General features: G+C 38.1%; 4 protein-coding genes across 7 annotated transcripts in view; 3 read left to right on the forward strand and 1 right to left on the reverse strand.

The window, feature by feature from the left end:
* LOC145037377 (microtubule-associated protein 70-1-like) overlaps positions 1-3,600 on the forward strand; it is a 5,396-nt gene extending 1,796 nt beyond the window's left edge. The window contains exons 5-11 of the mRNA XM_078986027.1: positions 98-268; positions 539-694; positions 852-998; positions 1,069-1,140; positions 1,585-2,088; positions 2,877-3,046; positions 3,168-3,600. Coding sequence (XP_078842153.1) covers positions 98-268; positions 539-694; positions 852-998; positions 1,069-1,140; positions 1,585-2,088; positions 2,877-3,046; positions 3,168-3,207 — 1,260 coding nt within the window. The 3' untranslated portion in view covers positions 3,208-3,600. The remainder of the gene's footprint in view (positions 1-97; positions 269-538; positions 695-851; positions 999-1,068; positions 1,141-1,584; positions 2,089-2,876; positions 3,047-3,167) is intronic.
* A 19,725-nt stretch (positions 3,601-23,325) lies between these two features.
* Positions 23,326-23,941, forward strand: LOC145036080 (uncharacterized). Its single transcript, XM_078984560.1, has 2 exons — positions 23,326-23,571; positions 23,624-23,941. Exons 1-2 carry the CDS (start codon positions 23,326-23,328, stop codon positions 23,939-23,941), a joined length of 564 nt encoding a protein of 187 aa, XP_078840686.1.
* Positions 23,942-24,085: 144 nt separating this feature from the next.
* Positions 24,086-30,636, forward strand: DL1C (DYNAMIN-like 1C). Of its 4 annotated transcripts, XM_078986029.1 has the most exons (16): positions 24,086-24,415; positions 24,520-24,583; positions 24,912-25,016; positions 25,563-25,664; positions 26,525-26,575; positions 26,767-26,828; positions 27,405-27,495; positions 27,716-27,780; positions 28,036-28,230; positions 28,380-28,499; positions 28,581-28,651; positions 28,749-28,974; positions 29,086-29,136; positions 29,577-29,832; positions 29,931-30,070; positions 30,346-30,636. In XM_078986029.1, the coding sequence occupies exons 1-16, from the start codon at positions 24,284-24,286 to the stop codon at positions 30,469-30,471; spliced, it is 1,857 nt and encodes a 618-aa protein (XP_078842155.1). In that variant the 5' UTR covers positions 24,086-24,283; the 3' UTR covers positions 30,472-30,636. The 4 variants fall into 4 exon arrangements, with proteins under 4 accessions (XP_078842155.1, XP_078842157.1, XP_078842156.1 ...); XM_078986031.1 differs by lacking the exons at positions 26,525-26,575; positions 26,767-26,828 and having other exon boundaries at positions 24,332-24,415; positions 24,520-24,688; positions 24,779-25,016; XM_078986030.1 differs by lacking the exons at positions 26,525-26,575; positions 26,767-26,828 and having other exon boundaries at positions 24,332-24,415; positions 24,520-24,688.
* A 1-nt stretch (position 30,637) lies between these two features.
* On the reverse strand, positions 30,638-33,285 carry FKF1 (flavin-binding, kelch repeat, f box 1). The gene is made up of 3 exons (XM_078986028.1): positions 32,924-33,285; positions 31,434-32,482; positions 30,638-31,361 (listed from the first exon to the last, which is right to left on the reverse strand). The coding sequence occupies exons 1-3, from the start codon at positions 33,202-33,204 to the stop codon at positions 30,763-30,765; spliced, it is 1,929 nt and encodes a 642-aa protein (XP_078842154.1). The 5' UTR covers positions 33,205-33,285; the 3' UTR covers positions 30,638-30,762.
* Between the last annotated feature and the right edge of the window lie 38,804 nt (positions 33,286-72,089).

Genomic DNA, 72,089 nt, shown 5'->3' on the forward strand with positions numbered 1-72,089 from the left:
GTAGTTCGAATGCATCCTAAAAGCAATACAAGTACAACCTGTTCTGCATTGCAGGAAAATTTAAACATTTATAGTTTTACCCTTTTTTGGGTTTCAGATTGCTAAGCTGCAGGATGACAATAAAGCATTAGATCGATTGACTAAATCAAAAGAGGCTGCTCTACTTGAAGCTGAGAGAACTGTGCAGGTTGCCTTGGCAAAGGCTTCAATGGTGGATGATCTTCAGAATAAGAACCAGGAGTTGATGAAGCAAATAGAAATTTGCCAGGTATGCGGTATCACTTAGGCCTTTAATTGGTCATCCTCATTTTCCAATATGGCTAAATTCAAGAAATAACTACCAACTTTCATTTATAACCTACTTCCATTTCTTTCTATTACAAAATTTTACCTTGAAATTATATATAGCATTGCACATTTGTACTTCAAAAGTTTAGGTAGATTTTTCAAAACACAATGGAAGAAATAAAAGTATTTTTCTATTTGTTGCATTTTTTAACCAATAAATATTATTATGCATATGTTTAATCTTTGTCAGGAGGAAAATAAAATTTTGGATAAAATGCATCGACAAAAAGTGGCTGAGGTGGAAAAGCTTACTCAAACTGTACGTGAACTTGAAGAGGCTGTTCTTGCTGGTGGTGCCGCTGCAAATGCTGTGAGGGATTATCAGCGCAAAGTTCAAGAGATGAATGTAAATGCCATCTTTATAAATTGACTGTTTTGCCCCCAGGGTGTAGCACATTTACCCAGAGCTATAACAATATTGAAAGTTGCTTTGTATTTGAGTAAATTTATTAATAGGAAGAAATGAAAGTAGATTGCTAATTGTTATTTGTTAAAATGTATAGGAGGAGCGCAAAACTCTGGATCGGGAGCTAGCTCGTGCAAAGGTTACAGCAAATAGAGTGGCAACAGTAGTAGCTAATGAATGGAAAGATGCTAATGACAAAGTTATGCCAGTTAAACAATGGCTTGAAGAAAGAAGGTTCTTGCAGGTAGGACTATTATTTCTGTTAAATATTTATTTCTAAGCAGTAGACAATATTCTATTCTTAATGTTAACAGGGTGAGATGCAACAACTGCGGGACAAATTAGCTATAACAGAGCGTGCGGCAAAGTCTGAAGCACAACTGAAAGTAATTTGCTTTGTTACATGCATTTCATTGACAAAAATTACTATTTTTATCCCATTGACATTAGCTAAATAAATAAAGCTGAACAACTTGTTTAGATGGCCTAGGACAAGCTTTCTAGGGTTATCTTTTGATGAGGAGGGCATTTTTTTAGAATGAGTCCTAGTCCCTAGTCTATTGCAATTTTTGTCAGTCATAATCCTTGCTTTTTTTTTTGGCCCATCCTTTTCCCACTTTCATTGAAATTTTTTTATTTTCTTTCCACCTTTTTCTACCTTGTTGGGTGTGTTGTAGTATTGACATCAGTCTCATCCCTGTCCCACCTCCACATTGTTTTACGACAAAAAGTTGCGAGTATCTGTCCCTGTCCTAGCCTAATGCACGCGTACACGATGTTCTATGTTGGGTAGGGGTAACAATTAACAAACTCCTTTTAATTTCTAACAGGAGAAATTCCAATTGCGACTGAGAGTACTGGAAGACACTTTGAGATCACCCAACTCTCTTTCTCTTTCTCGTAGCTCAGCACCCATGGGCATGAGCAATGGTGCTTCGCGTCGTCAGTCCTTAGGTGGAGCGGATAACTTTTCAAAATTATCTCCAAACTTACCCAAAAGATCACCATCTTTTCAAATAAGATCATCTGGTTCCAGTTCAATTTTGAGGCATGCTAAAGGGACATCAAAGTCATTTGATGGTGGTACACGGACACTTGATAGGAGTAAACTTATTTCAAATGGAACAAGTGGGAGTGGGAGTCCTACTTTTAACCTTGGCCAAACGTGTGAGGGAACTAAGGATACTGAAATTCTGCATGAAAAACCAGCTGCCTCCTTGGAGGATAGTGTGCCAGGAGTTTTGTATGATTTGCTTCAGAAAGAGGTGGTTTCTTTGAGGAAAGCCGGTTATGAAAAGGATCAGAGCATAAAAGACAAGGATGATGCCATTGAGGTTAGTGCTTGCCTTTGTTATTTATCATGTTGTACTAAATCCAAGATGGAATGGAATAGTAGAGCACTACAAGTCTACAACCGAAAGAAAAAAAAATCTTGGTTCTCTGGCACATAGGAATCTCATTCGTTCCTGATTACTTTCATTGCTTCAATATATTACTTTTACAACAGACCAAGGACTTGAAACGCATCTTTTGTCTTGTTTGTTGGCTTTAATGCCATTAAAGAAAATAGAGAAAAAATGGAATTGATTTTTTTTTTTTTAATGTTATTTTTCAAAAATGACTAGGATTTTTTTTATTCATCAAATTTCTTGGTATTCAATCTAATTTAACTTTTTATCAAACAAAATTTATACCTTTTATTTATATAATTTTCAAAATAAAATGAATCAGATTAATTTTGTTATTCTTTAGAAATTACTATTTTTTTTTTATAATAATATTAGATTTCATAGTCTTTAAGTTTTTTATTTTTATTTTTGTAAACGATTTATTTTTAAAGTGACAAATAAGTTTTCTTTTAACCGTTTGAAGGTAAGATACAATATGTTTATATGTAATTTGTGCATTACTTTGACTAAATTTTACATAAATAAAATATGATTTTTGTCTTGTTTTATCAATTTAAGTTGCTGAGCAAACAACCTGTTTCAATGACTCATTCCGTTTAAGCCAAATGAACATGATAATGGAATGGAATGTAACGATCCTTTCCATTCCTTGATACGAAATAGACCATTATTGTTTGTTATATAATTTAATTTGTAATATTGGGTTCTTTCAGATGTTAGCGAAGAAAGTAGACACGTTAACCAAGGCTATGGAGGTTGAGGCGAAAAAGATGAGAAGAGAGGTGGCTGCAATGGAGAAGGAAGTAGCTGCTATGCGTGTTGACAAGGAACAGGACAATAGGGCAAAACGCTTCACCAACACCTCTCACCTACATCCCGCCAGGTCTGCTCTTCTCTTCTCTTTTCTTTCTTTCTTTCTTTTACCTATTTTTGTCCTATTCACATCAGTATCAGTCTCAGTCCAAATGCTGCATGACCAATAACATGTTTTGTTCTGTATGCAGGAATGTGGCACGGAGTGGGTTGACACGGGGTACCCAATGACATGAGTAGATTGGTTCAACCTGTGTTTTTACAATTTTACCCTTTTTAACATGATCCATTGGTTATTATTATTATTATATATATTATAAAGATAAAAAAAAACAAGAGGTGTTTTCTTTTCGGTAGAAGAAATCAGCACACAGAAAAGAATGGAGTGGATGGAGCTAACCAGTGTCGGTGTCCGTCAGTGTGGTTATTGTATAGGTTTGTAGTGTGGTTTTTGGTTTCTTTTTTGGTCAATATTTTGCTGTCTGTCTGACTGTTATCAGATGGAGGTTCTAGGTCTTAATCTTAATACATTTATTTTTCTGATTACCTATACTTTACCTTAGTTTCTACTTTGTAGTTTCCACTATCAGTATCAGTATCAATCAATGCATCTAGAGTGATTTATTTGTGTTGTGCATCATGCAATATCACATGTACATTATGTACAATACTTAAAATACTTATGCTTTGTGGCGATGTCATGTTCCTGTTAGGGAGTATACCGTCGGTGGAAGTATACCGGCGGTGAAATAAAGTATGAGGGGGCGGTGTTTACTGTCGGTAAACATGTTAAATCAGCATACTGGTGGTAAAAATTGTATGATACCCTACAGCCTGATAGTTGTAAACTAGAAAGTAAAAATTGTATGATACCCTACAGCCTAATAGTTGTAAACTAGAAAGAGATCAAAGGTGAAAATAACTTATTTTGTGTACTTTACGAGTAGGTGACACAAACCTATGTATAAAGGCTGGATCTCTTGTCTTAGGAAACCCTATGAATCTATTGAGCTAAGTAGGCCAAAATTAATATATACAATATTTACATTCTAATCTCAAACTATATCATTGATGTTATAGTCGTGTCCAACTTTGTTACAAATACCAAAATCCATAAATTAGGTAAAGCTTTGGTGTAAACCTCATCTGGTTGACTTCCTACTGGAACATAAGAGTATATCTTCTAGTTTTCCATGTGTGAAAATAGAAGGGCATTTATTTGATGGCTTAGGATAAGCTTTTTAAGGTTATTTTTTATGAGGAGGATATTTTTTTAGAACGAGTCATAGTCCCTAATTTATTGTAATTTTTGTCAGTCATAATCCTTGCTTTTTATTTCTTTTTGGCCCATCCTTTTCCCACTTTCATTGAATTTTTTTATTTTTGTTCCACATTTTTACCTTGTTGGGTGTGTTGTTGTATTGACATCAGTCTCATCCCTATCCCACCTCCACATTGTTTTACAACAAAAAGTTGCGATTATCTGTCCCTGAATGCACGCATACAACATGTTCTATGTTGGGTAGGGGTAATAAACTCCTTTTAATTTTTAACAGAAGAAATTTCAATTGCGACTGAGAGTACTGGAAGACACTTTGAGATCACCCAACTCTCTTTCTCTTTCTCGTAGCTCAGCACCCATGGGCATGAGCAATGGTGCTTCGCATCGTGAGTCCTTAGGTGGAGCGGATAACTTTTCAAAATTATCTCCAAATTTACTCAAAAGATTACCATCTTTTCAAATAAGATCATCTGATTCCAGTTCAAGTTTGAGGCATGCTAAAGGGACATCTTCATCTATATCATCTCAACCTTCATAATCTTTTCTAAACGAATTATCTCCTACATCTTTAACTCTAAACACCACGAATTGACCATAAACAGTCAACAATTTCTTTTTTGCACAATCTTAAATATGTCAAATGTATATACCATAGCTATATGTTTCTCTATTGATAAACATGTTTCAAACACACGAGTGGTTATTATTGAGTTAAAGTGTAACACTTGTTTCCAAAATAGATTGGTTGAAGGCTTGAGGGATTAAAAGTAAGGTTTTTAGGAAAAGCCTTGTGACATGACGTAGTGAATGGGGTACCACGACGTGGCATGTAAAATGCTTAAATTGTGCATCTGATGGCCGCCATGATGTGGCTACTGGATTAAGTGTCTAAGCTCATAACTATATTTTGTATGTACTTGCTCCGATTGTAGCATGGTCCTTTTGGGTTGCCTTCACCGAAGCAACTTGACTGGATGAATTATAGAGAAGAGAAAAAGGTTATTATGGTTTATTAATATATTATATGAATAATATATTAAAAAATAAATCATATTGGTTAATTAATATTGGTCAAGAATTAATTAGGAATTAATTTTGTGATCATAAGATATTAGTTAAAGCTAGGGGACTGATATTGTAATTATTGGATAGTTGCAAAGTAGGCTGAGGAAACCCTAATGATAGGGTGGAAAAATTCTTATGGATAAGGCCTTAAGAATTCGTCCAAAGGAGGATTCCAGAAGGATCTTATGGGCTGCTTTGAGCCTAAGCAACCGGATAAGTGTTTGACTGAAACCCTAACTCCTCACCTATATAAGGATCCTCCTGGCCACCTAAAATCGGCCACACAATAATCCTAAGAGTTCTAGGAGCCGATTTTTAGCCTTCCCCCCCCCCCCCCTCTCTATTGTTCTCCAACTTGCTTTGGTGCTTGTGATATATTAGAGGCACGACATTTGAGGTGCTAAGATTCTCAGAAGTTCAAGATCTTCAATCAACAATCAAGGTAATCATCTAAGCATGTTTTATTTGTTATTTTTGGATTTTGTATGATAGATCTAGGGTTTGTAGTTTTGGATGATTTGCATGTACAATTAGAGAAACCTAGATCCAAAGCTTTAGGGTTTGCTTGTCCACTATAAGATTCATGTAATGCTCAAAACCCATCAGTGGTACCAGAGCCTAGGCTGTTTTCTATTGTATTTGATGCTTATTTGATCATTCATTGCTTTAGAAAATCAAAAATTCTGCCCTCCGACATCTTAACTCGTCGAGTCCCCAGATGAACCCAACGAGTCAGATGAACTCGACGAGTCCATTAAGCGACTCGACGAGTCAAAGTGTCAGGGAGCAAAACTTTCGGGATTTCGGCCTATTTTGATTGGCATAATTACTAAAAACGTTTTTGATTAATAAAATTCAATTTTTATTAAATATATATGATTATCCTTATCAAAATAGAAGATAATTGCAATTTAATTAGATAATTATTGCCTTATATGATAATCCTTACTTATTTGAATTATTTGATTGCATTATCTTACTATGTAATTGGATTAGGTCAAATTTAGATAATCACTAATTAATTGTTTAATTAAATTATTTTTAATTTGATCTAGATAGTTTTGAAAAGTTTCAAAACTTGCCTTCAAGTTTTGGAATTTAAAATTTTGATTAAAAGTTTAATTTTGAAATATTTAAATTCTAAACCCTAGAATTTACAAGTTTAAAATTCAACCCTTATACTATTATAATATTACAATATTAATAATATATATTTATAAGATTAAGCTAGTCTTACCATTAGTAGGCCTCATTCACGAAGTCGATCTATAATGGGGGTATAAGGTTGCTGCATATAAAATGTCAGTTTAATGGGCGTCCACTCTCACCCACCGCTTCCTTGATTGGTGGAAGGTCGTTAGCCGAACAGGTAGGATAGGGCAACTAATTCCTCATTAAAAGTATAATGCTTTAATAAAGTAACTAAATGTATTTATAAAATTCCCAATCTTAGTTATTTTAGGAAAAATGTGAAATGATGCTATTCCATGAAATTACAATTTGTATCCCTACCAAGTCATTAGCGGAGCGTGCGTGGATAACCGACACACTAATATGGACTACCAATGGTGGCAAAGTGTGACTCGATGTTTATCATAGATCAATGGAGTGTGTGTGGTTAACCGGCACATTCATTAGGTGGTAACTGACATCGAGGGTGCCAAGTATATTTGCATGGTTATTCACACCTTGTTTGTGATCCTCGGTATTCCAGTCACAAACTTGAAGGGCATGTCGAGATTTAAACATTCCATTGAAAAGTTCAATGAATCTCAAAAGTTCTAGAATTTAAATACATTTAAAACTTAATTTCCTTTTCGTTTTTCATGATGTAAGTTAGTGAATCGTCATTCACTTACCTTCAAATTATTTGTAGTTTGGATTATGACATCCCTCTTCTAAATTGTAAATAATGTTGTTGAATCCTAGCCCTAATTTCTCATTTGGGTGTTTAATTAGGGATTTTTATCTAATCAAACTTTGTCTCTTTTCTATTTCAGATGTCTACTTTAAACAACAACAATGCTTCAGGTTCGATCGCTTCCGGCTCATTCTCACTCATGAACTTGTGTGGGAGGGTGATTTTTGAAGGGGACCAATTTCAATGATTGGATCCACAACATCCGAATGGTCACCCACTACGAGGTCAAGGAGTATGTTCTCGATAAGGAACTGAAAGAGGTGAATGTAAACACTGTTACTCCCGAAGAAATCGCTGCTTTCGAGGCTCATGAGCGAGATGCTACGAAATTCCATTGCATCATGCACGCAACCATGACCGCCGAACTCCAAAAGTCCTATGAGGACTACTACCCCTATGAAAAGCATCAAGATTTGATGGATAGGTACCATCAAAGCGAAGGCAGAAAAGGTACGAGATCATTGCTGCAATGATCACTACCAAAATGAAGGACAGAGAGTCTGTCATGGCTCACTTGCAGAAAATGAAAAGATACATGGACCGCTTGCTGAAGTTAAATGTTAAATTCAACAAGGAGCTGGCCATATATATCATTCTTCATTCCTTACCTCCTTGTTACAACCAGTTCCGCATGACCTACCACATGAACAAGGAGGACGTCACCCTAAGCAAGCTTCAAGGCCTGCTAAGGACTGCTGAGAGTAGTTTGAAAGACAAATGCGTTGCATCAAGTCCTACTACCACCCCCGTCTTGGCAATTGGGAAAGGGAAGGGAAAGAAGAGGAATACTCCTTCTAAGAGCCACAAGGGAAAGTCCCATAATGGAACCTTTTCTAGTGGAAACAAAGTTGGTCCCGTTGCACCCTCCTCCAACCTGAAGGATGCAGAGTGCTACTACTGCCACGAGAAAGGGAATTGGAAATGAAGATGCCCAAAGTACTTGCAAGATATCAAGGATGGGAAGATAAAACCATCCTTCATGGGTATTTATACTATTTATTCTAACAACTCATCACATGCTATGTCTTGGGTCCTTGATACAGGATGTGGTTTTCACATTTGTTCTGATTTGTAGGGCCTAAGAAGAAGTAGGGATGTGAAGCATGGGAAGATAAACTTGATCATGGGGAATAGGAAAGCGTCGCCTGTCACCAAGATCGGAGTTTACTCTTTAGAGCTTAGTAGTGGGTTAGGTCTAGATTTGAATAATTGTTGTTACTCGTATGAAATGACACGAAACATTATCTCTTTTCATGGTTTGTATAAACAAGGTTTTAGATTTTCGTTTGATAATGAAAATCTATTAATGCTTTCTAGAATGGTTCTTTCTATTTTGAAGCATTGCCTTGTAATGGAATATACGAAATTGTGATAGTTGTAGACAACTTAGGAAATGATGTGTTGCATATAGATTCTTCCAATAGTTTGGACAAAGCATGCTTGTGGAATTGTCGTCTTGGACATGTCAACAAGAAGCGCATAGCCCAAATCCAAAAGGATGGAGTGTTAGAGTCATTCGACCTTAGGGATGATGATGTCTGCGAGTCTTATTTACTTGGAAAGATGACCAAGTCACCCTTCACTGGCACTTGTGAAAGGGTGAGGGTTTATTGGATCTCATACATAGCAATGTATGTGGGCCTTTTAGATCCCCCACAAGGGATGCAAGCCGCTTCTATGTGACTTTCACAAACGCTTATAGCAGATATGGGTATATCTACTAAATCAAGCATAAGTCAGAAACCTTTGAAAAGTTCAAAGAATTTAAGCAGGAAGTGGAGAATCAGCTAGGAAGGAAAATTAAGATGCTCCGATCCGATCGAGGTGGTGAGTGTCACACCCCGAAAACCAAGGCGGAAACATTTCCGAGGCGGACTCCACGTTGAGTATAAAATCCAATGCACATAGTAAGCAAAGTAAACATCCATTACATTACATATGAAAATTTACATTTGTTCAAAAGTAAAGTTGTACAAGTGATATATATATATATATATATATATATATATATATATATATATATATATATATATATATATATATGTATCTATGAACAAAAGCAAGACGTGACTTCAACGCACTCCGTCTTCGACAAAAGGATCATCAGGTACCTGTCTAACGCGGACCTGAGAATACAAGCATTTTAAAAATCAGCATAAAGCTGGTGAGTTCATAAGCGGTTTTGTTTCTGAAAATGTACGAGTTTCCTTTTGGTTTCTGAAAATGTTACAACCCAAGAAAATCCCATATTTTCTTATATGTAAAGTTTAGTTATCTGTTATGTTACACTGTTCTGGTTATGTTCAACTGTTATCCCAGGAAAATCCCATATTTTCCTAATGTGAAAGATGTATACTAAAAACCTGGTTATCCTTGTAAAGTGTATGTTAGTTCATCAATCCAAAATGTAATGTAAAAGATGTACACTGAAAATGTATTACTTTTAACACGTATATAAAACAAATAAATACAAAGTAAACTAGTTACTAAACCCATTATTACTAAAAAGTAAATCTCTGTTATCCAAATTGCGAGTTCCATAACCATACGATAGACTAATTATGGCAATAAGTAGTCCATCTCACTTTATGACTTTCATCACCCTTGAACCTTTCGGTTCGGTTGTAGCTAGCAGCCAGGTGCGGGGTAGTCAACCCCTTATAGATCTATACACTCAAGTCACGCTCCCTATCTAAGAGATTCTGGTTACAAGGGCGGTCCTCCACTCGCGTATCTCTGTGGAGTGTTCTCCGAGGACGTGTCTCCAATTTATAGGAATAACAAATTTGCTAGTAATAATACTGAAAGATCAAATGACTATCCTCCACCCGCGTATCTCTGTCGAGTGTTACCGAGGACGAAACAATATTCTAAGTTCAATTGTCATGCTTTTAATTGTTATAATGTGGGAAAACATTTGTGAAAATATAAAATACAACAATTTATAATGTTTTCACAAATAATATGATAGTGTGTTTTGCAAGTTCAACAGTTATCTGTTATGATTGTCAGTGTTAAAAGCATATGTAAAATGAAACACAACATATACAAAACAATTTTTAAGTACAAGTATTCCTTGTACTTTGCTTGTATTCCCCCTGAAAACAGTGAAAAACATTGAAAAAGGGTAGCGGTATGAACTCACCAGATGAGAAAACGTGTCGGTTTGGATGCTATGTGTCGGTTCGGGGCTTGATAACGCGTGAGGTTCCTATGTAATATGAAATGGTATACAAATGTATCTAATTAGACTTTAAATCACTAATTAGGTATGATTATACACTCCAATACGAGAAAACACTTAAATCAAGTGTTTGGAGTGACCCGCGTGACATCTACGGACGTATAAGGCTTTGGAAAATGAGTTTGCTCATCAAGAGTAAACTCCTTAGGGATTTTACGGCCCTAAGACCATAACCATATGAGTTCACGGCCGTGAACTCATGAATATGGGGTATTATGGTTCAAAATGGTCAATTAACACTTGGGAAGGGTTGCTATGATTTAATCTAAGGCATACGAATGAGTTTTACCACCAAAGGAACCATCAAAGGCAGTTTACGGCCCTAAACTAGGAGTTTACGGCCGTAAGCTCCTATATACTCATTCCTTTCATGATTTGGTGGCCCTAGATCAATCACACGTGATTCAAACCAATTTTACAAGCCTTAGAATGAATTTAGGGCATCATTTGACTTGTGTTAGTGAGTTTACGGCCCAAGAACCCATTCTAGGGGGGTTTACTTCCATGAACTCTCCAAGGGGTGGTTTTCATCAAGTTTAAGGCCCCTAAATCGATTGTGGTTGATTCTAGAATTTAATCTAAGGCTATTGGTGTGTTTAAGTGGCATTTAAACACTCAAATATGAGTTTACTCTCCATGAAGGTGATTTTACGGCCCAAGCATGTTCTTGGGTAGTACACTCATGTTTCCTCCCCAAAAATTGGATTCAAGGTGTTCTAAGTCCAGTACATTAAGTCATATAGCCATATCTAAGCTCCAAAGGTCGATTGGAAGGGTTTAAAGGCTCAAAAACCCCTTATATGTGTGTTTACGGCCAAAGCATGTTCCAAGGCTGTAAACACATGAAAATGGTCCTAAATGATTGATTGAACTCGGATTTGAAGGTCTAAGATGCTATACTAAGCGTTAGGGAAGTTACCTTGGTGATTTGGAGCTTAAATTTGATGTTTTTGGACTTGAAACTTGGATTGGAGGAGAGAGGTTTGAGAGAGAGTGAGAGAGAGTAGTGAGAGAGATAAAAAGCTTCAAATGGAAGCTTAAACCACTTTAAATAGGTTCCAAGTTATGTACACGGTGGAATTCTACCCGATACCGACGTTGTACGATGCTTTTGGTCGCACCCGATTAAGTTGCCGTAACCCGATACGGTCCATTCTAAAATGTTTCTGATTACTAATATGGAGTGTTAGTATGAGTTCTAAACATGTTTAGACACCCATTAAGTCATAATAGAAATCCCACAATTATGATTTAATTTAATGACATAAACAGAAATGAAATTGAAATCGACGAGTTTATTAACGGAAAGGGTTACAAATGATGGGATGAACTTCGGGTTGTCACATTATCCCTCTGTTTGAGGGAATTTCACCCCGAAATTCAGAATTAACATACAAATCATGGATCTAGGAAGAGATGTGGATACTTCTGTTGAGTCTTCACGCTCCCAAGTGAATTCCGGTCCCCGCTTGGCATTCCAGCAAACCTTCACTATCGGGATGCGACTTTGTTTCGTGCGTTTGATCTCTCGATCCATGATTTTGATTGGTTCCTTCACGAAGTTCAAGTTTTCATTGATCTTGATCTCGTCGAGAGGGATCATGAGGGTTTCATCGGATAAGCACTTTTTAAGATTCGAGACGTGAAAGACGGGGTGGATGTTGCTAAGCTCGTGAGGTAATCGAAGTTTATAGGCTACCGAACCGATCCTAGCGAGGATCTCGAAGGGTCCAATGCACCTCGGATTAAGTTTCCCACGCTTTCCAAAGCGTACCATACCTTTCCAGGGCGAGACTTTCAACAGGACACGGTCTCCAACCTAGAACTCCATAGGTTTTCATCGTATGTCAACGTAACTCTTCTGTCGGTCTCGTGAAGCTTTCAGTCGTTCTCGGATCTGGATGATTTTATCGGTGGTTTCACGGATAATTTCAGGACCAGTGAGAGCACTGTCAGGGAATCGACTCTTGTCTAGCTGCGTGTCCCCTACCTCGGCCCATCACATAGGGGATCTGCACTTGCGACCGTAAAGAGCTTCGAACGGGGCAACGTTGATACTGGTGTGGTAATTGTTGTTGTACGAGAACTCGATCAAAGGAAAATGTGTATCCCACAACTTCCCGAAATCAATGACACATGCCCTAAGCATGTCTTCCAGGGTTTGGATAGTTCTCTCACTCTATCCGTTGGTCTGAGGGTGATAGGCCGTGCTCATGTCTAGTTTGGTTCCAAGAGACTTCTGAAGAGACTGCCAAAATCTGGAAGTAAACCTGCTATCTCGATCAGATATAATGGATGCAGGTACAACATGCAATCGAACCACCTCTTGGATGTAGATTCGCGTGAGTCTTTCCATTTTGAATGATTCTTTGATTGGGATGAAGTGAGCGGATTTTATCAAACGATCGACAATTACCTAAATGGTATTGTACCCACTCGGACATGTGGGTAACTTGGTGATGAAATCCATGGTAATCATCTCCCATTTCCACTCAGGTATCTCGGGTTGCTGGAGCAGACACGAGGGTTTCTGGTACTCGACTTTCACTTTGGCGCAAGTCAAGCACTTGCCTACAAATGTAGCGATCTCAGCTTTCATGTTTGGCCACCAGTATTGTTTCTTGAGATCTAGGTACATCTTGTCCGAACCTGGGTGAACTGAGTATTTGGTATTGTGTGCTTCCTCCATGACAATCTCCCTGAATCCTCCGGACTTTGGAATCCAGATTCGATCCATGAACCAATAGACTCCGTCACCTCTGATCTCAAGTTTCTTATCTATTCCCCTCAAGGTTTCGCTTGATTTGTTCTCGGGCTTGAGGGCTTCTATCTGGGCTTCTTGGATTTGCATGGATAATTGGGAATGGATAGTCATCGTTAGTATCCTCACTTTACGACTTGAACTTTCCTTTCGGCTAAGGGCATCTGCTACCACATTGGCCTTGCCGGGATGGTAGCGAATTTCGCACTCATAATCGCTGAGCAGCTCTACCCATCATCGTTGCCTCATGTTTAGGTCTTTCTGATTGAGGATGTGTTGCAGGCTTTTATGGTCAGTGAAGATCGTACACTTGGTTCCGTAGAGATAATGTCTCCAAATCTTCAGTGCAAAGACTACGGCTCCTAACTCCAAGTCGTGTGTGGTATAGTTGACCTCGCGTGCCTTCAGCTGTCTTGAGGCATAATCAATCACTTTTCCTCTTTGCATAAGCACACAGCCTAAGCCCTGATTAGACGCATCACAATAGACTACAAAGTCTTTTGTCCCTTCGGGTAGGGACAGAACAGGCGCGCTGCACAAGGCTTGCTTTAATGTTTGGAATGCTGATTCTTGCTTTTCACTCCAACAAAAGGGTACACCTTTCTGTGTTAGAGTGGTTAGGTGTTTGGCGATTTTGGAAAAATTCTGGATAAATCTCCGATAATAGCCGGCGAGACCCAGGAATTGACGGATTTATGTGGGTGTTTTCGGTGCCGACCAATTCTCTATCGCTTTAATCTTGGAAGGATCCACGTGAATACCCTCCTCGCTTACCACGTGACCAAGGAAAGTCACCTTCCGAATCTAGAATTCACACTTTGAAATTTTCGCGTACAACTTTTCGGATCTAAGGGTTTCCAGCACTGACCTCAAGTGTTGCTTGTGATCTTCTTCGCTTCTGGAGTAGACAAGTATGTCATCAATGAACACAATGACGAAATTGTCCAGAAAAGGGCGACACACCCGGTTCATCAGGTCCATGAACACTGCCGGTGCATTGGTTAGACCGAAGGGCATCACTACGAACTCATAGTGTCCATATTGAGTCCTGAAAGCTGTTTTGGAAACATCACTCTCCTGAACTTGTAGCTGATGGTACCCTGACCTAAGGTCTATCTTTGAGAAATAGCTAGCTCCCTGAAGTTGATCGAAGAGGTCATCTATTCGTGGAAGGGGATATCGGTTTTTGACGGTCAACTTGTTCAACTCACGGTAGTCGATACACATCCGGAAGGATCCATCTCTCTTCTTCACAAACAAAACCGAAGCTCCCTATGGTGAGGAACTCGGTCTGATGAACCCTTTGCTGAGTAACTCGTTGCGTTGGCTGGATAACTCTTGCATTTTTGCTGGAGCTAGGCGATATGGAGACTTGGCTACAGGGGTAGCTCCAGGAATTAGGTCAATGCGAAATTCGACCTGACGTTCGGGAGGAATTCCTGGGAGCTCTTCCGGAAAGACATCAGGAAAGTTACAGACTTTGGGGATGCTCGCGAGGTCTTTAATTTCCTGTCTCTCGTTGATTACATGGGCTAGGAATGCTTGGCACTCCCTTCGCAAGAGTTTCTGAGCTTTGATGCAGGAAATGATGCGAAGGTTGGAGATGAGTTTATCGCAATAGATTATGAGAGTTTGACCTACAGGAAGATTGAGACAGATGGATTTTTCGTAGCAAAGGATATCAGCATGATTGGGACTCAACCAATCCATGCTAATGATAACATCAAAGCTCTTTATGGAAACTGGCATAAGATCGATGGGAAATGAATGATCGTTCAGGGTAAGAGTACAACCTATGAATACATCGCTAGCGCTTTCTTTCTCACCGTTAGCCATCTCGACGGTAAACGTTTCGGTTAATGGTTGGGGATTAGGTTTTAGATTATGTTTGAACGAATGACTAACAAAGCTACTTTCAGCACCCGAATCGAAAAGAATGCTAGCATAAGTGTTGTTAAGAAGGAACGTACTCGAAACAACAGTGGGATCGACGACTGCCTCCTCCCGTCCCATGGCTAGGACTCTCCCGGTATTATCAGCTGTCGCCTTCTTGGGGCAGTTCCTCTTGTAATGCTTAAATTCTCCACAATTATAGCAGGCTTGACCAACCCCTGCTCCAGAAGATTGGTTTGCGGATTGGGCTGGTGCCTTGCAGAATCGGACCGTGTGCCCCTTTTTACAACAGTTGGTGCATGATAGCTCACGAAAAGGGCCTGGGTTATGGTGGTATTTGCACTTTTCACACTGGGGAAGGTTACCAGCATGCCTACTAGTAGGTGTCTGAGTTGTAGATCCCACAAAAGAAGCAGCAACAACGAGGGTAGTAGCAGCATGAACTGCTACAGTCTTCTATTTCTTTGAGGATCCTTGAGAAGATTGACCTTTCTTCTTTTTCCAAAACTTCCTCTTCTCACCACTAGTCTTGGTCGGTTCAGGGGTGGCGGTTGTTTCCTCAACATCATCAATGTGGTCAATCAGGGTCTTGGCTAAACTTTTGGCACTGTCATAAGTATCTGGCCTTGCAGATAAGACGTTTCCTTTGGTCGGTTGGGTTAGCCCGCAAACAAATCTCTCTATTTTCTTACTCTCCGGGGTAACCATTCCCGGACAGAGTAGTGCCAGGTCATCAAACCTCGAGGTGTATGCTGCAATATCGGAACCCTTCATCTTCAGGTTCCAGAGCTCGTGCTCCAACTTCTGAATTTCGCCCCGAGGGTAGTACTCCGCTAGAAGCAGTTCCTTCATGGCTTCCCATCCCATAGCATTGGCTACAGGTAGAGTTAGGGATTTGACTCGGCCGTTCCACCAAGTCAGGGCTTTATCGATAAAGGTACAGGATGCGAACTTTACTTTGTCGGACTCCGAACAAGCACAAATTTCAAAGATGGATTCGATTTTCTCGAACCATCGAGTGAGGGAAATGACACCTCCAGTTCCATTAAAGGACGTGGGTTTCGCACTCATGAAGTCTTTATAAGAACCCTCTTTTCGGTGTCTCTGGTTATCTTCTAGGTTTTGGGGTTGGGGACCACCTCCTGAACTACCGGGGTTCATTTGTGACATGGCAGCTATCAATGCGGCAGTAATAGCTGTCTGTAGCGTTACAAGATCAATTTGAGGAGAAGGTGGTGGTGGGGGGTTGTTGGTCTTTGAACTGGGTCTCTTTCTTAGAGGCATCTTGATCTAATAAGATCAGGAAAGAGAGGATGATAAGTCCTCCGAATTGAATCAAGAGATATGACATATATATATATATATATATATATATATATATATATATATATATATATTCCGAATAAGCGATAAAGCAGGAAAGAGTTATCAAACAGATAAATTATCGCTAAAGGAATGATCAGGGAACAACGCTTGAATGAGGATTTCTACAAAGGGTTGGCTCGAGAAATACTCCCATAGTATTTCATGATTCGCTACGACCATGGTTCGATGTTTAGGGTATTAGGGTAAGTTTTAGGCATGCTGAACAGCACAGTCACTCCCAAGCACATGTTGGCCGTGTCTCGAATGAATATAGTTGGCCAGGCTATATTGATCCTAGACACAACTACATAACTGCCCAGGTTTAACCGCAGCATACAACACCCATTTACTTATGTTTTGTTCTACTTGTAGTTACGGATCTCGACGGTTAGGTATACTTGTATACTTTTGAAAATACTTATACTTTGAAATATACTTTTTAATTCAGAGCACTTAGGCCCCTTACTATTTATAGTTTTATACCATGTAAGGTTTGGTATACTTTATTCCCTATAAACAAGGGCTCTGATACCAATCTGTCACACCCCGAAAACCAAGGCGGAAACATTTCCGGGGCGGACTCCACGTTGAGTATCAAATCCAATGCACATAGTAAGCAAAGTAAACAACCATTACATTACATATGAAAATTTACATTTGTTAAAAAGTAAAATTGTACAAGTGTGATATATATATATATATATATATATATATATATATATATATATATATATATATATATATATATATATATATGAACAAAAGCAAGACTTGACTTCAACGCACTCCGTCTTCGACAAAAGGAGCATCGGGTACCTGTCTAATGTGGACCTGAGAATACAAGCATTTTAAAAATCAGCATAAAGCTGGTGAGTTCATAAGCGATTTTGTTTTCTAAAAATGTACAAGTTTCCTTTTGGTTTCTGAAAATGTTACGACCCAAGAACATACCATATTTTCTTATATGTAAAGTTTAGTTATCTGTTATGTTACACTGTTCTGGTTATGTTCAACTGTTATCCCAGGAACATCCCATATTTTCCTAATGTGAAATATGTATACTGAAAACCTGGTTATCCTTGTCAAGTGTATGTTAGTTCACTAATCCAAAATGTAATGTAAAAGATGTACACTAAAAATGTATTAGTTTTAACACGTATATAAAAATAATAAATACAAAGTAAACTAGTTACTAAACCCATTATTACTAAAAAGTAAATCTCTGTTATCCAAATTGCGAGTTCCATAACCATACGATAGACTAATTATGAAAATAAGTAGTCCATCTCACTTTATGACTTTCATCACCCTTGAACCTTTCGGTTCGGCTGTAGCTAGCAGCCAGGTGCGGGGTAGTCAGCCCCATATAGATCTATACACTCAAGTCACGCTCGCTATCTAAGAGATTCTGGTTACAAGGGCGGTCCTCCACTCGCGTATCTCTGTGGAGTGTTCTCCGAGGACGTGTCTCCAATTTATAGGAATAACAAATTTGCTAGTAATAATACTGAAAGATCAAATGACTATCCTCCACCCGCGTATCTCTGTCGAGTGTTACCGAGGACGAAACAATATTCTAAGTTCAATTGTCATGCTTTTAATTGTTATAATGTTGGAAAACATTTGTGAAAATATAAAATACAACAATTTATAATGTTTTCACAAATAATATGATAGTGTGTTCTGCAAGTTCAACGGTTATCTGTTATGATTGTCAGTGTTAAAAGCATATGTAAAATGAAACAAAACATATATAAAAAGTTTTGAGTACAAGTATTCCTTGTAGTTTGCTTGTATTCCCCCTAAAAACAGTGAAAAACATTGAAAAAGGGTAGGGGTATGAACTCACCAGATGATAAAACGTATCGGTTTGGATGCTATGTGTCGGTTCGGGGCTTGATAATGCGTGAGGTTCCTATGTAATATGAAATGGTATAAAAATGTATCTAATTAGACTTTAAATCACTAATTAGATATGATTATACACTCCAATACGAGGAAACACTTAAATCAAGTGTTTGGAGTGACCCGCGTGACATCTACGGATGTATAAGGCTTTGGAAAATGAGTTTGCTCTTCAAGAGTAAACTCCTTAGGGATTTTACGGCCCTAAGACCATGACCATATGAGTTCACGGCCGTGAACTCATGAATATGGGGTATTATGGTGCAAAATGGTCAATTAACACTTGGGAAGGGTTGCTATGATTTAATCTAAGGCATACGAATGAGTTTTACCACCAAAGGAACCATCAAAGGGAGTTTACGGCCCTAAACTAGGCGTTTACGGCCATTAGCTCCTATATACTCATTCATTTCATGATTTGGTGGCCCTAGATCAATCACACGTGATTCAAACCAATTTTACAAGCCTTAGAATGAATTTAGGGCATCATTTGACTTGTGTTAGTGAGTTTACGGCCCAGGAACCCATTCTAGGGGGGTTTACGGCCGTGAACTCTCCAAGGGGTGGTTTTCATCAAGTTTAAGGCCCCTTAATTGATTGTGGTTGATTCTAGAATTTAATCCAAGGCTATTAGTGTGTTTAAGTGGCATTTAAACACTCAAATATGAGTTTACTCTCCATGAAGGTGAGTTTACGGCCCAAGCATGTTCTTGGGCAGTAAACTCATGTTTACCCCCCAAAAATTGGATTCAAGGTGTTCTAAGTCCAGTACATTAAGTCATATAGCCATATCTAAGCTCCAAAGGTCGATTGGAAGGGTTTAAAGGCTCAAGAACCCCTTATATCTGTGTTTACGGCCCAAGCATGTTCCAGGGCCATAAACACATGAAAATGGTCCTAAATGATTGATTGAACTCGGATTTGAAGGTCTAAGATGCTATACTAAGAGTTAGGGAAGTTACCTTGGTGATTTGGAGCTTAAATTTGATTTTTTTGGACTTGAAACTTGGATTGGAGGAGAGAGGTTAGAGAGAGAGAGAGAGTAGTGAGAGAGAGAAAAAGCTTCAAATGGAAGCTTAAACCACTTTAAATAGGTTCCAAGTTATGTACACGGTGGAATTCTACCCGATACCGACGTTATACGATGCTTTTGGTCGCACCCGATTAAGTTGCCGTAACCCGATACGGTCGATTCTAAAATGTTTCCGATTACTAATATGGAGTGTTAATATGAGTTCTAAACATGTTTAGACACCCATTAAGTCATAATTGAAATCCCACAGTTATGGCTTAATTTAATGACGTAAACGGAAATGAAATTGAAATCGACAACTTTATTAACGGAAAGGGTTACAAATGATGGGACGAACTTCGGGTTGTCACAGTGAGTACCTGAGAGAACAAATTGATCTGATGCGCAGGGACAATGTTTGAAAACTCAAACCTTGAGTTAATACTTAAGATTAATGTTTGCTTGCTAATGAATGTTCCAGTCAAGTCTAGATAGACCAGTCTAGTCTGAGTTAATGTATTCAACAAATATTCAATCCATAAATGAAGAATGAGAATTAAGATCAAGGTAAAGCTAATAAATGAAGAATAAAGATAATGTTGTATAGAGAGTGAGGTAAATGAAATATTGCTAAAAGGTTTGAACAATTCGTCACTTAGATTTGCATTAAAAGCTCCTATATATAGGAGAGCATGATACAAGGTATAAAACGGAATACATACAAAGCAAGCTTGTGTTTCGTACAAGCTTGCTAACTCGTAGTCGCATCGACAAAATTCTGCAACATAATCCTTGAGAAAGTTTCTGGTAGCATGATAAACACCCATACTGATATCATCATTTTGAAAAGTCTGAAAGTGAGAAGCTATAGTCAGGATATCGTTCGGATTCATTACGGGAAAAATGGCATCAATGATGGTTTTATAAGTTGGTTTATTTCGGACAACCTGGTACCGGAATAGTGGACAACTGAGTTCGAATTTGGTGAGGATCTTCGTTCCGTACCGAAAGATCTTTGTAATCTTCTTCCTTGTCCATACTTCCTTTAGGGGAAGCGCATTCTTGGCATATAAAGTTTTTAATATTTCACGCTCTGTCCGGATGGTGATCTCCGGATTGTTATTGGGATGGAGAGGAGTAAATTTGATGTAAAATTTGCTGAAGGGAGAGAGGGGCAGATCAAGCTACTCCGAATCATCAGAAGGAATGTTATAGTACTTGGTGGGTACTATATCGACATCCTTATGGATACCTTCACGACATAGAGGAGAAATGCCACACATTGGATCAAGATTGTCTTTTGCATTAGGTGTCACATTTAATTTAGGTGTTGTTTGTTTTTTTGAAGCCAAAATTTCTACAGTCTGTAGACCACATCTGCAAGCCTCCACGACAGAAGTGGTGGACCAAATGTTTGCAGTTTGCAATAAGAAGAATGTTTGTTTTTAACGTCTGTAGCTTTTGAAATATTTTACAAACTTAATTTCATGTCATAAAAATTAAAAATGCATTTTCAGCAAAAAAAAAAAAGAAACGAAAAAAAAACTGGTGGCCTATGTTTTTTTTGTTTAGGTTAAAAAAAGGTCTGAAGACATTTGAAGACAGTGACTCATGTCTGCACCAGGAAGACCTCGCACATACGTTTTTTGATCTGCGCATTTCCAAAAAAACAAACACTCTGCGAGAGCATATGTAACACCCCAAAAATACGAGCCAAAAATTTCATTTTTAAAACGTGTGCTTAGCCAGAACATTAGGAATAAAACATTCAACGATCATATCATTTCACAAAAGATATTGCATGTTTGGAAAACATTTTTATAAAAACAGAAACGTGTCAGAGTACAAATCCCCATGTGATATAATAATACGTAATATAAGCATGTGTGTGATGTACCGCTACCGCGCCAGCTCCTTCCCCTTCGAAGAAGAGGTACCTGAAATCAAAACTGAAAACTGTAAGCACGAAGCTTAGTGAGTTCCCCCATCGTACCACCTACCATACAATCACATATCATACATATAGCCAGGCATTTCTGGGGTGCCCGACCTACCTGGTACAGCTATTCTGGGGTGCTGACCTACCCGTGTCAAGCCATTATGGGGTGCTGACTACCCATGTCAGGCCATTCTGGGGTGCTAACTACCCATCGGTCCTAACAACCGATCCTCGAGGACTATTTCACCCCTACTTCTACTGTCACATATATCATAACATAACATATTATGAGACATATCTGGGGTGTCCGATCTACCCTTCGGTCCTAACGACCGAACTTGGGGACTATTCCCCTCCTATTACCACTATCACATATAACATATTATGCCATCATATAAACATCTCATCGCATACTGTCAAACATATCTGGGGTGTCTGACCTACCCTTCAGTCCTAACAACCGAACTCTACTACTATCACATATACATATCATGCCAGCATATAACATATCAGGTAGTAGCAAACCTATTAATTTAGTTGATTTGGATAATCTTCCTTCGGATCCCTCCAAAAGACCAAGAATCTTGAGTTATAATGTTAATCAAAGAGATGATATACGATGCTATTATTGGCTTAAGGGACCTTGTCAACCACGCGGTCATAAATTCCCGAAAACATAAATTGGGAATAAGTTTAGAGGTTTTGTCCTTACATGGTTTAATCAATATGCTACTTGGCTAGAATATAGTATCAAGAAGAATAAAGCATTTTGTTTATTATGTTACTTATTTAGAGACCATATTGGAAAACAAGCCGGTAATGATGCATTTGTTACTAAAGGGTTTGATGATTGGAACAAATCGGATAGACCTTTGACGCATGTCGGTGGGTTAATAGTTTTCAAAATAGAGCCTTAAAAAAATGTTAAGATCTAGTGAAATAAAATCAATCCATTTCGTTTGCCTTTCCTAAGCAAAGTGAAAGTGCAAGGAAAGAGTATCGCATCTGATTAAATGCTTCTGTTGAGGTGTGTAGACATCAACTTATTAGTTCATTACCATTTCGTGGGCATGATGAGTCGGAAACGTCTTTGCATTGAGGATAATTCTTGGAAACAGTTAAAGTTGTTCAGAAACTTTGCGAGGATGTTCGTAAAGTTACATTAGAAACTGCCCCAAAGAATAATCAAGTGGTTCACCAAAGATTCAAAAAGATATTGCACACTGCTTTTCACAAGAAATACTTAAAGCTATCTTCCAAGAAATTGGTGATGATGTTTTCGCATTATTAGTTGATGAGTCGAGTGATGTAGGTGTTGTTCATGTAACAAATACATCTTCAAAATCTCTTAAATATTCCATAGACTCGTTATTTAATCAACATGGATTGAGTATGGAAAAAGTAAGAGGACAAGGTTATGATGGGGCAAGAAATATGAAAGGTGAATTTAATGGTTTGAAAGCTTTAATTTTAAAACATAATGTTTCGACTTTTTATGTGTATTGTTTTTCTCACCAACTTTAGTTGGTGGTTGTGGCGGTTGCAAGAAATCATAATGGTGTTGGAAACGTTTTCGACATGCTTTCCCTTGTTGTGAATGTGGTTTGTGCTTCTTGCCAACGAAAAGATATGATTCGTGAAGGTTATAAAAAGAGAGTGCATGAAGCAATTGGTATAAGTGAAATTGAAACCGGGATAAGTTTAAACCAAGAGCTTTCACTAATACGAGCTAGAGATACACGTTGGGCTTCTCATTATATTGCACTTGATGTTGCGCCTTTTAGAACTTACAAATTTGTTGTCTCAAGCTCTTCAAAAAAAAAAGATCAATACATAGTTGAAGCGGTTTCCTTGGTAGAGATAACAAAGAAAAAATTGCAAAAGTTTAGAGATTAGGGTTTTGAAAATCTTCTTGAGGAAGTTTATGCTTTTTGTGAAAAGTATGATATTCAAAAAGTGGACATGTCGGAAAATTATGCAAGGAACCGAAGAGTAAATACCGACATCAACAATCAACATCATAATAAATTTGATATCTTTACCATGGTTATTGATATAAAACTTCAAGAGTTTCGTGATCGTTTTAGCGAGATAAGCACCGAATTGCTTACAAATATGGCGGCTTTGAGTCCTTGTTACTCATTTATGCAATTTGATGCATCAAAATTAGTGAAATTGAGTATGTTATATCCAAAGGATTTTACTGAGGTAGAAAGGAGGAATCTTGCACAAGAACTTAATTTTTATTATGATGTACTAGAAGATGTTCGTTTTTTCTAATTTGAATGGAATCATCGATCTTTCTAGAGTCATGGTGGAAACAAGAAAACACATTTCATATTACTTGGTGCATCGGCTAGTAAAGTTGGCATTAGTTTTGCCCGTTGCAACCGCAACAATGGAGAGATGTTTTTCGGCTATGAAACTTGTGAAGTCAGATTTGAGAAACCGGATTGGTGATGATTTTTTGAATGCTTCTTTGATTTGTACAATTGAGAAAGAAGAATTAACGAAGGTTACAAATGAAGTTGTAAATTATCATTTCCAATATATGGAAACATGTGAAGGACAATTATAAACTTATAATATGTATTTGAACATGTTTTTGTAATGTAACTTTGTTACTTTTATTTGAATGCATTTTGACCCGACTTGAAAAAAAAAATACCTCTGGTGCTATATACACCCTTAAATCTACACATTAAAATGTGGGTGTGCACACTAGATAATTACTTTTTAACAACCTTCGTCCCACTCAACCATTTTTTTGGTTCAAATCTCTTTTTCTCGCCCAAATATGAATCTAAAGCGAAACCCTGAATCACAAATTCATTCTTCATTTAATCAAATTTCCTGAAAATCAACCCACATTGTTGTAGCAGATAATTAATTGTGGAAAATCAGATCCTAATCGGGAATAATGGCGACGATGGAGAGCTTGATTGGGCTCGTTAACAGGATACAGATGGCTTGTACCGTGTTAGGAGATCATGGAGGTGAAGACATGTCTCTTTGGGAAGCTCTTCCTACTGTCGCCGCCGTTGGTGGTCAGGTCAGCCTATATTCTTCCTTCTGGAAATCACATCTTTTTGTTTTTGCTTTATCAACCTAACATTGCCATTTCCATTTTTGTTTTGGTAAAAAAAAAATAATCAGAGTTCTGGAAAATCATCAGTGTTGGAAAGCATTGTTGGCAGAGATTTCCTACCTCGTGGATCTGGTATCATATTGTTAATGATAACACGGTAGTTCTTTCAAAACAAAAAGACTTACCGGGGGAGAAAGAGAATTAGCTAACAAGGATTATCATGTTTCTCCCTCAATGGTATAAAGGAGGACTATTTGGCAATGTTTTTCAAGTATATTGAAAGATTATGGAAGAATTAATCTTTTGAAATGCATATTTTTTCATCAGAAATGTTAAAGCTAAAAAGGAAATTCATGTCTTGTTTTGTGGATGTTTTCTTGAACTATAAGGTATTGTTACAAGGTGGCCTGACTCATTTCATTCTTCTTTTGTGGATGTTTTCTTGTTCTCGAACTATAAGGTATTGTTACAAGGAGGCCATTGGTATTGCAGCTACATAAAATAGAGAGGGGAACTGAGTATGCAGAATTTCTTCATGCTCCAAGGAAAAAGTTCACTGATTTTGGTATGTTAATTAGAAATGATTGATTCTTATCTTTTTCTCGAGTTTCTTTGATCAATATTGGTGACTTAGCATGAGTTTTACGAAGGAAAAAGAAATACACAAAAAAGATGAAGTGATGGGCTTTATTTAGCAAGGCCAACATAGAGTCTTGGTCCCTTAAACTGTAGAAATGCTACACATACAATAGATATGAGTGTGTAGTCTTTATGAAATTATAGTTAGCTACTACAGTGACTTCAACTCGGATATGATGTCACCACTAGCATTCATGATCAAATATTATTATTCCAAGAAATACTAAGCTCCATTTGATAAGTAGTATGATGCCACACGTTTCTTTAATTTGAACTGTTTGGTTATCTTCATTAACGACATATTATTTCTTTAAATTTTGTCATGATATTATTTTGGTTGTACAAATTAGCACTGGTTTCCCTATGAAAATCATTCTTATTCCTTCTGTCATGTAAACAGTTACTCAGATTCATATGTATTGCCTATAATGTCATATATTATAACACTAATTCTTTGGTTTTCCTTGAGTAGCTATTGTGCGTAAGGAGATTGAAGATGAAACAGAGCGTCTTACTGGGAAATCAAAGACGATATCTAACCGTCCAATTCACCTTAGCATTTACTCTCCAAATGGTACCCTAACTTTTATTTTTTCTGGTAGTTGGTTATTATTGAATAAAGGTAGCCAACATGGGAAGGCTAAATAGTTCTTAGGAGTAAATTTAGTAGTATTACATTCCCTTCCATATATAGCATCTCATTACTATAAACAGAAGATCCCTTATTTAGAATGAATGCATCAATATCCTTTTAGGTGTAGAGACCATGTAAAATTATATTTCCGGTTCCACTAATCATATACAACATGGTTAAATGCAAGAAAGAGCGACATACTTCCATTTATTTGTGTACTTTAGCATCCTACTTTCATTTCTTTATACTACAACATTCTACTTGTCATCTTTTTCTTATTAAAGCAATATACCAAATGATAACATTGTACTTTCGATTTTTTTTGTAGTTGGGAAAAATCTACCAAATTACCGCGTTGAACTTCATAAAATTTCCTAATTTACATTATACTTTTAAATATCAACCCAATTATAGCAGAGTATTTGGACGGTTTTTGTTACAATTGGGTAGATTTTTCAATATACATATGTCGTGAAATATAATTAAAAACAATAAATGAAAGTACGTGTATGTTGCTAACTTTTGCATTTTTTACCCTATATAACCATAGGCCTAGACTGAAGATAACCTTGAGAAGATGCATAAAGTTTTGTTTAACCTAAAAAGTTTGAAGTCACATGAGGGAGTACTAATTCTTGAGCGTATGTATGTTACTGTGTTCTGAATTCCAATTTCCTTTGTGGTATCCATGAACCATGACTTATAATATTTATAAATGTACATGGTCACATTTCAATGTTTCCTTTCGATGGTTAGTTTAGATACATCAACATTAAGTTTTGAGTTTTTTGCTTTTACAGTTGTGAACCTGACTCTTATAGACCTTCCTGGGTTAACAAAAGTTGCTGTAGGTGAGCATTTACTAGTATTTATGTATAACATCATTTTTTCCAGCCTCATGGAATGGAATTGGACAATATTTGTAGGGATGATAAGAGCACGATGTCCCTGTCCCACATTTTTTGGTTCAAATATTGTCCCTACTCATTCATTCCAAACACAGTATAACATGTCTTAAAAAAGTAATGGACTATATTTGCAGAGGGACAACCAGATTCCATTGTTGAAGATATTGAAATGATGGTCCGTTCTTATGTTGACAAGGTCGGATTACCTTGGCTGCTAGTTGTTGCTAAAATTTGTGTTGTATAATATGAAAATTTTGATTTTCACACAAGCGGTATGATGTTTTTTTTTACACACAAAAGTTAGCACTAAAATCAGTAATTAACAAATGAGTGTAGTGTAGCTTGGACTAAAACCTACTTCACAATTGAGACCGTGTATCAGAGAGTCAGGTTAAACGTCCCGCATCATGATACATGACATCAGCTCTAGATCTTATGTATTATGTTTATGTATATCCTTTTTTTTAATTAACGAACTTAACAGAAAGAATGACAACATAGAAAGTCAAGGAAATGAGGCTTTCTCCATTAAGTTGTAGCTCATTACAAAGTTTCCCTCATTTACTCTTTTCTTCCACTTCCCCAAGTATGTTGTCATCGTCTAAAATACTTTTGGAACACCATTTATCCAAACAACACTTACTAATCGGAAAAAAAAACAGAATCTTAGTTTAGTAGTAACAGACTACATTAAAAAGGGTGGGTTAACATGGCTCATGCATCATTAGTTCAGTCGTTTTATATCTAATAATTTGCTTTGTTATTGGTGTAGCCGAATTGCATTATTTTAGCAATTTCTCCTGCTAATCAAGACATTGCCACATCCGATGCTATAAAGCTTGCTAGAGAAGTTGATCCTTCAGGTATCTTATCAACTCTTGCATGTTGCGATTGGACCAGACTCAACAAGCTTTCTAGGGATACTTTTGAGGAGGAGGATCGAGAGGGCACTTACACTTTTTTTTAGTATGTACTAGATATCGAGAACCTATACAACCTTTTTGGGTGCGACAAGGAATTTCAAAAAAAAATCCCATTGACATCGGTCTTGATTTAAGAATACTAAATTAATGATTTTCGTAGGTGACCGAACATTTGGAGTGGTAACCAAACTTGATCTCATGGATGCGGGAACCAACTGTTTGGATGTATGTGATTATCATTTCACGAGTATTTCGATATATATATATATATACACACACACACGGGACTTAACAAGTATTTTAGAGGATGTGAATGACGAGGGGATAGAGCCCCAATCCCATCTTTTTGGGTGAGACAAAGGATTGCATTGACATCTGCCTCAATCCTAGTCCAATGTGCATAATAATACATACAACCATACTTGATTGGTTATAGTTAAAAATGTTTGGTTGGTGTTGGTGTGATTAAAAATATGACAGGTTCTTGAGGGAAGATCCTATAAGCTTCAGCATCCATGGGTTGGAATTGTAAACCGTTCACAAGCTGATATCAACAAGAATGTTGACATGATGGCTGCTCGACGAAAGGAACAGGAATATTTTGAATCTAGCCCTGACTATGGACACCTGGCACATAAAATGGGTTCAGTATATCTTGCAAAGCTTTTGTCCAGGGTCAGTCTTCACTCTTTAATCTTCATTCATACATATTTTCTTAGCTTTACTGTATGTCTAATGTCTTATTAGAATATATATATTTATTTGCATATGGATTTGACTGTTTGACAAGTTTGTGGTGGTGTTTCTGTTTTTTCCTGAATCAGCATTTAGAGAGTGTTATCAGGCAGAAGATACCAAGCATAGTTGCTTTGATAAACAGAAATATTGATGAAATCAATGCAGAGCTGGACCGTATTGGCAGGCCAATCGGAGTAGATGGAGGGGTATATTATTTTTTTTTTATTTTTTATTTTAATACTTGCTAAATATTCATTTTTGTTTTTTGCTTTGTTTTTCCTCGACAGGCACAACTTTATACTATCTTGGAAATGTGTCGTGCATTTGACCACGTGTTCAAAGAGCACCTTGATGGAGGGTAATGCATGAATGATATTTACTTGGCATTTTCTGTAGTTGTTAATTTAGTCGACTGCAAATTTCAAAAGTGATTATTATTATTATTCTGGGAGCAGGCGAGCAGGTGGAGATAGGATATATGGAGTGTTTGATCGTCAACTACCAGCTGCTTTGAAAAAGCTTCCTCTAGAGCGCCACCTGTCTACCAGTAATGTGAGAAAAGTAGTTTCAGAGGCTGATGGTTATCAACCCCACTTGATCGCCCCTGAGCAAGGTTACAGAAGACTAATAGATGGATCTCTTGGATACTTCAAGGGACCAGCTGAAGCTTCTGTGGATGCCGTATGTACATTTTCCATCTTATATACCTGTTGCTGTTTCTTACACAACACAACACAACACAAGCTCGGGGTTGCTTCCCTCTCATTGAATTAACTTATTAACTGTATGTAGGTACACTTCATTTTGAAAGAACTTGTGAGGAAATCCATGGCAGAGACGGTGGTAAGTAAATCGTATACAGACACGATCTAAACCCTAAAACCTACCATGTATAACCTGAGTGGAATATTTGAATTTTGAAATTTGTTCAAGTTCAAGTTATTTATGCCACTGCACCCAAATTTAGCTTGCTTGCATCTAGAAAAAGCTCATATATAGCTTGAACGATGACTAATGGGATGAGGTTGAGGAGTCGTCTTTTGCGTATGCAAAAGATCAAGAGGGCGTTTCTGTCTTTACTTGTTTTTTCTATACCTAATTCTTTTTGGGTGGGACAAAAAATTGTAGTTTGTGTCCAGTGTCGTTGACATCAACCAAATGCAGTATAATCACAACCACAAACACAAGCACTTTTGTTTGCAACCAAAGAGCAAGGAAATATTATTATATTCTCTGAAGTGAATAATACTTGATGATATGAATATGATGTGTGATGAACACAGGAGTTGAAGCGGTTCCCATCACTCCAAGCGGAGATAGCAGCTGCTTCAAATGAAGCACTGGAAAAATTCCGTGATGAAAGCCGGAAAACAGTTAGCCGCCTCGTGGAAATGGAATCAACTTATCTGACTGCCGAATTTTTTCGGAAGATTCATGCTGAATCAGATAACAACCCCAGAGACATCCATAAAAACAAGCATTCAACCACATCCCACCCAAATGCAGATCGTTACAATGATCATCACTTCAGAAAGATTGGTAAACACCCTACCCTATCCATCCATCTTCCCATTTGATCTATATATTTGACTTTGACCTGTAGTGTTGTTATTTTTCAAATGAATGATTGTGATCAGGATCAAATGTGTCTGCTTATATTGGAATGGTTTGTGACACTCTCAAGAATACCATCCCCAAGGCTGTTGTTTATTGTCAAGTCCGAGAAGCAAGGAGATCTTTGCTCAATCTCTTCTATACACAAATCGGTAGAAAAGAGGTAGATATCTTGTTTTAGCCAACATTTGTTCCAATGCCGTAATATACTGTATTAGGTGGATCATATGGCAACCTATATATTATAATCAAAAGAAAAAAAGTCCGTGATTGTTAGTTAAGTTGGTAAAATAAGCATCATACCATTTAATTTACCAAATGGTGATGAATGTTTTAATGCAAATCAAAAGAAAAAAAGTCCATGATCGTTAGTTAAGTTGGTTAAAATAAGCATCATACCATTTAATTTACCAAATGGTGATGAATTTTTTAATGCAGAAAGAGCAACTTGGTAGAATGTTAGACGAAGATCCAATGCTCATGGAAAAGAGAGAGACTTTATCCAAGAGACTTCACCTCTACAAGTCAGCAAGAGATGAAATCGATTCAGTCTCATGGAAGTGAGAAAGTAAGCGCCTTGCCTCATCACGTTTACAAATCTGTACAACTAACTCTCTTCTTTCACACAAGTTAATTTTGTTCATTTGTACGTCATCATCTTATGTTGTGTACTAAGGTTGAAAAGACTAGAACTTGATTTGCTAAAAAACAATATGTTGTGTTACGATAGTTACTGTTTTCAGCTTCAAATACATATACATATCAAAGTTTTATAAACATACAACGGAAAACCTGTGGTAATTATAAAACTTGGAAACAAAATCCTATATGATAATAATTAAGAAAGAGGAATATTCATGGGTCCACATCCTGCCTGCTTGCCAAACACAACTCATGCAACTCATTAAGCACCCACTCTTCACCGGTATGACCACCCAACACAAGAACCCTGGTACCCCCAACAACACAAGTACTATGACCCCAAGCAAACTTGGGAGGTTGACCAGGCACATTCAAAATTCTCCAAGATGGTTTCTCCTCGGCAGGGTCCAACAAAAACACCTGAGAAGGGGAGTGCAGCCCAGCAATGGAACCACCAAATATTATAACCCGCCCGCATGGCATACTCATGGCTACGTGGTCAAGCCGTGGTGGTGGGACCACAGCACTCTGGGTCCCAACACCCGTGAACCCATTGCACTCCAAAAGCCTCCATTCAGGCTTCTCATCCATTACATCCATCGTATATGCCTCACTTGATCTTAACCTTAAGTGACCGCTGTTTGCCAGACCCCCGTACATGAGAATTTTTGTTCTTCCAAAAACAGACAGCGAGTGTCCCAGTCTAGAGGGTGGGACCGGTGAAGTCGGGATTTCTCGCCACATCGGTTTTTCCATTGTCAGATCAAGGATAAACGTGTCGTTCAGAAGGACTCCTGCGTCTGTGCACCCGCCTGAAGATAAAGATATAATAAGAAACCAACTTTAACAACATGTTTAAAATAAAATTAAAATTAACTACAGACCTGAAACAACTAATTTAGATCCTTCTATGGTGCAAGAGCTGTGCCAAGATCTTGGCGGGGGTGGACCAGTGCCAAACACTTGTATCCAGGTTGGTTGTTTGGCATCCAAGTCAAGAACAAACACATCATTCAACAATCCTTGTTTCCCACACCCACCAAACACCACCAACCAGGAGCCATTAAGTGAGGAAAGCGTGTGCCCCCATCGCCCTGGTGGGGACGACTTGACACTCACCTGCCGCCACTCGGGATTGACAGCATCAAGATTAAGAACAAACGTATCGTCCATTGGCTCCATGTTAACTCCTTCACCACCAAATAAAACAAGCCGGTTTCCAGCTGCACATGCGCTAAAATTACAACGTGAAGGCTCGACTGTACCTCCGACTCTTAGTTTCTTCCAACAAACAGCCTCAAGAGTGGTGAGCTCACGAGCAAGACGGCCCCACCCTAATTTATTATTAGTCATATGTTCTAATGCACCTGTCACTTCTCTTCCCCAAGCATTCTGACAAACCATTTTTCTAACATGCTCGTTCTTTGTAAGCAGGCGGATCCGCCTACAAACAGATCCGATTGAAGCAACATCTCTGGGTGTCAATCGGGACAGAATGTCTTGAGCCATTACTTCATCTGAAAGTTGAAGAATCCCACACTCGATTTGTTGTTGTTGCTCGATGTTTGGGGAGTGGAATTTATCACTTACTTGTTGATTAGATTGAGAGTGAGAGTGAGAGTGAGACTGAGATTGAGATTTGACGTCGTTGTTGTGAGTCTCTTTGAAAACAGGGTAGGATATCGAATTTAGATCGATTTTGGCTTCTGTGAATACTTGGATGCCTATCACGTGTGTGACTATGCCATCATCACCATGAATTGGAGCAAGTCTTAGCCGGTTGACCAATGGAGTTCCGTCTTTTCTGAAGTTGAGAAGCTCTCCCTGGAAATCGATTCCTTCTTCCAGACATCTTCTGATCTCTGATACACACACAGGGTCCACCAATGGGTGCCGTCTTTGGGCTCGGGGGTCTCTGTACTGCAAGAAACGACTGAGGCAAAACATTTCCAAATAAGTACATTTCTCAAACTACAAATAAAAAGAAAAAAAAAAGTGAAAAATACATTGCATTTAACTCTATTAATTATGCTTTTCAACTATCATGCAAAATTTCTCCCTAGAACTGCTACTGTTGGATTCGATATCAATCAACCTAATTGTAGCCAACTCTCAAGTTCCAGTTGGAAAATAACTGAAATTGGGAGCCAGATCCAACAATTTGATACAAATGCAAAAATAAACCAAGCGACGCATAGATTCAATGAGTAAATGTAAAACACAGAGCTCGTTAAACCTCTTTTCTATGAGATCTACAAGAAGAACACATGTTTTCCGTACACTCTCATATGAGCGTTTAATTGATAACCGGAAGGGAAACTTTGAACTAAAAGAATAACAAGTAGTAAATCGGAATGAGAAAGTGGAAATATACCAGTTCCGACCAAGGACTTCATCGGCACGATAACCGGTGGTGGATTCGAATACCTTATTAACGTAGATTATAGGAAAATCTGGTTCCATAGCATCCGAAACCACAATTGAAGTCGGAATCATCGGATTGAAAAACTCGCCTAACCTCAACGAAAATCCACCACCGCTCTCCTCCTCCTCATCGTCTATGTCGTCGTAGCAGTAGTCGTCGTCATCGGTTGCGCTTTTGAGCCTCTTGATCCTCTGAAGATCGTCTGATTCATCGTCTATAGGCATCCCCATGGCTAGTCAAGCAAGGAAAAGATAGAATGGGGAATGGAAGGTGAGAGATAGATATTTATTCAACTTTCAAAATCCCATCAAAATATCCCACTTTTAAAATATCCGCCGGAAGACATACATAAATAAATTAACTTTTTTGTTTTTTCTTCCTTCATTTTACCGAAATTGATGCGTCGTAAAACAGGACACGTGTTGCTTTATACATCACCCTCATATCATAATACTATAATACTATTTGAGAAATTAAATATATTTTTATATTTCCTCTTCCTATCAATTTAAAATGTTAAAATGTATCCTATTTAATAAAATTAATGATATTTTAATATATTTTTAATATATTTATCATCATTATATTACTACCCAATTAAAATATTAACATATTTCATATTTAAATAAAATTAATGATATTTTTAATACATTTATCATCATTTAAAATAATTAGAAAGATGTCTAAGAAGATAAATAAAAGAATATTTAATTTATCATACGATTTTATTACCAAAGTCATCTCACATACATGTCGATCATTCGTTTTATAACATAAAACAATAAATGCAATACTTGCAACGTATTTATTTATTAAGAAGAGCATTATATATTTTTATCATTTTGATAGCATGCTTTGAATTCAGTTTGTTCATTAATAATGATTTTTTGTTATCTTAATTGTACTTGATAGCAGGCTTTGAATTTAGTTTGCTTATTAATAATGATTTGTTGTTATCTTAATTGTACTTGATCTATATCAAAATTTAGTAGTAAACAATTTGTAACAGTTTTATCATATAACAAAATAAAAAACGATTAAACATGAAGATATTTAGGGTGTGGGGCAATGCAAAAGCAATTGACAAGATGTGACGTGTATCGTAGTTGAAGATATTTTTATAAGTCTACCACAAATATCTCATCTAATCAGTCAGTTATCTTCCTCTATATAACCTTAATATTTAGATATTTAGATATTTCGATCACAGTGGCGCGAATATTTGTTTGTGATTCAGATTCTGTTTTTGATACTTTCGGCCAAAAGGACTTTTGGCCCAATAATGTCCCAAAACTTAAGGTCCAATAGTGGCCCAAAACCTAAGACCCAAAATGGTTCATGGTGACCTAAATACGCCTAATGTACAACTTGTTTGGCACCAAGGAAAAATGTAACGCCTCAACAATATAAACCCAAAAAATTTCATTTTAAAATTAATAAAATGGTAATCGGTTCGTCGGGAACCTTCTCTCATAGATTCTCTTCACCAAGTCTTCGCCAACAATCCGCTCTTATCCTTTGGTGTCAAAGGGAGAGTTCCTTACTTGTCTTGCCCAAAAACTTTCTTTATTCTCATTGGAGAAAGACTCTCCTTCTACTTTCTTTGATAGGGGCGGAGAATACCACTCTATCAATAACAAGAAAAAAAGTAGCAATTCCGTTTTAAATGGTTTGAGCTTGGAAGCAACATGCTATCTATCGATAGGCGATAACAGACTGCTATTGGATGCTTCGCCTGTCGATTCTATCATGGTCGTCTTGGATACATCAGAGGAAGACTATCATCTCTATCCGGGTACGATCATAGCATAGCTTCATTCATTCGTTGAGTCTTGGGGATTACCATTAGCTGGTAAGGTTTTACACATTGCTACTTTAGCTGGTAAGGTTTTACGCATTGCTACTTTACCATGATACATCAGAGAAAATGCCCTAAATGCCTTCCATAAGCCAAGAGACAAGCATAGCACTTTACCATGATGTGTCTAGGACCCAAAACAACCAAAATACCAGCACCCATAGGTTTTTACGGCAGCAAGCTTATGGCCAGATGGTCCATGGTCCGTAAACTCAAGATAAGAGTGTTTTGATGCCACAAACACTTCCTAAGGCATAGGCATGAATTTAGAATGCTTCCTTATGACGTTTACGACCCTCATAAGCATAAATGGCCATGAGTTTACGGTAGTAAACTCATTTGGGCCGTGAACTCCTCAAAAACTCCAAAGAAGGTGGTCTTTCTCATCCTAGGTTAAAGCTAATATCCCTAAAATATTCCCTAGCTTTCAAACTTGCATTCCCACATGTGTAGCCATGAGTTTACAGCCGTAAACTCCCTTGGGCCGTGAACTCATGGTAGTAAACTCATGTGAGTGCCTTTATACCTTCCTATGTTGAATCACATGTGATTCCAACACTTGGTCAAGGTGTTTCCTAGACCTGGAAGGTGTTTCCTTTCATATAGTTGTTATAAACACTATATTCATGTCAATATGTGTCCTTATATGTCATTTAGGACTTATTGTGTCTCGGGACTTTATTCGTGGAACTTCTCATCCTTACACGCATACTCGTTTGAATCACCCACATCAGGTGAGTTCATACCCCGTAATGAATCTTTTAACTATTTTAACTGTTTTAAGGGGGAGTACAGGTTGAACACAATGATAATTGTGTAAATGTTTGTTATTAAACATCTTTCAAAATGTTACTTATGTTAATTAAGTTGTCAAAACATTTCAAAACTCGTTTAAAGTTATGTTACTTGATAGTTATACAAAACTCCGTTTTTAAAGTAAAAGCATAACTTAGTAGAGAAATGAGTCTTTTCAGTAACAGTCCAAGTAGAGTATTAGTAAACTATTATAGGTATAGTTTAGGAGAATGCTATCCATTACTTCTAGTACAATGAAGCACATAAAGAAACAATACCAGAAGATAACGAACAGTGAAGAGAATCAAACATTACCAGAACAGAACATAACAAATTAAGTTGCTATAGCATGAGAGCACACAGACAGGATCTAATTATACCAATGAATCACTTCTACATTAGTGATAGTTATATTGGGTATACATGATCATATAACTTTAATGTGGATTACACGGCTTGCATGGATTTTCTTGGGTCGCGTTGGGTTCCCTTAATCTCTTTTCATTGAGAGCGCTTAGTAGGTGTTCTAGCTTTCACATTATGACCGTAATAAGACAAATATGTTTTTAGGTTATTAGTACATCCACATGTCATTATAAACGACATATGTGTACTTACTTTTCCCATTACTTTCATAAAGTGACAATACCACTTGAAAGTTGATCTATTTTCTAGTTAAGATAGTTATAAACTAGCGAGAATATACTTTACAATTGACAAAGGAACAGTCGGGTTTAACACAGAATAGAAGACGCCTTGGTAGAAGGCTACAATTAAAGGTTAAGATCATGATGCTAACTTTATGATTCCTTAATGTATACACTATAGCATACATATATGCTAAGTAGATCCCGACAGCTAATAGGATGTATGCTCTTCGTTATATGTCCTGTTCCCGTTGGATGTGGGCTTGCACCAAGGTCACCCAATCTATTATCTACCCAAATCTATATATATTTATACTTAGTATACATTAAGTCATCATAAGGATACCAGGTACGGATCAGGTCATAGTACACAGAGTCAACACACAGTTATTCTAGTACAAAACTTACTTTTCAAAGTCAGTACTTTTGGTATACAAAACTAGCGATTTCCCAGTTAAGGGCTTAATCCATTTTATTAAGCCAACATAGTTTTAAAGACTTTAAGTGAATTAACTCTATAACACCTTAGTTTATACACCATGGTTATATATAAAACTAATATCCAATAGATAGTTAGATGTGTGTCTTCCCCCGATGTCCTGTTCCCGTTGGATGTGGGCTTAGGGCAGATTCCCCCAATTAACTATCTACTCGATATCAGATTATATATAGCAGTATAAACAAATCTATTATTAAAGTAATCACCATAGTCAATATTTTATTAAAAGAAAAATAGGTTTTCTTACAAGAACTCTCCATTAGATATAAATGAACCATTACAAATAACTCCATGAGTAACAAGTGAATACACCAAGGTTATATATGACAACGATCTAACAACCAATGGAATGTGTGCTATCCGCCTTACTTGCTGTTCCCCGTTGGGTTGTGAGTTTAGGACAAATGCGCACAATCGATTGTTTATTTACTCTATGTATATATAACTTGTACCCACTTAGTATGCATAGAAAGGCTTGTAGTGTCATTTTACTTAACTTCCATTAAAGTAGGAAATATAGGATTTTCTAGAGGAACAGGCGAACTTTTCAAAACAGAACTTACAACTTACATCACTTTTACATATACATTTTCCAAATTTTACAGCTTACTCACATCACTAAAATCTTATGAACTCACCAGCTTAATTGCTGATCAACTCTTTCAAATAACTTGTATTCTCAGGAGACTATTAGACAGGTGCTCGTGCTGGGATTCAGAAGATGGAGCATTACAGCTTCAAGTCTTGTTTTGTTATTTGTTTATGACTTCTATGTTTTGTGAACACACACAAAATGAAATGGTTGTTCTTTACTTGCTTACCATATACATATCTCGTGATACTTGACATGACGTCCTCCAACCCCGAACGTTTCTGTCGTTCCGATTTTGGGGGTGTGACAGATTGATATCAGAGCATTGTTTATAGTGAAATAAGTATATCAACCGATAAAAGATATACGTCTATAAATACAATGGGGCTTAAGTGCTCTGGATAATGGTATATTTTAGAGTATAGCTTCAAGTTAAAAAAATATACCTACTTGCTCATACATGTACATAATAGAACTAGGATCATGAGGAGAGCAGAACTAAAAGTATTTAAAGGTTGGACAATGTCGTCAACCTGAACAGTTATGTAATCATAGCTAGGATCAATATAGCCTGATCAACTATATTCATTCGAGATGTGTCCGACATGTGTTTGGGAATGATGTGGTGTTGCAACAGAGTTAAAACTTACCGAAACAACAGCCAAGAGAACGCCAAAACAAGTACAGTTAGAGTTAGAGTACTATGGGAGTATTCTATGATTCGATAGCGCGATAAAAAGTTTAGAACATCCCAAGTACATTACGTTAGAATACTATAGGAGTATTTTAGTCCAGATAAATAACTTATGTGATAATTTAAAAGACCCTTGCGGATAGATCTATAATCTTACAGGGTATATTCATAAAGTTTTATATATAATCAAGATCTTATAGACATAGAATCTATGACCGACGCTTCGCTATCCATTCCTTTTAAGGAAGTAGTGTTGAGGTGGGATCAGTTGTTTGAAGGTCTATTAGATCTTCAATTGTATACAATACAAACGGGTGTACCTTGTACAATTATAGGAGGATTCTGTAAGGATCACCCCATAAAGTTACCTTAAAGCTCATAGGTTCTTTAGTCACTTTCATTCTCGCACGACAAGCCCAAATAAACGTAACCACTTCCTCATAGTAGACAATAGAAGAGTTTAGGAGGAACAAGGACCAATTCATGAGAAGATTTCAAGGAGAGATCAACTGAAGTAACCAAAACGTCTTACGCGTCACACTAATAAATATTAATTAGGTTAATTTATCGAGCGAGTGGAAACACTGCTCACATTACATGTGTTAGAATTATTTTCTTACATGCAGCTGGTAACAGTTATTCTGGAAACAGATATTCATTCGAGGATAGTGATTTCAAATTCATAGAGCTTGTTTGGTATAGACTCATTTATGAATTGTTCCTAGAACCCTGTGGAAGTCAGGACCCGATACATCCAGAACCAGGATAACCTTGTCTTTTCAGCTTTCGGCTTGTGTCCGTTGCTATAGAATTATTCCATCTTATCTTTGTTTTCTTTTAGCAAAGATGCCTCCTCGCAGATCACCCAGACACGCTACTCCGATAACTCCCGCATCTTCTCCACAAATCGATGCAGCAACTCTGAACGCTGCAGTGGCTGTGGCTGTGGCAACAGCCATGGCATAATATCACCCCATCAGTACAGGTGGAGGTGAAACACCTACTGATTCTACTCAAGGTGAGGTCCCTGTGCGCCAGGTAGAGTTCTCCTACAAGGACTTCACCAGATGCCAACCATTGTCCTTTAAAGGGACTAAAGGAGTCATTGCTCTCATGCAATGGTTCGAGAAAACAGAGTTGGTTTTCGAAATCTGTTTATGCCCAGAAGGAAGCAAAGTGAAGCTTGTTTCCTGCACCTTCGATGGCAAGGCCCTAACATGGTGGAACAACCATGTTAAGTCACTGACCCTATCAGTGGCAAACTCAATAGGTTGGGAAAACCTAAAAGAGTTAATGCGGGAAGAATATTGCCCATTATGCGAGATTCAAAAACTAGAACAAGAGTTGTGGGATCTCACTATGGTCGGCTCAGACATAGTGACCTACACTGATCGGTTCATCGAACTAGCAGCTCTATGTCCCGAGATGATTACCTCGGAGAGCAAGAAGATAGAAATGTACATTTGGGGTCTGACTACTCCGGCCCAAGGAAATGTGTTGTCTTCTAACCCAGCCACGTTCGCTAGTGCTAAACGCTTGGCTCAGCGACTCACCGATCATGGAGTTCGCCACAGCATGACAGTCCCTATTCCCGAGTCATCAAGGGAAGAGGACTATAATCAGGAGTCGGAGAACAAGAGAAATAAGAAGCGAACAACACCGGACACCCCGCAAGAGCAACAAGCGAGTACTATGTACGCCGCTACAACGCCTACTGCTTCAGCACCTGCCAGTCAATATGTTGGGAACCTTCCTAAATGTGGAAAGTGCAATTTCCACCACACAGGAGTATGCCAAGAAATGCAGCGTCTAAATTGCCACAGAAAAGGACACACTATCCATTACTGCAGGGCACCGGCTCAACCGATCTCCCAAGTCCCCGGAGCTTAAGAAAACCAAGCTTGCTATGGCTGTGGGGAGAATGGACACAATCAGAGGAACTGCCCCATAATCAGGAACTCAGGAGCGGATGGACGCATTCTGATGATCACCGCAGGAGAATCTACCCCGGAGTCATCGACGAGTAGTGGTACGTTTTCATAATGGTAATTTCTTTTAAAATTAATATTATATTCATATAAGATTAAAAGTTGGGGATAAACACTTAAAAGCTAACAATAACAACTCACATGTTGAAATAGGTCGTAATATTCAAAAGAACTAAAAGATCCCTTAGAGAAGCTATTATGGCTCACCATATACATCAGGGTTGCGCGCAACTGAGAGGTTGCAGACTTAGAGTGAGTGACTCCTCTTAGGTCCCCTTCCTTAATTGGTTGAGGATTTGAGGCAGAGATGCTCAGTCGACTATCTGGCTCATCTTAAGTATTCACAACTTTTATATGACGGGCGACGGTAGTGGTACCATGGGGGATCATAGTATAAAAGTACCCCTTCTGTAAGTAAAGCACTTTTATTTGTATGTATGCGCACATAGCGGTACGATACATAGGAGTGCTAATTTCAATATAGAAAACAGGAAACTCGAGAATAGTGACAAGGAGTACATTGTTGGACATACTAGGAGTACAGTACAAATCATACCAGGGATACATCGTCGTATATCAGACGTTTCTTTCATTTGACCAAAAACTTCGTTCAGTATAGAGTCCATTGTTTTCTTTCGTCATGAGTTGGCGTGGTCCTCACCATACTGAGTTCATATGTTTCTATCGCCTCGATCGGCAAGTTCTCGAAACTTTCATCATTCGTATCGAAAGTCCGACCTGAATCAAAAATTTTATCTTTCGCATTCTACACCCCCAAACTACTCATGCGAAGAGTACTTTGTCCCCGAAGCCTTATCGTTAGACGTCCGTAGACCGTCACGATATACCACTCGTCCAGCAAACCAATTTCTAGCACAGAGGCTAAGGACGAATACAACCCGCCTATTACAGTCCAAAAATCGTACTTAGATCAAAAACCCCCGAGACTATAGAAGAAAAACTTAACCATTTTGAATTCATTTGTGACATTTCCAACTAGAGAAAACCCAATTTCTCTCTCAAGGATCTTCACCCGATCACCCCCTAACTGTAAGTACTTCAACCTAGAGTATATATAAGTGTGTTATATGTCTTAATAACATGAAAATCATATCAAAACAACAAGAGTTGGGAGTTTACCGCCCAAGAACATCTTGGAGAGTAAACTCCTTTATAAGGGCCAAAGTGTGCCCAATGTCCCTCCAAGCCTTGGGACTGAACCTAGAGACTACCATTACTTTTTTTAGACCCCCAAAACATTAAGAAACAAGGCTAGAAGTGAGTTCACGGCCAAGGAAGTTCTTGGGCAGTGAACTCCATTTTAGGGTGCCAAAATGCCCTAAATGCTTTCCATAAGCCAAGAGACAAGCATAGCACTTTACCATGATGTGTCTAGGACCCAAAACAACCAAAATACCAACACCCATAGGTGTTTATGGCCGCAAGCTTATGACCAGATGGTCCATGGGCCGTAAACTCAAGATAAGAGTGTTTTGATGCCACAAACACTTCCTAAGGCATAGACATGAATTTAGAATGCTTCCTTATGACGTTTAGGACCCTCATAAGCATAAATGGCCACGAGTTTACATTAGTAAACTCATTTGGGCCATGAACTCCTCAAAAACTCCAAAGAAGGTGGTATTTCTCATCCTAGGTTAAAGCTAATGTCCCTAATACATTCCCTAGCTTTCAAACTTACATTCCCACATGTGTAGCCATGAGTTGATGGCCATAAACTCTCTTGGGCCGTGAACTCATGGTAGTAAACTCATGTGAGTGCCTTTATACCTTCCTATGTTGAATCACATGTGATTCCAACACTTGGTCAAGGTGTTTCCTAGTCCCGGAAGGTGTTTCCTTTCATATAGTTGTTATAAACACTATATTCATGTCAATATGTGTCCTTATATGTCATTTAGGACTTATACTGTCTGGGGACTTCATTCGTGGAACTTCTCATCCTTACACGCATACCCGTTTGAATCACCCACATCAGGTGAGTTCAAACCCCGTAATGAATCTTTTAACTATTTTAACTGTTTTAAGGGGCGGGGGGGGGGGGGGGGGGGGGATACAGGTTGAACAAAATGATAATTGTGTAAATGTTTGTTATCAAACATCTTTCAAAATGTTACTTATGTTAATTAAGTTGTCAAAACATTTCAAAACTCGTTTATAGTTATGTTACTTGATAGTTATACAAAACTCCGTTTTTAAAGTAAAAGCATAACTTAGTAGAGAAATGAGTCTTTTCAGTAACAGTCCAAGTAGAGCATTAGTAAACTATTATAGGTATAGTTTAGGAGAATGCTATCCATTACTTCTAGTACAATGAAGCACACAGAGAAACAATACCAGAACAGAACGAACAGTGAAGAGAATCAAACATTACCAGAACAATACATAACAAATTAAGTTGGTATAGCATGAGAACACACAGATAGGATCTAATTATACCAATGAATCACTTCTACATTAGTGATAGTTATATTGGGTATACATGATCATATAACTTTAATGTGGATTACACGGCTTGCATGGATTATGACCGTAATAAGACAAATATGTTTTTAGGTTATTAGTACATCCGCATGTCATTATAAACGAAATATGTGTACTTACTTTTCCCATTACTTTAATAAAGTGACAATACCACTTGAAAGTTGATCTATTTTCTAGTCAAGATAGTTATAAACTAGGGAGAATATACTTTGCAATTGACAAAGGAACAGTCAGGTTTAACACAGAATAGAAGACGCCTTGGTAGAAGGCTACAATTAAAGGTTAGGATCATGATGCTAACTTTATGATTCCTTAATGTATACACTATAGCATACATATATGCTAAGTAGATCCCGAAAGCTAATACGATGTGTGCTCTTCGTTGTATGTCCTATTCCCGTTGGATCTGGGCTTGCATCGAGATCACCCAATCTATTATCTACCCAAATCTATATATATTTATACTTAGTATACATTAAGTCATCATAAGGATACCAGGTATGGATCAGGTCATAGGACACAGAGTCAATACACAGTTATTCTAGTACAAAACTTACTTTTCAAAGTCAGTACTTTTGGTATACAAAACTAGCGATTTCCCAGTTAAGGGCTTAATCCATTTTATTAAGCCAACATAGTTTTATAGACTTTAAGTGAATTAACACTATAACACCTTAGTTTATACACCATGGTTATATATAAAACTAATATCCAATAGATAGTTAGATGTGTTTCTTCCCCCGACGTCCTGTTCCCGTTAGATGTGGGCTTTGGGCAGATTCCCCCAATTAACTATCTACTCGATATCAGATTATATATAGCAGTATAAGCAAATATATTATAAAAGTAATCACCATAGTCAATATTTTATTATAAGAAAAATAGGTTTTCTTATAAGAACTCTCCATTAGATATAAAGGAACCATTACAAATAACTCCATGAGTAACAAGTGAATACACCAAGGTTATATATGACAACGATCTAACAACCAATGGAATGTGTGCTATCCGCCTTACTTGCTGTTCCCCGTTGGATTGTGAGTTTTGGATAGATGCGCACAATCGATTGTTTATTTACTCTATGTATATATAACTTGTACCCACTTTGTATGCATAGAAAGGCTTGTAGTGTCATTTTACTTAACTTCCATTAAAGTAGGAAATATAGGATTTTCTAGAGGAACAGGCGATCTTTTCAAAACAGAACTTACAACTTACATCACTTTTTACATATACATTTTCCAAATTTTACAGCTTACTCACATCACTAAAATCTTATGAACTCACCAGCTTAATTGCTGATCAACTCTTTCAAATAACTTGTATTCTCAGGAGACTATTAGACAGGTGCTCGTGCTGGGATTCAGAAGATGGATCATTACGGCTTCAAGTCTTGTTTTGTCATTTGTTTATGACTTCTATGTTTTGTGAACACACACATTGTAAACACTTTCTTTCTAAATGAAATGGTTGTTGTTTACTTGCTTACCATATACATATCTCGTGATACTTGACATGACGTCCTCCACCCCCGAACGTTTCCGCCGTTCCGGTTTTGGGTGTGTGACAGTAGGGACCCAGAGAGCTTCCTTCGCTTTTGGCGTTCCTTCATATATTTACAGATTTCACCCCTACACATGAAATTCCACTCTCCTCTGTCTCACTCAAGTGAATTGGTTTTGAGAGCATTCCGTTACTTTTTGGCGACTTTCACTTTTAACCCGATTCATCGCCTACGTTGTAACAACCCGAAGTTTTCTATCGCCGAAAACCCAATCTACCCGTATAACTCGTCGTATGTCAAAACGTCCCGATGTCGTTTTGGGTTAAATTAATTAAAGTTATATGTTTATTATCCTCCAATGAGTGTCTAAAGCCTTTAGGAACTCATGTAATTAGCCCAAAATATTTATTTCATAAGTTTTAGAAACGTCCCCGCCGAGTGACGGAAACTTAATCGGGTGCGACCTAAAGCCTCGTTTAAGGCCGGTATCGGGTAGAATTCCACCATGCCCAAGTTTTGGGAACTATATAAACAAGTTAAACCTTTCATTTGAAGCTTTTTCCCTCTCTCTCTACTCTCTCTCTAACCTCTCTCCTAAAATCCAAAGTTTAAGAGTCCAAAACTCAATTTTAAGGCCTCAAATCCCTAAGGTACCTTCCTAACTTTATTTTATAGCATAATAGACCTTCAAATTCGGGATTGAATCATGAAATTAGGCCTTGTATGAGAGTTTACGGCCCAGGTAGATGCCTAGGCCGTAAACACTAAGTTTGAAGGGTTTTGAGCCCTTAAACCCCTCCTAGACAATTTTGGGACCTAGATATGATTAAATGACTTCATGAATTGGACTTGTAGCACTTTAATCATGCATTTTGAAAGGTTTGAAGGAGTTTACGGCCAAGCCTCATGCTTACGCCGTAAACTCATAAAGTTGGGACTTTTAAGACCTTAAACTCTTCCAAATCACTTATAAGACTTAGATATGAATTTTAGGATAATGATTTTAGCATTTGGACACCTTAAACATAATTTTAGAAGGATTTATGTGAGTTTACGGCCAAGGCATGTGCTTGGGACGTAAACTCCTTGATTCATGGTGTTAGAATGCCACCTAAACACCCCTAAAGCCTTGGAATGAATTTTAGAAGCCCTTACATGCAAGTTTTTAGCCTTAAAACATATGGATTTACCCTCTAAGAGAGTTTACGGCCATGAGAAGGGTCTCATAGGCCGTAAACTCCAAAAACCTCTTCAAAACATCAAAGAAATACATGTAAGGACTTGGGATAAATTTACCAATCACATGTGATTTGTTTTAGCATCATTTAACACCATTTTCAAGAGTATTAAGGAGTTTATGGCCAGGAGCCTATGCTAGGCTGTAAACTACCATAAATATATCATTTTGATGATTTAAATCCATTCCAAGCCTTTAAATCCAAACCTAGAAAAATGTCCTTAAGTGTTACAAGCCATTTTGTGCCATATCTCACCCCACCATAAGTTTACGGCCGTAAACTCATGGGTAGAGGGTCTTGTGGCCGTAAACTCCCTAAGGAGTGTTCCTTTGAAGTCCAAATTCAATATCCTAACTATATGTGTCTCTAAATGTCCCCCGGGTCACTCCAAACGCTCGTTTTGAGGTGTTTAACCTCGTTGGAGTGTAATGTTCCATATAATTAGTCATTGTAAATCTAATTGGATATATATGGGCATTATTACATCTTACATAGGGACATCGCAAGTAATCAAGCCCTGAATCAACATTTAGTGTCCGAAACCGTCGCATTTCCTAGTCCGGTGAGTTCATACCCCTACCCTTTTTCCGTGTTTTTCAATGTTTTCAGGGGGGGCATACAAGCAATAAGTACAAGTGTATTTTGTACTTAAACTGATTTTCAACTCAATGGTTTTACTTACTAAATGTCTTGATTTCCAAATATTTGTGATAACTAACGTTTCGAATTGCAGGTTAAATATAGATTTCTTTTAAAAGTGTTATAACTATATTCTCTTTAAATAAGAAATCGTACTAATCTAGTACGCATACGAATACGAATGTAATCTAATACGAATATGAATACGAATGTAATCTAATATGAATATGAATACGAATGTAATCTAATACGAATACGAATAGGAATACAACTACGAATACGAATACGACTACGAATACGAATACAACTATGAATACGACTACGACTACGAATACGAATACGACTACGAATACGAATACGACTACGACTACGAATGCAAAATGATGCCTTTGGTTGACATTATGAATTCGAATATACAGTTAGCATACTCCTTGAGTGTCACCAGAGTTTCGAAATAAATGCGAAAATACGCCTCTGGACCTCTACTAAGTTTCGAATATATCCGCCTCAGAATGTCGACAGAGCTTCAAATATACGAATAATGTACTCTTTTGGAAACAGCAGCACTTCAAAAATACTGTAATGTACACTTCTGTGTGATTCCAAATATACAAAAATACAACTAAGTTAGTAGATAATAGTCATTCGAATGTAGAATAACTAAGGGTTTAGAACATGTAACTAATACTACTCACATGTTAATTACTAGTACTTCGAAATCAGACCTAAGAGCCAACCACCACGCATAGGAAAATATGGGATTTTCCTGGGTTAACATAACAGTTAGTAACGAACTTAGAAATGTATAAACAACTCAACATATAGGAAAATATGGGATTTTCCTTGGATAGCATAACAACCAGTAACGAACCTAGATAGAAATAGACAACTCAACACATAGGAAAATATGGGATTTTCCTAGATAGTACAACAACACACAAATGGATAAAGTAACAAACGAATAATTAAAACTATAAGGAAAATATGGGATTTTCCTGGAATGATAAACCAACCGTTTTCGAAATTGTAACAAAGGATTACCAAACCGTCTTCATAAGAAAATATGGGATTTTCTTGATCAACAACTTTTTCAGAAAGCAAAGGAAACTCGTTCTTTTCAAAACTAAACCGCTTATGAACTCACCAGCTTTATGCTGATTTTCAAACTGCTTGTATTCTCAGGTCAGCGTTAGACAGGTACATCGCAACCTTTTGGAGAAGACAGAGCATTCCGAAGGCTCGTCTTTATTTTTGTTCATATCATATATGTTTAAAACACTTGTACAACTTTACTTGCAAACAGATGTAAACAATATATGTAATGTAATGTTTTGTGATTACTGTTTTACCATGTGCATTGGATTTGATACTCAACTTGGAGTCAACCCTGGAAACGTTTCCGCCTTTGGTTTTCGGGGTGTGACATACGTGCCCTTTATGCCCAGTCATTACGAAAAACATTTCCCCCCCCTCCCCAACTTACCGCGGCTGCAGGCCCAAGTCTTCATTGGTTTTACCAATAGAATATTTCTTTCTTTTCAAAAGATGTAGTACTATACATTAGATCTTAGTGAATTTTCATATTGTTAGCCATTTTCTTTATTTTATTATTTTATTGTCATTCTGATCACACATGTACGTTGTAGTTACTTTTGAGAGCCAACTTGTCATTATCCTGACCAGTTAACAATGATCCACAATAAAAACATCTTTCAACTATGTTTCATAAGTGAGTCCCTTACCAGGTTTTTTTTTCTTTCTTTCGAGCTAAGCATTGACAACATTTCTCCTTCGATATTATGAAGGTAAGACGCTCTATTGGGTTAGGTTTAGTTGGTAAAAAATCAAGTTCAAAATGGATAGGAGAAATTCGATTGACTGATAGTACAATGTACTTATGTACAAAATCACTTCTTAATTTATATTTGGTATACAAAAGTGCGGAAGGCAAGCCCTTCTATCTAACTCTGGCTTCTCAATTGCATATACCAAAAGACTGTGCCATAAGAATTGCTACCTTTTTGTTCGATATTCAATTGACCTACAGATAGAGATTTCATATACCAAAGGAATTGTACATCACTAGGAAGACTGGTACGATCTGGGTTGTATTCCTCTCGAATTTGGATCTTAGTACCCAAAAAGTCGATCTGTATATTTCCATACAACCAAGATAGACCAAATTGTATCACTACATCACAAAATATCAGAGTAAATCACAATACGCATAATAAAATGATGTGTGGTATGCAATCATCATGGGTTCCCTTTTGAACCAGAAGTACTTGAAACATAAACTTACTGAGTTCCTCAAAATGCCTCATACCATACATAATAAACACATATTGGGCGTTCGCCCTTCATCACACCCCGCCCAACATCGAGTCCCACCCGACCTCGGGCCCCGCTCGGTTTACAGATATATCAATCACCAGGCCCTGCCCGATACACATATAAGCATATAAACATATAATCATACTAACACATACGATAATTAGAAAGATAATAGCATACATAATAGTCATCGGGCCTCGCCCAACATCGAGTCTCACTCGGTATACATACCAATGAATACACATGAAAGAGTCACGCAGACATCTAGCATCCAAACATAATAAAGCATGGGCCGACATTAGTGTCTTCGACCCGCTAAACACAACGAGGAAACTCACCTCAGACTATTGAATCTCACAAATAAATCTCTGGCTGCTGGTCCGAAAATCCACGCTATCATCATTAAATAACATCTAATTAATAATTGGATTCCAAACCATAACTAAGAGTCTCAACTAGGGTAAAAGACCATTTTACCCTTTACCTAACTTGGCCCAAGTCCAAGGCCCAAATCAACTACTCAAAAAAGGCCCTGTTCCAAAAATTGTCACCCAAAACCCAATTATGACTCAATATTCCAAATAGGCCCAAATCCATTCATGGGCCTTCAACCAAAAGAACCTAAAATAATATCACCAGCCCAAATATAGAAATATGATGGCCCAACAAGGCCCTAATCTCGTAAGGTTCAAACAAGGGCCAAAAACCGAAAAACCCAAAATCTGAAGCTCACATGCTTAGTACACGGGGCGTACTCAGCTCGTACACTTAGTGTACACCCTCCGGGGCTAGTATACGGAACGTACTAGCTTGGTACACCCAGTGTACTCCCTAGACGACCACCCCACTTCATTAAGCACTTAACCTATTCAGACTTCAAGCCAAACTCTCAGATTTGATTCCTTAGGGTGACTTTTCACGTGCAGTTGGAAACTTTACATACATGCATGTCTTAATGGGGCTCAATAGCTCAAAAAGGACTTAACCAAGGTCTAACACATGCATGGTCCAAGGAACATCATAAAGCTTGAGTTTTATCAATAAGGGGACCAAAAGAAGCCTAGATCTGACACCATAACTTATGGAGTGAGTCAAGAAGCTCACCGACCACTCCAAGGACTCAAAAAGCATAAAATAACAACATTAGTAGATCTACTATTATGGTTCATCAAGATGTGAGCTTTTTACCTCAAAAAGATTCCAAATAATGAGCTAACACCGAATCTTCAAGCTCAAGACACTTCTCCAAACGGTCATCTTCTTCTTCTCCTTCACAAATCCCCAACAAACACTCTTTAAGGCTTAAAACTCACAAACACACACTAGGGTTTTGATTTCTGGACAAGGGAGGGTGGAGGCTGGCTAAAAATGGCCAAATGAGGTTATCATAAGTTTTAAATAGGGTGAAAACCCTAAAAATCAGGGTTTCATTAATGCTCATGTACTCCATGCGTACTCCACGTACGCCCAACGTACGTGGATGAGCTATGCGATTATGAATTAGGCTAGTACACTAAGCGTACCACCTAGTACACCCATCATACTAGCATAAGGACCAAGTTTCAAACTTTTTAGATAAAAGAGGTTAATTCAAAACTTACCAAATTGAAGTGTAACAATTCTCCCCCACTTGAATCAGACTTCGTCCTCGAAGTCAGCTATTCCAAATAACTCCGAATAGTGCTCCCTCATCTCATCTTCTGGCTCCCACATCCATTCAGAACCGTTGTGATGATGCCACTGGACTTTCACCAACTCAACAACCTTGTTCCTCAAGGTTTTCATCTTCCGGTCAAGAATCATCACCGGTCTTTCAATATAATTTAGGCAGTCGTCCACCTGAATATCCTCCAGTGGAGCCACTGCGGAATCATCCACTAAACACTACCATAGCTGAGAGACATGGAACGTTTTATGGATCTGATTGTGCTCATTGGGAAGATCCAAATGATATGTAGCCCGGCCTATCTGGGCCAAAAACCTGAAAGGACCGATATGCCTGGGGCCAACTTTCCCCTCTTCTTGAATCGGATGACACCTTTCCAAGGTGACACCTTCAAGAGAACCATATCCCCCACCTGGAACTCTAGAGCTGATAGGCGTCTGTCGACATAACTATTCTACAGACTCTGAGCTGTCTGGACCCTACTCCGAACCTACTGTATCAACTCAGTGGTCTTGAGTACCACTTTGGTACTCTCCATAACCTGCTGACCGACCTCAAACCAACAAATCAGGGTCCTGTATTTCCTCCCATAATGTATCTCAAAAGGAGATCGATCGATGTTAGTGTGATAGCTGTTGTTATACGAAAATTCCGCTAACAAAAGATACCTATCCAAACTCCCACCGAAATCAAGAACACATGTCCAAAGCATATCTATAAAGTCTGAATAGTCTGCTCACTCTGACCATAGGTCTGTGGATGGAATGTTGTACTAAAATGGAGATGAGTTCCCAAATCATCATGGAACCTCTTCTAAAACCTGGATGTAAACCGGGCATATCTGTCTGACACCACCAAAACTCGCACCCCATGTGCCACAGCCTCCCCGATGTACACCAATACTCTCCTCATTCGGGATGAAATGTGTGCTCTTGGTCATCCGATCCACGATGACCCAAATAGAATCCACTTCGTGCGCAGTCCGAGGCAACTTCGTGATGATATCCATGGTGATCTCCTCTATTTCCATATGGGAATCTCCAACGGCTGCATCTAGATGTGAGGTCGCTGATGCTCAGCATTGACTTTCCTATAAGTGAACCACCTCTCCAAATACCAAGCCACATCCTGCTTCATGTAGATCCACCAATAATCAGGACGAAGATCTTTATACATCTTCATCGCCATGGGATGAATGGAGAACCTAGACTTGTGTGCCTCCTCCATCAGAACCTGACGCACACCATCCCAATATGGAACATATACCCTCTGATGAAGAGTCAACGATCCACGACTATCATAATCAAAAGAATCAACCTAACCCATAATACGTTCACAGTAAAAATGACTCTACAATCCTTTCTTTCCGTACTAAATGGATACAAATTATATAAAACCCAGAGTAAACAAACAATCGGTTCTGTGTATCTGCTATAAGCCCACAACCAAACAAGGAACAAAAAATGAGGCGGAAGGCATACATCCCATTTCTTGTTAGATCATCGTTGTATATAGCCCTGGTGTATTCACTTGGTACTCACGGAGTTAACTGTAATAGTTCCTTTTTATTTGATGAAAACATTCATTACAAAAACCCGCATTTCTTATAGTAAAAATGGTAACCACAGTGGTTCCTTCTATAATCAGTTAGTTTATACTAGCTATATATAATCTAATATCGAATAGATAGTTAATTGTGTGAATCTGCCCTAAGCCCACCACCAAACAAGGAACATGAAATGAGGCGGACAACACACATCCAACTACCTATCGAGTATTAATTATATATAACCATGATGTATAAACTAAGGTATTATAGAGTTAACCATCTAAGGTCCTTTAAGTTTATACTGGTTTAATAAAATGGATTAAACCCTTTACTAGTAAGTTTCTAGTTTTATATATCAAATGTTCTATTTGAAAAGTATGTTTTATACTAGAAAGCTGTGCATTAAATTAGTGTCCTATGACCTGGCCCATACCTGGTACCCCTTATGATTACTTAGTGTATACAGAATATATATATATATATATATATATATATATATATATATATATATATATATATATATATATATATATATATGTGTGTGTGTATGTGTATGTGTGTGTGTATATACATACATACATATATATATATATATATATATATATATATATATATATATATATATATATATAGCTAAGATCGAATAAATAATAGGTTGGGTGAATCTGCTATAAGCCCACAACCAAACAAGGAATAGGAAACGAAGCGAAAGGCACACATCCTACTACCTGTCGAATCCGATTAACATTATAGGGCCCTTTCTACTGAATGTACTAGACTCAACTGTTCGGTTTGAAAAGATGTAAGTTTTCCCTTGTTTATAACTATCTTAACTCGAAAATAGTTTGCATTAACTTTCAAGTGGAACTGTCACAATATGAAAGTAATGGGAAAAATGAAAGTATATAGTTGTCTTTTAAATTGACATACTGAAGTACATGTTCATGTTACTATATGTTATGAGCTTGGTATATATATTCGGTTGTTTTATTTATTAATATCCGATACTTTGTAGATGTACCGCTTTATAAATAAATCCGGTAATTTGTAGATGTACCCCACACACATACACACACACACACACACACATATATATATATAAATCATGGCATATTGTAGATGCACCATATATATATATATACATATAACCATTATACTACTTTTACTGTCACCTTTTGTTTAGAACAATGAGTTAGTGATTTGTTCCCTTCTTAGGTTACCGGGAATCCTTAGTATAATTAAATTAAATCATGATTTGTTCTTCTGTTATACTATCTTAGTATGTTCTCTTTGTATAGTGTATAGTATGTCTCTCTGTTGTATTGTATCTACCTCCCGGTTTCTCTTTATAGTATGATCTAGCATCTAGTATGAACTGAACCCCTAAACTATACCTAGTATAGTTTACTAGCATGTTTACTTGAACTGTTATTGAAAATACTCATTTATCAACTAAGTTATGATTGTACTTAAAAAAATGGAGTTTCATTAACTATAAAGTAGCATAACTTAAAAAGAGTTTTTGAAGTGTTTTGGTCACTTATAAAAGAAATAAGTAATCTTTTGAAAGATGTTTATAACAAACATTTACACAATTATCGTTGTGTTCAACTTGTATTCCCTCCCCCCCCTTTAAAAGCATTTAAAACAGTTTAAAAGATTGATTATAGGGGTATGAACTCACCTTATGTGGGTGATTCAAATGGTATGCGTGTAAGGATGAGAAGTTACACAATGAAGTCTCGAGACACAAACGAGTCCTAAATGACATATATTGACATATTGGCATGAATATAGTGTTTAGAAGCAACTACATGCAAGGAAACACCTTTAGGGACTAGGAAACACTTGGACCAAGTGTTAGAATCATATTTGATTCATCTAAGGGATGTTTAAGGCCACTAAATGGTGTTTACGGCCATCGACTTAAGGGCTGTAAACTTATGGTAAAAGGTGCACAAGAGGGTGCTTGAATCGTAGGGAAGCTTGTGGGACTATTGCTCTACAAGAGGATGAGCAAAACTAACTTTTTAGGAGGTGTTGATGTGTTTACAGCCACACAAAAAGTGTATGGCGGTAAACTCTCCAAATGGTGCCTTTTTGGGTCTTAAAGGAAAGGGTTATCAAAGGTTCATGTGTTCCAAAGGATTGCTAATGTCTAGAAGTGTTTAGGGCTCAATTTAAGACCAAAACAAGGGTTTACGGCCATAACCAAGAGTTTATGGCCATAAACTGTTGAAGTTGATGAGATTTATGATGTTTTAAGACTATGATCTAGTGTTTGACATGCTTAACTAGATGATAGATGGAATACTCACACTTTTGAGGGCCTTTGAGGAGTTTTCGGCCACCAAGAACAAGTGTGTGTTCTTGGTGAAAGTTGATGATCTTGAAGATCTAACCCAAAAGATGTGATTTTATGGATGAAATCATAGGGGTGTACTAGATTAAGAAGAATAACAACTCAAAGATGGTAGAACACTTACGTTTTTGAAGATCTAGGATGAGAGGCTTGATGAAACTTGAGAGAGAATTGAAAGTTTCTTGTGTTGAAAGTATAAGAATGAAAGAAAAGTGAAGGATATGAGACTTAAGGGGGGAGTTTATGGCCAACCTTGAGATTACGGCCGTAAACTCAAGTGTTGTCACCGTGAACTCCTTTTGGTGGGGATTAAGGCTTGAACGTTGTATAATGACTCTAGCAGGTACTTCCTAGCACTCACTCCTTGAATGTACTAGGATTAAAACTCATTAGAATGATCCTTAACAAGGCTAGAAGGCAATAAAATTAAGTATGACTTTTGGTTGACTGGACTTACAAGGGAAAATTTTTTGGGTTGTCACATCATCCCCCTTTTAAAGGGAATTTCATCTCGAAATTAGCTTTCTTAGCAGTACTACTGGGGTTGTGTTCCTCTGATTGGAAACTTTTCCCTAATGTCCATGATCAGATTCATACCTTATCTATCTATCATTACCTCGTGTATACAAGTTGTATATAATTAAGATTAGTAAGACGGTCGGATGTGCGACTCTGCCGCAGGTCTACAACCAAACAAGGAGCAGGAGATAGGGCAGAAACACACATACTAAATCTGCATAATCATGATTATATACCACTCTAGCATATACACTTATTAGTGATAGGTGGGCTGTATTCATCCTTAGCCTCTATGCCTGAACTTTCGTCTGTTGGACGAGTGGTAATTCGGAAGGTTTGCTGAATATACGACAGGATGGTTTCGAAGGGCAAAGTACTCTTTGCACAAGTACTTCGTGGTTTAGAATACGAAGGACAAAACTGAGGTGTAGGTCGGACTCTCATTATGAATGACGAAGGTTTCGTGAACTTGACGGTCGAGGCGATAGAAACATATGAACTTAGTATTGTGACGACCATGCCAAATCATGATGAATGATAGCAATGGAATCTTTACTGAACAAAAGTTTGGCCGATTTGAAAGAATTGCCTGTTATACGATGATCTACTCCTAGTGTGTTCGACAATGTACTCTTTGTATACTTTCTAGTGCTTTCTGTTTTCCTCTTGATGTTAAAACTTCTACGTATTGTACCATGATGAGCGAGTACATACAATGAAAGTGCTTTGATAACTAGTGTCGATACTTTATACTACGATCCTCCTTGGTACTACTACGATCGCGTGTCATATACAAGTTACGAATATTTAAGATGAATAAGACGGTCGACTGAGTAACTCTACCTCAAATCCACAACCAAACAAGGAATAGGAATTAAGGCGGAATCACACATTCTAAGTCTACAAAATCTTAGCTATGCACAACCCTGATGTACATACTAAGCCATCATGGCTTCTCTGAACGGATCTTTTAGTTCTCTTGAATACTGTGCCTTATTCCGATTAGTGAGCTGTTATAATTATTTGTAAGTGTTTTCCCCGAGTTTTAATCTTATATAAATATAAATTAATTAATTTTTTTAGTAATTCTTTAACTAAAAAATGTACCGTTGCTCGCAAGCGACTCTGGGGTTGATTCTCCTGCGGTGATCATCAAAATTCGTCCATCCGCTCCTGAGTTCTTTATTATCGGGTACTCCCTCTGGTAGTGTCCATTCTCACCACAATGATAGCAGGCTTGGTTTTCTTCAACTCTGGGGACTTGGAAGATCGGTTGAGCCGGTGCCCTGCAGAAACGAACTGTGTATCCCTTTCTATGGCAGTTCAGACACTGCATTTCCCGGCATACTACAGTGTGGTGATAGTTACACTTTTCACACATTGGGAGGGTTCCAACATATCGACTGGCAGGTGCTGGAGTGGCAGGTATTGTGGCGGCATACATAGTACTCGTTTGTTGCTCCTGCGAGGCTTCTTGTGTTGTTCGCTTCTTCTTCCTCTTGTTCCCTGACCTCCATTTATATTCCTCTCCCCTTGATGGCTTGGGAACAGGGAATTCTACACCGTGGCGGACTCCATGGTCAATGAGTCACTGTGCCAGGCATTTGGCAGTATCGAATGTGGCTGAGAAGACAACACATCTCCTTGGATTGGGGCAGACAGACCCCAGATGTATCTTTCTATCTTCTTGCTCTCTGGGGTAACCATCTCGGGGCATAGTGCTGCTGTCACAACTAGAAATTTTGTGTCTTGTAATCACTATACTTAAGTAAAAATGTTGAACCAAAAACTTAAGAGCATATGTGATGCCTTCAAAAACTTCAATCAAATGCTTCATACAAGTACTACAAATAGTCAACAAGCAATTGGAAACCCTAGAAGTTCTTGTTTAGGTCAATTTTGGACTAGGACTTCCTTATTGGACTCAATGGACCAATAAGCTTCCAATTGATTATCATGGGCTTAGAACCCTTAAATGGGTTCTAATTGGACCCACATACATTTATTTCAACCTTTTGGGCCATATTGGGCCTAAAATGGAATAAACTAAAAGTTTTGCACCATGATTAACCTAAACTAGCCTAATAAAGTGTGAAAATCATATTATATTTTTCTGGAACAAAAATCATCCAACTTAACTTCTACATGGGCTTGAGGGCATAAAAGCCCAAATTTTCCCTTTTCCTTCCAAATTCTCGGCCCAAGGCCCAAACCCAAGAAGAGATGAAGAGAGTTGACTTGCAATTGACACCTCATTATTGTCTTTTGGATCTCCATGCAACCTATTCCATGTTTCCATGCATATCACCTCAAGGGTCTATTTCTCCCTCTCTCTCTCTTGCTCTCGGCCATTTCAAACACACACACACACCTCACAAATTGTCTCTAGAATACTCAAGAACTCATCCTTCCTCACCATTCAAAAATCTCGAAAATTAAGAGGCTTTCAAGAGGATATTTCTACAAACTCTTCATCTAAGGTAAGGTTATGCTTGGATCTATGACTTAAATTCTTTGTTTTATCAAAAATCTCTTCCTAATCCATGCAAAAATCGTGATCTTGCATCCTAGAACCACCTCAAACTCGAGATCTTCAAGAAAAGGGTGCTAAGGCCAAAAATCACCAAGCTTTCTTCCATCTTTTCTTCAAAAACCGAAACCACACCCTAAGGTGAGCTTCATACTCCCTATCTTTCGGTTTTATAAGTTTTGTGGGGGGGGGGGGGGGGGGGGGAATACAAGTGAAAGTGTAGATCTATATGTGTTTTGTATGCCTTGTATGATTTCTATGCTTATATGTGTGTTTTTTTGTGTTTATGATGTTGGATCTAACCATAAACCCCTAAAAATCGAGATATACTTTATGATTAAATGATACTAGCTTCAAATATATTTCTACATACAAATTATTCAAAGAAAAATGGCTAAGTGGCTTAATAACATCTTCTTTGGGCTAAAAACTCAATTTTTGGACATAAAATGTTAAAAATGTAAAGTTAAAAGGGCCCAAAATGACATATTACGAATTCTGAGGGGTGAGATGAGTCAAAACAGTTTCAATATTGTATTTTCTGGAAATATACTCTTTTGGAGGATTAAAAATATAAATTTCAAGTTTAATGGGCTAAAAATGATATTTTCGGCCCAATAGGGCCCAATATGCGAAATTTTATGTTTTGAGGGGCTGAAACTGTGTTTTTCTGTAAAACAGTGGACTATTAGTGTTCTAAGTCCTTTTCAAGGGTTAAAAATGCTTTTCATAATTAAAGAGGACCAAAGTTGTAAAATTTTTCCAATTTGGGCCAAAAATGTAAAATTTGCGAAAAAGAGGGGCTACAACCGAGAAAACTGCATTTTTAGGGACTAAAGCTGTTTTCAACTAAGAATATGCTGAAAAATGTCAATTGCAATAAGTTTTGGTGTTAAAATGACAACAAAAATGGTTTAAGGACTAAACCGGAAATTTATTTATTCCAAGGGTTGAAAAAGTAAATTTACCAAACAAAGAGGAGTTGTAAACAGAAAATTTTCAATGTTAAGTCAATACATCCGTTGTGATCAAATAATGGCACTACGACTATCGACGAATTTCAATACACAACAACACCAAAAATCGTTATCAAACGAATTGATTCGGTCTCGAATCAATAACAAACCCGAAACTACTAACACGACGATCACTCGATTCCTACAAGTAATATTCGGGAATTCAATACTCACGTTAGAGTGCACAGACGTCGATGCACCATCTTTGGGCCCCAAAGTGTAAAATCTTGTTTGTTGAGCCTAGCTAGCCCAATGACCTGATCTTTAGGCCCGAAGACTTCAACCTTACGAGTTGTTGGGTCTTACATGATCCAACACAGCGTAAAAGGACTTTCAATGGCTTTTATACTATTGGTCCCTAAGGGTCCTTTGGTACTGCTATTAAAGTCGAGAGTTCACCAAATGCGAGTCGGGCCAAGGGTTCTTCGCATTCACTATAGCCTCGACCGACTAATGGGATTATTGAGATCTTCGTGCCCTCTCTTCTCCTCGGTCGTGGGGGTACACGAAGTCAGGGCGGTTGGGTTACGTGAATAGTACGAACGACACCTACGGGATCGTTAGTATAATTGTAAACTGGTCGTTTGTGTAACGCGTGTTTGTAATAATTCACCATGCGCAATAATCCGACGTCGCCGGGAATCAATGACTTCACATGCCGCGATGGTACAACAACTACATGGAATTCAAAGTGTTAGGAAAACATCGGGTTTTCCTAGGGTATTTTTTATACATACAGTTTCGAAATGTATACAAGTTTAATGAACACTTTTTACAACTATAGAAACAAACAAGCATACTTATGGATCTTCACAAACTTTTTCATAAACTCTTTTCAGAAAATATCGGATTTTCTGGTAGTTTTCAAAACAATACAAAACGTTGTTTTTTTTTCAAATACCGCTTATGAAGTCACCAACATTTGATATGTTGACGTTTTTCAAAATACTTGTATTCTCAGGTAACAAGTAAACCGAAGGAAATGTATTCAGTGATGGCTTGCAGTTTGTTTATCTATGATCGAACAATTTATTTTTGGGAATGTAATATTAAAACAATGTACTCAGTGTAAACTCTACCAGTTGTACTATATTAATGCATGGTGATGAATGATGTTATGTTTCATATATATTCAATGTTATGGTATTCAATTAAGTCACGACAGCCCTCGGACGTTTCCGCCGTTTGGTTCGGGGGTGTGACAGGTTGGTATCAGAGCTTTGTTTATAGTGAACTAGCATATCTAGCCACACATTGATATGCAACTATAAACCCAAAAAGAGGGACTAACTTAACTCTGAACAAAACAAGTAAAAATACAACAATAAAACATCTTTGCTTGCAGTAGGAACAAGGAACATAACGCCGAATCAAAGAAAAATAATACTAGTATCTCGGTTAAATTCAGGACTGTTTTTAGTGGTATCAAGGGGTGGATGTAGCCTGATCAACTACATTCCCTCCAAGGTATAACTAATACATGTCCCGATGAAATCATGATACCTAGGGAACCTAAAACTATACCCTTCTACCACCAATAAGAGAACACCTGCTTGATTTATGCAATAGTTGTAACATCCACATCCTCGGCACCACCTCCGGACGCAGCTCATCGCGCTTAGGGATAGACTTATCTTAGTAGGTCGTTAGGAACTATGCTATGTGTCACGACTCTATGTTTAAGTGATTACACTACTCATAGAGCCGTTATGCTGTCGAACTAGTGTCACTCATGTATGCTCTTACGAGCAAAATTTTCATGTGTCAAATGTGGATAATATTAATTTACGTGTTTTGTTACGATATTACAAATTGCTATGTGTTGAGAAATTATGATTGAATGGTCAATGGTAGTAGTGTTTAAGTTCATACCATGCACCTAGTCAGTAGGATCACAACCTCACAGAAACCACATACACTCAACATCTTTCCGTTTCGTGACAAAAAGATGCCTTTCCGACCTACTCGCGGAAACCCAGGACCAACTCCACCTGAAGTTGACTCAGCTGCGTTCCAGGCAGCTGTATCTGCTGCGGTCATTGCAGCAATGGCGCAAATTCCTCAAGGGAACAACGGAGGAGTCAATGGACAAGGAGCCGGAAGTTCGAACAACGGAACGAATCAAGGACCCACCAAAACATGTACCTACAAGGACTTCACAAATGCCAAACCACGAACTTTTAACGGCACTGGAGGGGTGATCACTCTAAAGCGATGGATCGAGAAGGTGGAGTCGGTATTCGAGATATGATATTGTCCTGAGCAGATGAAAGTAAAGTTCGCGGCCTGCACTCTTGTCGATCAAGCGCTCACCTGGCGGAACGGACATGTAGAAGCCATGACGCTCCCTGTAGCCAACTCTATGCCGTGGGCAGAGATGAAAGAAATGTTAATGGCTGAATACTGCCCGCGAGGCGAGATACAGAAGATGGAGCAGGAGCTCTGGAACCTCACTGTGCAGAACGCAAATATTGATGCCTACATATCGAGATTTAGTGAACTATCTCTGTTGTGCCCGGGTATGATCACCTCGGAAGGGAAGAAGATTGAGCGATTCATCTGGGGACTAACAGCACCAATTCACGGGAATGTGATAGCTGCAAACCCTGAAACATTTGACAGTGCAAAAAGATTGGCAAAGAAGCTGTATGACCATAACAACAAGAATGGCGAGAAGCCAGTGGAGACTGAGAAAAAGAAGGAAGGTGATGACAAGAAGGGAAAGAACAATAAGAGGAAGGGGCGCCAGGGCCCCGAGACCTCTAAAAAGAAGCAGACAGTGGCAGTTAACACTTTCACCACACCGGCTCCAGCCACACCACATGCTCCAGCCTCAGCGGCTACAAATGCTTCAAGACCTTATTCTGGAGATTTTCCCAAGTGCAATAAGTGCGGCTTCCATCACAATGGAGAATGCAAGGATTTTCAGTGCACCAGTTGCAACCGAAAGGGACACACTGCAAGGTACTGCAGGACTTACCCTCCCCAGAACCAAAATCAGGGAAACAACAACAACAACCATCGCAACAACAACAACAACATCATCACCGGCGGCAGCAATGCAGGACCTAGCCACACCTGCTATGGGTGTGGAAGGACTGGGCATTTCCGCCGAGACTGCCCTAACAACAACAATTCAGGAAACGGAGGAACAGGAAGGATGCTGACCATGGGTCAGGGGGAAGCGATTCAGGACCCCTCAGTTGTTACCGGTACGTTTCTCCTAAATCACACTTATGCATGCATCCTATTTGACACTGGAGCGGAGAGAAGTTTCGTAAGCAATAAGCTTAAACATTTACTAAAACAACAACCCCAAAGGCTAAATGAAACCTATACGGTGGAAATGGCCAATGGAAAAACCGAATCCACTGGGGAAATCTACATCGGATGTACCCTAACCCTTAATCAACACGTCTTTCGAATAGACCTAATGCCAGTATCAATTAGGAGTTTCGATGTGATCATCGGCATGGATTGACTAAGCCCCCACCATGCTGAAATTATGTGCCACGAGAAGGTCGTTCGCCTTCGTCTCCCATATCACGAAACCCTAGTAATTTACGGAGACAAACCCAGCATGAACCTTCACCTTATCTCGTGCATCAAGGCACAAAAGCACCTACGAAAGAAGGATTCGACATTTCTGGCTCACATAGTGGATAAAACCATGGAAGAGACTAACATTCAAGATATTCCGGTAGCGTGTGAATTTCCAGACGTGTTTCCTGAAGATCTTCCGGGAGTACCCCCAGAGAGACAGGTTGAGTTTCGAATTGACCTCATTCCAGGAGCAACACCTCTCGCTAAATCACCCTATCGACTGGCTCCTGCTGAAATGCAGGAATTGTCCAACCAACTTAGTGAGCTTCTGGACAAGGGATTTATCCGACCTAGTTACTCGCCACAGGGAGCTCTAGTACTCTTTGTCAAAAAGAAGGACGGATCCTTTAGGATGTGCATCGACTACAGAGAGTTAAATAAACTCACTGTTAAAAATCGCTACCCACTCCCACGAATCGATGATCTATCCGACCAGCTCCAAGGAGCCAGTTATTTTTCAAAAATAGATCTATGGTCCGGATACCACCAACTCAAAGTCCGAGAAGAGGATATTCCAAAAAAAACCGCTTTCCGAACCCGCTACGGACATTATGAATTTGTCGTAATGCCCTTCGGTCTAACAAATGCACCTGCTGCATTCATGGATCTGATGAACTGGATCTGTCGACCATTCCTAGACAACTTTTTCATTGTCTTCATTGATGACATTCTCGTTTATTCCTGAAGCGAAGGAGAGCATGGCCAACATCTCTAACAAATCCTAGAAATGCTGCGATCAGAGAAGATATACGCAAAACTCTCCAAGTGTGAGTTTTGGCTCCGGAGTGTGAACTTCCTAGGTCACGTAGTTAGCCAAGAAGGAATACATGTGGATCCCTCTAAGGTCAAAGCTGTTGAAGGGTGGGCGATCCCGACAACACCCACATAAATTCGTCAATTCTTGGGTCTAGCAGGCTACTATAGGAGATTCATTCAAAACTTCTCTAAGATCGCCAAACCACTTACCTCTCTTACGCAAAAGGGCGTACCATTCAAATGGACAGACAAACAAGAGATTGCATTTCGGACATTAAAGCAAGCTCTCTGTAGCGCCCCTGTACTATCTCTACCGGAAGGAACGGAAGATTTTGTAGTCTATTGCGACGCGTCAAATCAGGGATTAGGTTGCGTCCTCATGCAACGTGGAAGGGTGATAGCATATGCATCCCGTCAACTAAAGACGCACGAAGTAAATTATACGACCCATGACCTAGAATTGGGAGCTGTAGTCTTTGCTCTAAAGATTTGGAGGCATTACCTTTATGGTACGAAGTGCACCGTCTTCACGGATCACAAGAGTCTCCAACACATCTTGAACCAGAAGGAGCTGAACATGAGGCAACGAAGATGGGTTGAATTGCTAAACGATTATGAGTGTGAGATCAAGTACCACCTAGGCAAGGCCAACGTGGTAGCTGATGCATTAAGTTAGAAGGAGTACTCTAATCGTTGTGCGAAAACTCTCTCAATAACCATTCAATCTCACCTAGCCACTCAAATTGCAGTAGTCCAGTCGGAGGCCATGAAGACAGAAAATAGAGCAAGTGAAGCACTGCATGGAATGGAGAAGAACCTAGAGGCAAAGGAGAATGGAGTATACTATTTCATGAACCGTATTTGGGTCCCTAAACTCGAAGGCTTTAGAGAAGTTGTTATGAAAGAAGCCCACAAGACACGATACTCCATTCATCCCGGTTCAGACAAGATGTATTTGGACATTAAACAACACTATTGGTGGCCTAACATGAAGGCGGAAATTGCGACCTACGTTAGTAAGTGCCTTACGTGCACCAAGGTAAAGGTGGAGTACCAGAAACCCTCAGGATTGTTACAGCAACCGGTAATCCCGGAGTGGAAATGGGAGGGGATTTCTATGGATTTCGTGACCAAGCTACCCAAGACGTCGGACGGACTGGACACCATATGGGTAATAGTCGACCGACTGACGAAGTCTGCCCATTTCCTGCCTATAAAGGAATCCCACAAGATGGAAAGATTGACACGTTTGTACATTCGAGAGATCGTGAGACTCCACGGAGTACCAGCGTCTATTATCTCGGATAGGGACAGTAGATTCACTTTGCATTTTTGGCAATCTCTCCATAAGGCACTAGGAACTCACCTCGACATGAGCACCGCGTATCATCCACAAACGGACGGTCAAAGTGAACGAACCATTCAAACTCTTGAAGACATGCCTCGCGCATGTGAGATAGACTTTGGGAAGTCATGGGATACCCACCTACCTTTAATCGAGTTCTCATATAACAATAGTTATCACTCGAGCATCAAGGTGGCTCCTTTCGAAGCACTGTACGGGCGTAAGTGTAGATCATCGTTATGTTGGGCTGAAGTAGGTGACACCCAGCTAGCAAAAACACATACGTTGGACAAAGCACTAACGGGACCGGAGATCATTCGTGAAACCACAGAAAAGATCGTTCAAATCAGAGCACGATTGCAAGCATCGCGTGACCGACAAAAGAGCTACGCTGATAAATAGCGAAAGCCCTTAGAATTTCAGGTCGGGGATCGAGTACTGTTGAAAGTCTCACCCTGGAAAGGGGTTATACGTTTCGGAAAACGGGGAAAGTTGAACCCACGATACATTGGACCTTTCGAAATCGTCGCCCGAATAGGTTCGGTAGCCTACAGACTGTAACTACCCGCAGAGCTAAACGGTGTACACCCCGTGTTTCATGTCTCTAATCTGAATAAGTGCCTATCAGATGAAACCCTCGTCATTCCTCTTGACGAGATCGAAATCAATGAGAATCTCCTGTTCGTTGAAGAACCAATTGAAATCATGGACAGGGAGGTGAAGCGTACTAAGCAAAGTCGCATCCCGATCGTGAAAGTACGGTGGAACGCAAGGCGTGGGCCAGAAATTCCCTAGCGTTCTCAAATCTAGCTTTCAAACAGAATTTCGGGACGAAATTCCCTCTAACGGGGGGATGATGTCACAACTAGAAATTTTGTGTGTTGTAATCACTATACTTAAGTAAAAATGTTGAACCAAAAACTTAAGAGCATATGTGATGCATTAAAAAACTTCAATAAAATGCTTCATACAAGTACTACAAATAGTCAACAAGCAATTGGAAACCCTAGAAGTTCTTGTTTAGGTCAATTTTGGACTAGGACTTCCTTATTGGACTCAATGGACCAATAAGTTTCCAATTTGACTATCATGGGCTTAGAACCCTTAAATGGGCTCTAATTGGACCCACATACATTTATTTCAACCTTTTGGGTCATATTGGACCTAAAATGGAATAAATTAAAAGTTTTGCACCATGATTAACCTAAACTAGCCTAACAAAGTGTGAAAATCATATTATATTTTTTTGGAACAAAAATCATCCAACTTAACTTGTACATGGGCTTGAGGGCATAAAAGCCAAAATTTTCCCTTTTCTTTCCAAATTCTCGGCCCAAGGCCCAAACCCAAGAAGAGATGAAGAGAGTTGACTTGCAATTGACACCTCATTATTGTCTTTTGGATCTCCATGCAACCTATTCCATGTTTCCATGCATATCACCTCAAGGGTCTATTTCTCCCCCTCTCTCTCTTGCTCTTGGCCATTTCAAACACACACACACACCTCACAAATTGTCTCTAGAATACTCAAGAACTCATCCTTCCTCACCATTCAAAAATATCGAAAATTAAGAGGCTTTCAAGAGGATATTTCTACAAACTCTTCATCTAAGGTAAGGTTATGCTTGGATCTATGACTTAGATTCTTTGTTTTATCAAAAATCTCTTCCTAATCCATGCAAAATTCATGATCTTGCATCCTAGAACCACCTCAAACTCGAGATCTTCAAGAAAAGGGTGCTAAGGCCAAAAATCACCAAGCTTTCTTCCATCTTTTCTTCAAAAACCGAAACCACACCCTAAGGTGAGCTTCATACTCCCTATCTTTCGGTTTTATAAGTTTTGTGGGGGGGGGGTGGGGATACAAGTGAAAGTGTAGATCTATATGTGTTTTGTATGCCTTGTATGATTTCTATGCTTATATGTGTGTTTTTTTGTGTTTATGATGTTGGATCTAACCATAAACCCCTAAAAATCGAGATACACTTTATGATTAAATGATACTAGCATCAAATATATTTCTACATACAAATTATTCCAAGAGGACCAAAGTTTGCGAAAAAGAGGGGCTACAACCGAGAAAACTGCATTTTTAGGGACTAAAGCTGTTTTCAACTAATAATATGCTGAAAAATGTCAATTGCAATAAGTTTTGGTGTTAAAATGACAAGAAAAATGGTTTGAGGACTAAACCGGAAATTTATTTATTCCAAGGATTGAAAAAGTATATTTACCAAACAAAGAGGAGTTGTAAACAAAAAATTTTCAATGTTAAGTCAATACATCCGTTGTGATCAAATAATGGCACTACGACTATCGACGAATTTCAATACACAACAACACCAAAAATCGTTATCAAACGAATTGATTCGGTCTCGAATCAACAACAAACCCAAAACTACTAACACGACGATCACTCGATTCCTACAAGTAATATTCGGGAATTCAATACACACGTTAGAGTGCACAGACGTCGACGCACCATCTTTGGGCCCCAAAGTGTAAAATCTTGTTTGTTGAGCCTAGCTAGCCCAATGACCCGATCTTTATGCCCGAAGACTTCAACCTTACGAGTTGTTGGGTCTTACATTATCCAACATAGTGTAAAAGGACTTTCAATGGCTTTTATACTATTGGTCCCCAAGGGTCCTTTGGTACTGCTATTAAAGTCGAGAGTTCACCAAATGCGAGTCGGGCCAAGGGTTCTTCGCATTCATTATAGCCTCGACCGACTAATGGGATTATTGAGATCTTCGTGCCCTCTCTTATCCTCGGTCGTGGGGTTACACGAAGTCCGGGCGGTTGGGTTACGTGAATAGTACGAACGACGCCTACGGGATCGTTAGTATAATTGTAAACTGGTCGTTTGTGTAACGCGTGTTTATAATAATTCACCATGCGCAATAATCCGACGTTGCCGGGAATCAATGACTTCACATGCCGCGATGGTACAACAACCACATGGAATTCAAAGTGTTAGGAAAACATCGGGTTTTCCTAGGGTATTTTTTTACATACAGTTTCGAAATGCATACACGTTGAATGAACACTTTTTACAACTATAGAAACAAACAAGCATACTTATGGATCTTCACAAACTTTTTCATAAACTCTTTTAAGAAAATATCGGATTTTCTGGTAGTTTTCAAAACAATACAAAACGTTGTTTTTTTTTTCAAATACCGCTTATGAAGTCACCAACATTTGATATGTTGACGTTTTTCAAAATACTTGTATTCTCAGGTAACAAGTAAACCGAAGGAAATGTATTCAGTGATGGCTTGCAGTTTGTTTATCTATGATCGAACAATTTATTTTTGGGAATGTAATATTAAAATAATGTACTCAGTGTAAACTCTACCAGTTGTACTATATTAATGCATGGTGATGAACGATGTTATGTTTCATTTATATTTAATGTTATGGTATTCAATTAAGTCACGACAGCCCTCGGACGTTTCCGTCGTCTGGTTCGGGGGTGTGACAGATGCTAGGTCGCTAAACCTGTCAGTGTTGGCCACTATGTTTGAGCCGAGCATCGTGAGCTCCTATAGTTCTTGTTCCAACTTTTGAACTTCGCCCAATGAGTAGTATTCTTCTAGCATTAACTCTTTTAGGTTCTCCCAATCTATTGAGTTAGCCACTGATAGGGTCAGTGACTTAACATAGCTGTTCCACCATGTTAGGGCTTTATCTGAGAAGGTGCAGGCAACAAATTTTACCTTGATCCATTCTGAGCACGAACAGATTGCGAAGACTGAATCTGTTTTCTCGAACCATCGCATCCGAGCGATGAGTCCACCATTTCCATTAAAGGATTTGGGTTTGCAGTTCATGAAGTACTTAAACGAACACTCCCTTGGGTGTCCGTGAGAATCTCCGGGGTTGGCTAAGTGGGTACCGCTACCAGAGCCGAAGGTACCACTTTCGCCAAAGTGAGCTAGAGTAGTTGCCACTATGGAGGATATCGCTGCTTGGAGAGCAACATGATCGAATTGTGGAGGAGGTAGTGGAGGTTGAGTTGGAGTTATCGGAGTAGTGCATCTGTTTGATCTACGAGGATTCATCTTTGCTAAAAGAATATAAAGATGAGACGAAAATAAGTCTATAGCAGTAGATATAAGTTGAAAGCTGAAAGAAAAGGTTATCCTAGTTCTAAGTGTATTGGGTCCTGGCTTCAACAGGGTTCTGGAAACAATTCATAAAAGAGTACACCAAATAAACTTTATGAATCAGAAGTGGCTATCCTCGAATGAATATTTGTGACCTGAATAACTGTTACCAGTTGCATGTAAAGAAGATAAACCTAACACATAATGTGAGTAGTGTTTCCACTAAGTCATTAAGTTAACCAAAATTATTATTTATCAGTGTGACACATAAGACGTTTTGGTTACTTCAGTTGATCCTTCTTTGAAAACTTCTCATGAAATTGCTCTTGTTCATCCTTCATTCTTCTGTTGATCGCTATAAGGAAGTGGTTACATCTATCTGGGTTTGTCGTGCGAGAATGGAAGTGCCTAAAGAATCTATGAGATTTAAGTGAAACATTATGGGGGTGATCCTTACAGTCCTCCTATAATTGTATAATGTATACAAGTTTTATATAATTTAAGATTAAATAGACCTTCGAATAAGTGATCCTACTCCGAAACCACAACCAAAAAAGGAACAGGTAGTGAAGCGTAGATCATAACTTCTAAGTCTATAAAATCTCAATTATATAAAACCTTGGAAGTATACATTGCAAGATTATAGATCTGTCTGTAAGTGTCTTTTAAGTTATCACATAAGTTATTTATATAGTTCCTATAATACACCTATAGTATTTTAATGTGATGTACTTGGTATGTTTTAAACTTGTTATCGTGTTATAGTATCATAAAATACTCCCATAGAATCTTATCCTTATGTTCTGATCTAGAATTTCCTTGAATAGGGTTAGGTAAGTTTTAAGACTGTTTCAACACCACATCACTCCCAAACACATGCCGGTCACATCTCGAATGAATATAGTTGATCAGGCTATATTGATCCTAGCTATGATTACATAACTATCCAGGTTTGACCGCAGTGTTCAACCTTTAAATACTTATGTTCTGTTCTTCTTGTGATACCGGTTCTAGTATGTATATATGTATAAGCATGTATGTATAATTTTATAAGGTATTGTTATATATTAGAAATATATTATTATCCAGAGCACTTCGGCCCCATTGTATTTATAGTTGTATATCTTTTATCGGTTGATATACTTAGTTTAGTATAAACAATGCTCTGATACAAATCTGTCACACCCGAAAACCGAAACGAAGGAAATGTTCGGGGGTGGAGGGCATCATGTTTTGTATCACAAGACATGCATCATAGTAATCAAAGTAATAAACAACCATTTCAATTAGAAATTAAGTGTTTACAAAGTATGTGTTCACATAATATAAATTACAAAGCAAATAACAAAATAAGACATGAAGCTATACTGCTCCATCTTCTGAATCCCAGTGCGCGTACATGTCTACTGGTCTCCTAAGAATACAAGTTATTTTGAAAGAGTAGATCAACATTTAAGCTGGTGAGTTCATAAGATTTTAGTGATGTAAGAAGCTATAAGAAATTTGTTGTAGTTGTAAGTTCTATTAGAAAAGTTCGCCTATTACTCCATAAAATCCTATATTTCCTGCTTTGATGAAAGATAAGTAAAAATGACTCTACAATCCTTTCTTTACGTACTAAATGGATACCAGTTATATAAAACCCAGAGTAAATAAACAATCAGTTTTGTGTATCTGCCCTAAGCCCACAACCAAACAAGGATCATGAAATAAGGCGAAAGGTACACATCCAACTGCTTGTTAGATCAGCGTTGTATATAACCCTGGTATATTCACTTGGTACTCACGAGTTAACTTTAATAGTTCCTTTATATTTGATGAAAATATTCTTTAAGAAAACCCTTATTTCTTTTTAGTAAAAATGGTAATCACAATTTTTCCTTCTATAATCACTTAGTTTATACTAGCTATATATTATCTAATATCGAATAGATAGTAAATTGTGTGTATCTGCCCTAAGCCAACCACCAAACAAGGAACATGAAATGAGGCGGAAAGCACACATCCAACTACCTATCGGGTATTAATTATATATAACCCAGATGTGTAAACTAAGGTACTATAGAGTTAACCACCTAAGGTCCTTTAAGTTTATACTGGTTTAATAAAATGGATTAAACCCTTTATTGGTAAGTTTCTAGTTTTATATATCAAATGTTATATTTGAAAAGTATGTTTTGTACTAGAAAATTGTGCATTAAATTAGTGTCCTATGACTTGGCCCAGACCTGGTACCCCTTATGATTACTTAGTGTATACGTAATATATATAGTTAAGACCGAATAAATAGTAGGTTGGGTGAATCAGCTCTAAGCCTACAACCAAACAAGGAACATGAAATGAAGCGGGAGGCACACATCCTACTACCTGTCAGATCTGATTAATATATATTCCTGATGTATGAACTAAGGAATCAGAAAGTTAGCATTTTAGGCGTCTCTCTACTGAATGTACTAGACTCAACTCTTCTGTTTGAAAAGATGTAAGTTTTCCCTAGTTTATAAATATCTTAACTCGTAAATATTTTACATTAACTTTCAAGTAGAACTGTCACAATATGAAAATAATGGAAAAACTGAAAGTATACAGTTGTCTTTTAAATTGACATATTGAAGTACTTGTTCATGTTACTAGTATGTTATGAGCTTGGTATATATTCAGTTGTTTTATTTATTAATATCCGGTACTTTGTAGATGTACCCCATATACACACACACACACACATATATATATATATAATTTATGGCATATTTTAGATGCACCATATATATATATATATATATATATATATATATATATATATATATATATAAAACCATTATACTACTTTTATTATCACCTTTTGTTTAGAACAATGAGTTAGTGATTTGTTCCCTTCCTAGGTCACCGGGAATCCTTAGTGTAATTAAATTAAATCATTATTTTTTTCTTCTGTTATAGTATCTTAGTATGTTTTCTTTGTATAGTTTGGAGTATGTCTCTGTGTTGTATTGTATCTACTTCCCTGTTTCTCTTTATTGTATGATCTAGCATCTAGTATGAACTGAACCTCTAAACTATACCTACTATAGTTTACTAGCATGTTTACTTGAACTGTTGTTGAAAAGACTCATTTATCTACTAAGTTATGATTGTTCTTTAAAAAAATGGAGTTCTATTAACTATAAAGTAACATAACTTAAAAATAGTTTTTGAAATGTTTTGATCACTTATAAAAGACATAAGTAATCTTTTGAAAGATGTTTATAACAAACATTTACACAATTATCATTGTGTTCAACATGTATCTCCCCCACCCCCTAAAAGCATTTAAAACAGTTTAAAAGATTGATTATAGGGGTATGAACTGACCTTATGTGGGTGATTCAAACGGATATGTGCGTAAGGATGAGAAGTTCCACAATGAAGTCTCGAGACACAAACGAGTCCTAAATGACATATATTGGCATGAATATAGTGTTTAGAAGCAACTACATGCAAGGAAACACCTTTAGGGACTAGGAAACCCTTGGGAGTGGACAACGGTTCTTCACCGTTAGTCAATACACATATGATGTGATCCATCCTTCTTCTTTACAAACAAGATCGGCATTCCCCATGGTGAACTACTTGGCCAAATGAACACCTTTTTCAACAGCTTCTGCAAGTAGGTGGACAACTTCTCCATCTCTGGAGGTGCTAACCGATAAAGTGCCTTGGCTATCGGAGCCACACCTGGAACTAAGTCAATCCGAAACTCGACATGTATCTCCAATTGTACTGTAGGAAAAGCCTTCGGAAAAATGTCTGAGTATTCCCAAACAATCAACACATCATCCACAATCACCTTATCTATTTCTTGGGTATCCATCACATAGGCCATAAACCCGGAACAACCCTGATGAAGATAACTCCTGACCCTCATTGCCGAACAGAGAGTCAGTCCATGCTCGGCACACTCATCGTGTATCACCAAATATCCCCTACTTGGGGTTCGAACACGTAACAACTGAAGCGCACAATCAATCATCGCCCCATTGGGGCTCAACCCATCCATCCCCACAATGACCTTGCTCTCACGTAGGGGAATATAGACCACATTAATCTGTTAATACTCGTTGAATAACTCCAAAGTACATCCCCATTGAACCCTCGACACTCACATAGGGCGATATTTAACAATCTACACCTCTAATGGGTAATCCATCTCCCCCAAAAAATTGTCAAACCTCTTTCTAAGTGGGAGAGATACAAAGGATCGGGTAACCCCCAAATCAAACAAATCGAACGCAAGAATACCGTTCACAAGGAACAACCCTAAATAATAACACAAATATATAAGCATGATAAACACCATAAATAAAGAGATAAGGAGCAGATACATA

This window comes from Lactuca saligna, chromosome 3, assembly GCF_052625555.1.
Source record: "Lactuca saligna cultivar CGN05327 chromosome 3, ASM5262555v1, whole genome shotgun sequence".
NCBI lineage: Eukaryota > Viridiplantae > Streptophyta > Magnoliopsida > Asterales > Asteraceae > Lactuca > Lactuca saligna.

Coding starts and splice junctions, on each gene's coding strand:
- LOC145036080 (XM_078984560.1), top strand. CDS start 23,326: ATGTCGGAAAATTATGCAAGGAACCGAAGAGTAAATACCGACATCAAC. Junction 23,572..23,623: donor ATCCAAAGGATTTTACTGAG/GTAGAAAGGAGG, acceptor ATGATGTACTAG/AAGATGTTCGTTTTTTCTAA.
- DL1C (XM_078986029.1), top strand. CDS start 24,284: ATGGCGACGATGGAGAGCTTGATTGGGCTCGTTAACAGGATACAGATG. Junction 28,500..28,580: donor CAATCGGAGTAGATGGAGGG/GTATATTATTTT, acceptor TTTCCTCGACAG/GCACAACTTTATACTATCTT. Junction 28,975..29,085: donor CTGAAGCTTCTGTGGATGCC/GTATGTACATTT, acceptor AACTGTATGTAG/GTACACTTCATTTTGAAAGA.
- FKF1 (XM_078986028.1), bottom strand. CDS start 33,204: ATGGGGATGCCTATAGACGATGAATCAGACGATCTTCAGAGGATCAAG. Junction 32,483..32,923: donor GAAGTCCTTGGTCGGAACTG/GTATATTTCCAC, acceptor GTTTTGCCTCAG/TCGTTTCTTGCAGTACAGAG. Junction 31,362..31,433: donor ATCTAAATTAGTTGTTTCAG/GTCTGTAGTTAA, acceptor CTTTATCTTCAG/GCGGGTGCACAGACGCAGGA.